The 72,089-nt window shown below is 33.9% G+C and overlaps 4 protein-coding genes and 2 long non-coding RNA genes across 15 annotated transcripts; 3 read left to right on the top strand and 3 right to left on the bottom strand.

Moving 5' to 3' along the window:
• Window positions 1-30,336: 30,336 nt before the first annotated feature.
• LOC112277783 (histone H2B.4) lies at window positions 30,337-32,246 on the top strand. The gene is made up of 2 exons (XM_024510500.3): window positions 30,337-31,662; window positions 31,854-32,246. The coding sequence occupies exons 1-2, from the start codon at window positions 31,495-31,497 to the stop codon at window positions 32,085-32,087; spliced, it is 402 nt and encodes a 133-aa protein (XP_024366268.1). The 5' UTR covers window positions 30,337-31,494; the 3' UTR covers window positions 32,088-32,246.
• Window positions 32,247-32,888: 642 nt separating this feature from the next.
• On the bottom strand, window positions 32,889-35,283 carry LOC112277782 (uncharacterized). 2 transcript variants are annotated; one of them, XM_024510498.3, is made up of 5 exons: window positions 34,938-35,283; window positions 34,645-34,718; window positions 34,414-34,483; window positions 34,231-34,300; window positions 32,889-34,091 (listed from the first exon to the last, which is right to left on the bottom strand). In XM_024510498.3, exons 3-5 carry the CDS (start codon window positions 34,479-34,481, stop codon window positions 33,705-33,707), a joined length of 525 nt encoding a protein of 174 aa, XP_024366266.1. In that variant the 5' UTR covers window positions 34,482-34,483; window positions 34,645-34,718; window positions 34,938-35,283; the 3' UTR covers window positions 32,889-33,704. The 2 variants fall into 2 exon arrangements, with proteins under 2 accessions (XP_024366266.1, XP_024366267.1); XM_024510499.3 differs by having other exon boundaries at window positions 32,889-34,085; window positions 34,938-35,278.
• Window positions 35,196-37,258, top strand: LOC149986213 (uncharacterized). Its single transcript, XR_016501209.1, has 2 exons — window positions 35,196-35,334; window positions 35,505-37,258. It is a non-coding gene; the product is annotated as an uncharacterized LOC149986213 (long non-coding RNA).
• Window positions 37,259-46,487: 9,229 nt separating this feature from the next.
• LOC112277827 (uncharacterized) lies at window positions 46,488-61,401 on the bottom strand. Of its 9 annotated transcripts, none has more exons than XR_012216845.1 (28): window positions 61,260-61,401; window positions 60,956-61,031; window positions 60,480-60,673; window positions 59,566-59,836; window positions 59,102-59,354; window positions 58,724-58,848; window positions 57,981-58,115; window positions 57,717-57,824; window positions 57,383-57,497; window positions 56,981-57,105; window positions 56,608-56,791; window positions 56,254-56,325; window positions 55,837-55,903; window positions 55,306-55,409; window positions 54,339-54,921; window positions 54,102-54,191; window positions 53,819-53,973; window positions 53,267-53,511; window positions 52,749-52,875; window positions 51,327-52,427; window positions 50,181-51,155; window positions 49,449-49,799; window positions 48,933-49,219; window positions 48,391-48,483; window positions 48,020-48,125; window positions 47,594-47,858; window positions 47,148-47,214; window positions 46,488-47,005 (listed from the first exon to the last, which is right to left on the bottom strand). XR_012216845.1 is itself a non-coding variant. In XM_073531687.2 (23 exons), the coding sequence occupies exons 2-23, from the start codon at window positions 61,003-61,005 to the stop codon at window positions 49,087-49,089; spliced, it is 5,514 nt and encodes a 1,837-aa protein (XP_073387788.1). In that variant the 5' UTR covers window positions 61,006-61,031; window positions 61,260-61,401; the 3' UTR covers window positions 48,953-49,086. The 9 variants fall into 9 exon arrangements, 1 of the variants encoding a protein (XP_073387788.1); XR_012216848.1 differs by having other exon boundaries at window positions 59,102-59,345; XR_012216846.1 differs by having other exon boundaries at window positions 60,956-61,034; window positions 61,260-61,398.
• On the top strand, window positions 60,467-62,478 carry LOC141044995 (uncharacterized). Its single transcript, XR_012216853.2, has 2 exons — window positions 60,467-60,560; window positions 60,880-62,478. It is a non-coding gene; the product is annotated as an uncharacterized LOC141044995 (long non-coding RNA).
• Window positions 62,448-63,820, bottom strand: LOC112277665 (uncharacterized). Its single transcript, XM_024510255.3, has 3 exons — window positions 63,705-63,820; window positions 63,028-63,116; window positions 62,448-62,852 (listed from the first exon to the last, which is right to left on the bottom strand). The coding sequence occupies exons 1-3, from the start codon at window positions 63,747-63,749 to the stop codon at window positions 62,705-62,707; spliced, it is 282 nt and encodes a 93-aa protein (XP_024366023.2). The 5' UTR covers window positions 63,750-63,820; the 3' UTR covers window positions 62,448-62,704.
• Window positions 63,821-72,089: the final 8,269 nt, after the last annotated feature.

Raw genomic sequence — 72,089 nt, 5'->3', positions numbered from 1 at the left:
GGGAATTAGAGAGAGGAGCTTCATGCTTCGGGTCGGGGAAGGAAAGATATAGAATTTGGATTTTTCTCCTTCATAGAGTTTTGGGAAGACTGAGGCAATCGCGGCTGAAGTCAGTGTTGTAATGGTGAATCGGGATTTTTAAATGAAGTGGGTTTGAATACTCTTGACTGTTTTGTGAAATCGAGTTACGTCTGTGATTGAAGGATTAAAAGGGTGTCTATAGGATTGAATATGCAGAGTGAATGAAATTTATTGGGTTAATATAACAAGACAGTCAGTGGATACAAGATCGTAAGTACAAAGCAGTATTGAAGGTTAACAATTTGGGTTGTACGGGATTCTCTGTAACGTCTAGAGACCTACCGGCTGGGGCAAAAAGGACTTTGACAAGCAGTCGAAGAGCACCCGTATAGATTTACGGTACATTGTTGCAGTCGTTTATATTCCAGCAGTCAAAAACTGATAGACTGCTTGACTATCGGTAAATCCCCATACTACCTTCTACAGCCAGACGCCCGGCGCGTTCTCGAGCAAGAAAGCACGTAATACGACAAAAGTGGTGAACCCGACGTGAAAGCTTGAGGTAGAAGGTATTGGATTTTGGTTGATTTTATCTTTATTTTTATGGAAAACGAAAATAAAAATTTTGAAGGATTTTTGGGAGAAATTTCTGGTGGGGAGTCTTCTAAAGGACAAGGTATGCACATGGATCCATCTATTGCTAGTTTGTTTCAAGCCTTCTCATTGTCAATGCAGCACCAGCAAAGCAATGATCGAAAGGAAGCTTTGGCAACCAAAGCATTGCAAGCAGTGGTCAATAAAATTGATCAATTTGATGGGAGGAATATTTCAAGGTATTTAAGATGTTATGTTCGTAAAATGAAATTAAATCAAGTTTCTGAGAAGAAAATGGTTGCACTATTTGGACTTGCCACGATACCGGAGATAAGGGACCACATTACATCGATTACGGATCGTTGTGGGAATTCATGGGAGGATTTTTCACATGCATTGAAAGACGAATATTTCTTGGAAGATGCTGATCGCGTTACTAAGAAGCTGTTTCTGGGATGGATTGAACGGCCCAATAAGAATTTGCAAGCAACAGAGCTACTAAGGGAATTTGAGAGGCAGTACTCTCAATTATCGAAGGTAGAAAAATTGACATTAGAGCCGAACAAAGTTGATCTATTTCTTCAAGCTGCTGATGGAAAATTGCAAGAGAAATTAGAACTCCTTCTTGAAGACAAAGAAGAAGATGAAGGATTGACAACGAAGTGGAAGAACGTTGAAGATGCGGTGGAGTTGCTTACAAAAAAAGAAAGGAGGAAGGATAGGAGTAATATTCCGAAACCAGTACAAGCACCCAAAGCTCCAGTACGTACTACACCACCGACAGTGCCTACAGTTCAACCTTCGACATCCTTGTCAAAGAAAGCAGATATGGGTATGGAAGAAATTATACGAGGAATGCGAGATCTTCAAATCAAATTGGCAAGACTTGAAGAGAATACTTCTATAAACAATTCGAAGAATGTTTCAAAACAAGGATATGTACAAAGATGCATTTGGTGTGATGATGCTTCACACACTAGAAAAGATTGCAATGAATTTAATAATATGATATGGCAGGGAATTATTTGCTGGAAAGATGGGAAGATAGCATTGAAAGATAGGGAGGATCTTCTTCAAACCAATTTTGGCAAAGGAGGAATGAGAGCATTGGTTCAAGATTACTTAAAAGGGCATGAAACAGTAGCACGAGAAAGTGCAAGTTATGGTGCTAGAGTAGATGATAAAATTGGTGGAAGTACGAAAACTAGTGAGTTTTGGGCTTGTGCTGTTTCTACAATGCAAGAAGGGAAATTACCTCGAGAAGCGTTATTGAGAACTGCAGCTACAATACAAGGAAGAACAGGTTGGGAGGATCCCGTTGAGTCTCTTTCAGTTCATGCATATATTGCTAAGAGCCAATATGAAGCTTTGATGGAAGAAAAAAGACGAGGAAATTTTGATGATACTAGAGAAGGAAATTCTTTTAAGAGGAAAACTCGAGGAGACAAGGCTCGGGAGGCAGCTTCACAAGAATTGCCTGTAAAGCATACCTCAGCATCATTGGGAGAAAAAACAACGGAGACAAAAGATAAGGGCAAATCAATTGCTTATAATCTACTTTCTGACATTGAAGCGGCAACAAATTTGAAAGGGGTGTTGGAAGAACGTATATTAAACGCTAAGGTGGAATTCACATTGAAAGAAGTCTTGGGAATTGTAAAGAAGGAGTTTCATGATGTTATCATTGACAGCATTAAGCGAAAGAGGCAATTAATGAGCGAAACTGGAATGAGTCATGCTATTGACGCAAGAATATGTAGAGATGAAGAAGAGGTTGATATTGGTTACAAGCAACCAACAAATGAAAAGAATGGGTATAATCAATGAGTACGTTTCGAAGATTCTAGTGACAAGGGAATGGAAACTTTGAGCCATTATACTCGAAAGCATTGGGCAAGGGCAACTACTGAGGTATTGGTGAAAGTAGGAGATATAGAAGAACCAATAGTTGCTTTGGTGGACCATGGTTCTGAAATAAATCTCATGTCTAAAGATCTTTATAAGAAGCAAAAATGGCCAATTGATATGGAACATGGATGGACAATACGAGCAGCTAATAACACATGGGGCGAATTATATGGAGCTTGTCCAGATGTCAAAATTCGGATTGGGGATGTTGCTACGGAGCAACATTTCTTCGTTCAAGATACAACGTCTTATCCGTTGATTTTAGGACAACCTTATATCACGGCAACACGGATGGAAACAAAGGTACTTGACGATGGTTCTGCTTATGCAAGGGTACGAAGCGAAGATGGGAGGAAAGCTGTACAATTTCTAACAGTACCTCCTAACCATGAACGGAATCGAGATAGGTTGAGGGAGAAACCATTGCCAAAGATTGTTGAAGGATTTAAGGATTTTGGGGAGGTACCACTGTAAAGCGAGATTATGGAGGTACAAAAGAGGAGGTACTCTCGCGAGATGAAGGTGCTTTTGATGCGAGTTTTATTGGTATATTGGAGAATGGAAATATTATGTATAAGAAAGTTGATGATTTTAAAAGAAAAGAAAGAAAAAGATTATATGATATTGAAGGACTGTTACGCAAGGGTTACCGATTTGAATGGGAAGAAAGGCATATTCAAACAATGCAAAGATTGAAGAAATTATTGATGTCACCTCCAATATTGAGGAAGGTTGATTATTAGTGCAATAGACCAGTGATTCTTACTGTAGACGCTAGTCCAATTGCCGTTGGATGGGCTGTGGGTCAAGATGATTCGAATGGGAGTAGATTTGCAGTTCGATTTGGGGCTAAAGTTTTAAGTATTCGTCAGCGTGCATATTCGCAAGTCAAAAGAGAACTTTGGGGAGTCGTTTCGGCTATGAAAGCTGAAAAGGACTATTTGATTGGGGCAGTAGTAGTAATTGAAACAGATTGCTTGCCATTGCTTGGAATGATTATTAACTGTTCAACGCCAGATATTGCAATGTTGAGATGGATTGCTTATATTAAGTCACTAAATCCAGAATTTAAGCATATCACTGGAAAGGACAATTTAGTAGCAGACATGCTATCTCGAGCAAGATACGAGAGGGAGGACGAAATGGTTGAAGACATTGATAATGTCGGATTGAAATTCTATTCAATATCAAATCTCAACAGAGAAGACAAGCTATTTCTTGAAGAATCTTATGAAGGAGAATTATTGGATATTGGTCATTATTTGAATACCTTGTCTAAGCAGGGGAATTGGTCTACAGAAAAATTCAAACAAATAAGAAAAAAAGCATATGGATTTTTACTTCGAGATGGATTCTTATGGAAGAGACCGAAGAAAGGAATTGGGATGCCACAACGAGTGATAGGCAAAAGGGAAGAAAAACTAAAATTATTAAAGGAGTTTCATGATAGTTTATGGGCAGGGCATAGAGGAATCTGGGCTACTTTTGCTAAACTCAAGGAACGATATTGGTGGAAAAATATGTATCGAGATGTGCTCTCATTTGTAGAGTCATGTGAAATCTGTCAATCGTATTCTAATATCCGACATCGAGATGGTCTTCATCCTACGTATCTTCTGGCTATTCATTTTAAATGGGTTGTTGATTTGGTTATTATGCCGGTTGGGTTTTGGCAGATGAGATATTTGGTTTTAGCTCGTGAAGATTTATCAAATCAAGTAGAAGGAAGAGTATTGAGGACAAAATCTACAGAGGGGATTTGTAGGTTTTTGCTTGAAGATGTCATTTGCCGTTACGGGTGCGTAGGAAAAATCACTGCAGATCGTGGAGAATTAAATGCACAAGAAGCTCGTAATTTCTTTGAAAAATGTGGAGTTAAACTATCACTTACTACTGCTTATAATCCGGAAGGGAATGCGAAAAGCGAACGCGGTCACCCGCCGATTGTGAAAGCATTGGTTAAAACTTGTAATGGGAAGGTTAAAGAGTGGCCACGGCTTTTGTCATTTGTATTATGGGCTGATCGAACAACACATAGTTCGGTGACAGGATATATGCCAGTAAAACTTATGACAGGTCAAAAACCAATTATGCCGATTGAAGAAAAGGTACTTACTTGGAATATGCTACCATGGGAAGATGGATTGACAAGAGAAGAACTTCTGGCTATTAGGATTCGACAATTGGAGCAAAGAACGGAAGATGTCCAGATAGCATTGGAAAGGTTAAAAAGAGCAAGGTTACAAAACAAGGCGCGATTCGATAAGCAACATCGATTGAAACCAAAAGCAATCGAGGAAGGTGACTGGGTACTTGTTTATGACAATAGTCTGGATAATCAACATAGTACTTTGCGGAAATTTTCAAAACGTTGGTTTGGACCATATGTTGTAACAACTGTTCATGATAATGCGACTTACTCATTACGAGAGTTAGGTGGTACAAAATTGAAAATACCAATTGCAGGGAAGAGAGTAAAAATATTTAAACGAAGACACGCAGAGATGGATATGGAAGACCTTAATGAAGATACAGAGATTCCGCAGCAAGAAGATGAAAGTGATATGGATAATGAAGGTGACGAAGACAAACTGGACAAAGACGTAGGGGATATATTTTGAATCAAACAGCAATTGGGTAAATTGGTGCATACCGGAGGATGCACAGGTTCAGAGGGGGTGGATGTCGTGTTGTAACACAAGTATACAGTGAAAATAAAAAGAAAAGGGAATTTTATTAATATTCAGTTACCTCGAATATTGGGAGCATCGACCAACTCCAGTACAAATACTGAGTGGTCAGGTTCAGTGACTCTGTTACAGTCAGCCGGGGCATACTGGAATGCCCCGTTCGATTCCAATAACGGGAGTCAGCAGGAAGAGAAGGACCAATTCACACGACGGGTTCGAGGAGCCAATTGGATCCAATTTCGATAATCCAATCCGGGTCCTCTTACCCAATATGAGACCTGTATTGGTGGGGCAACCCAATGCAGTCTAGTTACGGGAAATCCAGGTCTTACTACGGGTATTAGCCAATCTGACGCGAGGACCAATTGGACCCAATTACGGGAACATCCAGGTTACTACGGGCATCCTTCCCATATAGGACCTGAATTGGTCGGGCGACTCAATGTGGTCCCGATTACGGGGTTCGATTCTGTTTCAGGCTGTCCTGTTCTGTGTGCCATCTCAGAGAACGTTGTTTTCGGTAAATAGATTTCTTAAAGGTAAAAACGGAGGAGAAAGTTGAGGTGAGAGCCAATTTCGGATCCAAGCTTGAGGTGGGAGCCAATTCCGGATCTAAGACGGAAGATTGAAGAAATTCAGAGGATAAGATTAGGGGGGATATAGTTTTGGAGTGGTGGGGGGTTTTTTTTTGTCAAGGGGAAATCGGGGGGGAAGGAGTTTTTCAAGCTTTTGCAAGGTTACCAGTTCGGGTTTTATTGGAGGTCTTTGGAAGATCAAGGGAATTAGAGAGAGGAGCTTCATGCTTCGGGTCGGGGAAGGAAAGATATAGAATTTGGATTTTTCTCCTTCATAGAGTTTTGGGAAGACTGAGGCAATCGCGGCTGAAGTCAGTGTTGTAATGGTGAATCGGGATTTTTAAATGAAGTGGATTTGAATACTCTTGACTGTTTTGTGAAATCGAGTTACGTCTGTGATTGAAGGATTAAAAAGGTGTCTATAGGATTGAGTATGCAGAGTGAATGAAATTTATTGGGTTAATGTAACAAGACAGTCAGTGGATACAAGATCGTAAGTACAAAGCAGTATTGAAGGTTAACAGTTTGGGTTGTACGGGGTTCTCTGTAACGTCTAGAGACCTACCGGCTGGGACAAAAAGGACTTTGACAAGCAGTCGAAGAGCACCCGTATAGATTTACGGTACATTGTTGCAGTCGTTTATATTCCAGCAGTCAAAAACTGATAGACTGCTTGACTATCGGTAAATCCCCATACTACCTTCTACAGCCAGACGCCCGGCGCGTTCTCGAGCAAGAAAGTACGTAATACGACAACGTAGAAATTGGAACTACATGGAATGGAACCGAAGCCTCCGTAATTGGGACCTCATTAGGTTGTGCCACCGTTCAGGTCTCATATTGGGTACGAAGCCCGTAACAGGACCTAGATTTTATGGTCCAGACAAATTGGTACGTGGAACTTAATTGGATTCCTCAGTCTATTGAGGTCTCAATATTGGGATATGTTCCAATACTGATATTGGTTCATTTAACCCCATGGATGGCGCTACTTACTCTACTGTGACTGGTTCATCAATGTCCTGAATTATATTCTTGTCTTTTTGTTGGCCTCTGGTAAGCACTGCGTTCACTACCTCGACATGATGTATTCGTGCATCTCATTGAACAGGGCCTTTGTCTTTCGTCAGTTGGCTTGTTTGCATTTGTTAATCCCGGTTATTATAATTAAAGGGCGCATTGCACTGTTAATAAGTGTGACCAAACTGCTTACAATTTCCACATATTAGAGCATAGTCATCACTGGCCTTTGGATTAGGACATTCACTCACATAATGTCTGATTTGTCTGCAACGATAGCAATGAAGTGGTCTCCTACTAACTCCTTCAGGGATAATGGGTGTCTCTACTGGTATATAATGGCTAGGTGCAAAGAAGGAAGTATCTACTATGATAGTTGCTAATGATGATTTTCATATTGTCAACCTTGTGGATAAGTTTCATGATGAAAATCAAGCTAGTATATCCATTGTCATCGACTTTGCTTATAACTCAAATCTGAAAGATCTGCTCAACAATATAGGAGACATCCTTTCGAAGGAGCTTAGGTGTAGACTCATGTACGATATCTCAATAAGAGGAACATCTTCGGATAAAAATATAGTATCAAAAAGTATATTTCCATCTGTATTAGTAATGTGCCAGACTAAAGTTATCTCTTTTATTATATAAGAATGTATATCTCTTGATAAGAATAAAAAAAATAACACCAATATATAAGTATCTTTCTATATCAATATTTTTTTACTTTTTTATATTACTATTCTGTAGTAAACTTCATTGTAGTAATCTTTTTCTATTTTTATTATATTACCTCTTTTAAATCCGTACCACTTACATATTCGATCTTCAGCATATATCTTTAATAGGCTATCATAAGATATTTCCTTCTCTTTCATTTCTTGTAGTTCTAAACTTGAGGCAATACAATGCTTTGGAACAAGCATATTAGATGTACGATTGAACATAAGCTCTTCTTCAATAAACATTGTCGGATGAGTAAAGGATCCTGGTTGACCCATTGTTACTGTAGAGTCTGGCATTAGCTTCGTCATGGATGGATATTGATGGTATCCTCGTTGGTTCATCGCCAATCCGTGAGTATTGGATACACCTTCTTAGTAAAATTCAGAGTTGAAGAAATTAGAATAATTCTTATTTTGTTTATTTGCTCAATTTTTATTCTAGCCAAATCTATTATTCGTCTGTACTTGATTGAAATTCCACGAAGTTGGTTGAATCATTATCTGGGCATTGAGTTGTTGTTGCTTCCGTAAATTCCAACAGCTAGTGGTAATATGCTTGCCCTCACAAAAGGTATATTGTACAGTCATTTGGGGTGGTGAAGGACATTCTGTTACTAAATGACCTTGCCCCTTACAATTGCTGTACTAGACATTGGGACACATATTGGTTGGTTTATGCCTTTTTTCTTTATCTTTGGTCAGATTCACAGCCAATTCATCCATTTTTTTTGTCAATGTTAACTGCAATGACTCATTAGGATCCCTTGATACCAATGCATTTGGCAATTTCTTTTTAGGTATTGGTTTCTGATACGCGAAATAAGGTGCATATGAGTGTGATACAGCTTACAATAGAACGGCATCTACTATTCCTTGTGGAATTGTATCATAATCATTCCTTCCCAGATAACTTTCTGATGCGTCATTCCAATTTGTCATTTGATAATCTCCTTGAGATGGAATCATCCTGGCTCCAACTGTTAAGTTCTGGTCATAGTGACATTCCTTCCATACTTTTGCTCGCTCAAGAGATGATGCAATGGTGGCTGATTGAGCCTCTTTTACAAACATTTTTAATTCTAATGGATGTAGTCCATTAATCAATATGGACGATACAAATGATTCTGACATTTGGTTATTTGGCCATTTTCGAAGTATATCTACTACGGGCCCTTAATGTAATTGTACTACTTTCCTTGGTACCCTTCTGTTGTTCATTAATTTTTTTTTTAAGTCGTTCTTCAAAACCAATTGGTCAAAAATGGGCTAAAAATATATTTTTCAATGCCTCCCGATTGATAAATTGTCCCACAGATTGGCAGTTATACCACTCAAACACTATGTCTTTCAATGTCGTTGATAGCCATCTCAGTCAAATATCTTTTGTTCTTCCATTATTGGCTATACATGCCGTCAAAAATTGAGACAAATGTTGATCTGGATCAGTACCTAACAAACCTCAAAAAGTGAATAATGGCACGACGCTAGTCATTCGATTGCCCACTGCAGCCATTTGAACTGCAATCAGAACTGGTGGTCCTCTGGACGTCATTAAAGATGCTTATGTTCCGCTTAATTTTTTATTAAAATAAAAACTGTCTCCCGTAAAAGTCTTTTTTGGACTTCTAGGCCTTCCTGATTGACTATTATTATCTCCAAATAATTTTACTAGTTGAATATGAGGTAAAAATGACAAGTTTTGATATACTCTGAATTAGTCTTTATTGGCAAGTGATTTATGCTGATCTTCAAAACCAGTTTTGTTAAGATCGGACGTATTTTTAATTGAGAAGATACCCAGTGGGGTACCTAATTCTTCTATGTCTTCCTCGTTTTTCGTTAATGACTTCAAGAGGTTTGCTGGACTATTAGCAGCGCTTCTCGCGAGTGCTCTTAGTAATTTCTTTAATAGTATGTACATCTGAAATATTAGAGGTTGATCGTCTTCTGGATACAATCGAATATGCCAATAGGCATGCAACCATGGCTTAATCCAACTTTGTCGATGCTTCTTTTTTAATTTACGATCTCGTTCATTATGCAACAAATTTCTTGCTTACGATCTCTCTGTTCTTTCCTTTGATTACTTCATTCTCTTTACTGTTAAATTTTCATTCTTAATAACCATACTCTTTCTTCAAACACTATTGAAATCGTCTTCTATTGCCAATTTTCTCACACGTTTGGTAATTAATTCCTAACACTCAAAGCTATTATCACTCCCCAACAGTGGCGCCAAAATGTGATTGCTTGTTTTACTTATTCTAAAAGAAACCTCTCAGCATAAACCCGTATAAGAGGATTTGAACACGGAGAATGACTAGTTGCTTAAGAGTTCACGTTAAGGTGATACAATCAATTACCTCCTGAATGTATCATCTCTATTTCCAATATCTGAACACACAAGGAAACTATAATCTCCTCCTTCACCTTATCGGTCTCTTCCTTATAGCAATTCAATCATACCAATAACTGCTATTTCCACCAATATATTCACCCTCATAATCTCTAATTGTAATACTGCACCCTCACAGCTTTCAGCATACAATTACCCTCATTCCAATCACTAGAAATTTTCACACAGAATTGTCATTCACATTACAGTGTTTCACACAAAGACAAATTCATTCTCTCTGTTGAACTACAATCAGATTTCAGCATTCAATCTTTCTTCTTCTCAAATAATACCAATCACATTTCCATTCCGTAATTCACTTCATAATATTCAAAAACTTTCAATCTTCTTATTCAAAGAAAATAACAAACAAAAGAAAAGAAGTAGCACCAAGCTTATCCCGGCTCACAACTCTCACAGTCTGGCCCCCGGCTCACAACTCTCACAATCTGGCATTTTCTTCTCCTCTCCCATCCTCCTTATACTACTCCGAGATACCAACTCCTATACTATAGATTATAACTACTTTTCCTAACTATTTATCAATTCTACCTGTTGAACCACCTTTTTAGCAGTTATCTATCCTTATTTACACTATACACTAGGTATATACATTCTGAAAATAACTACTTATTCTACACGAACTAATAATATTTATAAAAGAGGCTCAACCAAATACGGTAATTGCATCTCTTAATAGAGCCAAGGTTTGGGAGAAATTCCATTATTATGAGTTTTTAATTGCGGGAGCTATAATGATTCCAGTTCAAGGCAGCTATCAAAATTCGATTTGGAATGGATCAGTGGGTACTTATCCACGGATGTTAGAAAAAAGGGCCAATTTTAGTGCCAATATTCAGGGGCCAGTAGTGTCATCCCATTGCAAGCTATGCCACCAAACGTGACAATAGCATATGCTCCATATTTTCCATATCAACAAGAAGCGGCAGAGTTACCAATAATATCAACTCCAAAAGATTCCAACGAAGCCTTGTTGTTGAACCTGACAAAGAAAATAGAGGAAATGGCCGTCAATATGGCCAAAGATAAGGAGAAGAGGCAAAAGCCTACCAATACTAGGACCAATGTTTGGTATAGTAATTGTAAGGGCTATGATCATTTGATAACAAAATATCCTTCACCCTCACAAATGATGGATCAATGTACATTTTGCGGAGGAAAGTATTTAATAGCTAATTGTTGGAATTTACAAAGGCAACAATAATTCAATAATCAGACCATGATCCCACCAACTCACTGGGATGTCAATCAAGTTCAATCAAGAAATACGTTTAGATGGAATGAAAAGCGATCTAATCGATAAAATTGAGCATTCAATAACTTTCAAAGTTCTAATTTTAATTAAGAATTTGCATCAGATCTCCAATACTACTGGAAGGAGCAGCAGAGATATCAGTAATATGCTCCTCCGGTGTCATCGAATCAAGTTTCCTCCATTCCAACGGGACAACCAGGATTATTTTCTAATCCTACATGGAACAAGCTTAATAGGTATATACCGATGGAGACACCAAATATGTCTAATGGGGTACAAGAAGACCACTTCATTGTTTCTATGGTAGACATATTGGTTATTATGCGAGTGAATGTCTCAATCCCAGAGCTAATGATGATTATGCACTAGTTTGTGGGAATTGCTAGCAGTCAAGGCATACTTATCAGCAATGTAATGCTTTGTTCAATTTCAATAATAGAAATGAGCAGATTCAAAACCAAAGAAAAATAGAAGACATAAATGAAGGTCCTAAAGATTCTTCGATAACTTGGATAGAATGTATCCAAGCCGTTCTTACTAGGAGTGAGCAAAAAAGAATAGGATCAATTCAACATTTGGACAATCCTAAAGCGAAGGACCAATAAGATCCAATTATGGGGCCATCTAATCCAGGTCCTGTCATGGGCCTCTTACTCAATATGAGACTTGAATCAGTTGGGCAACCCAATGAGGTCTCGATTATGGAGTCTTTGGTTTTATTTTAAGCTGTTCTGTTCTCTATACAGTTTTGAGAAACTTCCTTTCCATTGAATGATCCTCTAGGAGGCATGAATTTCAAAGAAGCTCCGTTTGCTGTTCCAATTCCAAGTCCAGGGCAGAAGAATATCTTACCTCACGGAGTTAAACTTCAACCAATGAAAAGAAAGAGGGCATTGGGCATTACCCTAAATATGGAATCCTATGATATATTGAAGGATCTGGATGCTATTTGGCCTTCTATTTTTATGAAGCAACTTCTAACGGTCGTACCAAAATACCGTTCTACATTGAATTCATTGTTAACACAACATTGACAACGTAATAAGAAAGTTTGTAAAGTCAGTTTGAACCATGACCCAAGTGCACCAACCATCGATGTTTTGATTAATGGTGTCATTATCTCTAGTGTTCAGGTAGATGGTGGTTCTAGTGTCAATTTAATGAATACTGATACAATGGATGCTTTAGATTTGGAACACTTAGTATCCACGACATTGGTATTATGGATGGCAAATCATAGCCGGATTAAATCAATGGATATTTTATGGAGTGTTAAAACTATAATTGCTGGTATTGCATATGCAATTGACTAGATCATCTTTCAACTACAGTGTTCAACTTTATCATATCTAATTTTATTGAAACGACCCTAGCTTTATTAGATAAAGGCCAAGAATAATTGGAGTTGAGGTACTTTGACAATTGGTAAGGACAGCGATAAAATGGTGTTATAAATGTATCTAGTACTATATCACGAGAAGTCTCTATTGTCAACATCTAAATTGACATTGGACGATGAGCTTAGCTCTAATGATGATGTAATTGCATCGATTACAGAGGTGTTCGTGGAGGCAACACAATACCATGGAGTGGTATACCAATGTGGAGGTCCGCGGGAGTACTTGATATACCTGACGGATTTGAAAAGCTTTGATTATATTAGTTTTGATTGGATGATCAAGTATGATGTGCACCATGTTAGTGCCTTAGATACAGGATTCAGTACTTTATACATGTCAGACTTATCGACTGATTTTCAACTAGCGCGGGGATGAAACAGAACGTCGCCGTTGCACCTTTATGTCAAACTATCAACTTGGCGACCATAGGAGAGCCTCGAATAATTAAGGTCTACGAAGGTATTAAGGAGCAGGAGTTGACATATTGGACAAATTTTTTTTTGCATCATAAGTCCGCTTTTGCTTGGACTTATGCTAATTTAAAGGATATTGTCGCTGAAGTTTGTGAGCATCATATCATTTTAGAGGAGAACGCTAAACCGGTACAGTAGAGGCAACATCGCCTTAATCTTAAATATTTCTTCATGGTGAAGGAGGAATTAGACAAGCTTCTTGCAGTTGGTTTTATTTACCCGATATCAAATAGCGAGTGGATTTTTTCAATCGTGATGGTACCGAAAAAGAATGAAAAAATCCAAATTTGTTAGGATTTTGAAAACTTAATGCAGCCACCAAATAAGATTACTTCCCATTACCTTCCATGGACAGTATGGGTAGCATGTTGTCATTATCACCAAGTAATAAAAGAATAGAAGTGGGGCACCAGTTAAAATCATTCTGTGGTATTGTTTTGGATTGGCTAGAGTTCCATTTTTTATATTTCTTATATTTTTGAGAGTAGTAGTTTTACTTAAGAGTTCACAGTGAGGAATCAATCACAAGTATCAATTGAAGATGTTCCAGAATGGATGAGTCAACAGCAACATCAATTGGAACTTCAAGATATCCAGATCTTGAAATTAGAGACTCAAGTCACTGTATTGGGTGAGTATAATGAAGATCTATCAAACAAGTTGAAGAAGGAGTCAATGGACGGATTGGAAGAGAAAGAAGATTTGAATTGGAACTAGATTTGATGGAATGCACATTTGATAATGCAGCAAATAATCAATTGGATGGACCAGAGGAAATAGTAATTTTGTAGAATTTTATTAAGTAGTTTTTAAATAGGAATCAATTGTGTGTTTGTGAGGACGCTACACAGATAGGGGTGCCACTATGTAGAAAAGATATTAGTTTGTTTTTGTAAGATATTGATAAAATAGATTAATAATCCATAGAATAGTCAATTCATAAAGATGGATAGTTGATTTAGTTATTAAAAGTAATTATTATAGGATTATAGTTAGGATATAGAAATCAAGAGGAATTATATAGGAGTTGTAGAAGTTTGTTAGAATGTTAGACTGTGATAGTCATGAGCCAAGGTTAAGCTTAGTGCTACTTCTTTATTTTCTTTGTTTTCTTTGTTATTGAAGAATAATGGATAGGTTTTGAATTCTGAGAAGTGAGTTTGTGGAATAAATTAGAGATTGATTTATGAGTTATTGATTATGTAAGTGAAATATTATGTGATTGAATTATATGAGAAGTTAATTTTGAATATAATTTAGATTTTTTTAAATATTATAATCAAAAAAGATAAAACTCAAAATAAAGTTTCTTAAATCCACTCTCTTTAAATTAATCTATTAATCATTCCAACATATACCAAGACTTATAAACAAATTATATGTTCTAACTAATTTTTACATATTATAAGCAATTATAATATGACATTGCTACATAGCTCTTAGTTAGATAATATATATGGAGGCAAGAGTGAAGCCTTCTTCACTCTTGTCAATGCTTTTCTAGTCTTAGTCTTGTTTCAAGTCTTTCTAGTCCTTGTTTTTAGTAATAGCCATTCTAGTTAGTATTACATCACCTTTTGAGTGACTTTCTAGTTTTCTTTAGTGATAGAAGAGTGTATTAAGGATTATCTTTCTTTGAGATTCATGACTTTGATACAAGGAGGATAGTAAAGGTAATTCTAATTCTATTATATTATAATTTGGCTACATTACATGGTGCTCATCTATATTCAGTTTACATAATGAATGCATGGTAATAAGACTTCTAGAGCCATTACATGATTTTTGATTTTATATGTGGATTTGCCATATGAAAATTTATTTTCTATTACTATATATCCTAAACACTAACATATTCTTATATAAACTTTTCTATGGTATTCTTAACCTTTTTCTATTGAAATAGATTTTGCTTCTAAAGTTCACCTAAAAAAATAACCATTCTTCTATAGAAATTGATGGCCATTGGCCTTCAAACATCCAAAGTTACAACAACAAACAACTACTCACTACTCACATGTTACCACTTATTTCTCAATATTCATTATTCATCATTCACATCTTAGCACTCTCCTATGTCTTTTACTTCTATATCAATGAACTTTTCCTATTGAAAGAAAAATGAAGTTGAAAAGATATTTGATATAAATTTTTTTATATATTTTCATTAATATTAAATAGTATCAAAGACAAGAACTTGATAAAGACAAATAAACAAGTGAGACTTCTCTCGAAGAAAGATGAAAAAATAGAAATAACTCCATATATACATTAAAAAAGAAATTGGAATGGCTATTGCTAAAAGACAAGAGACTCTTGAAACTAGACTAGAAGTAAGAAAAGAATTGACAAGAGTGAAGAAGGCTTCACTCTTGTCTCTATATATACTATCTAACTAGAGGCTACATGGCGATGTTCTATAGGTCCTCCAATATGTGTTAACTTTGTAGGACACATGCCTTGACTTACAAGGCAAGTTTTTCAACATGTGGGCCATATAGTTAGCTTAGTCTTCAAGCTAACAACATGTATGGCACATGGCCAACTTGTTGACCACGTTTCTAATCCAAAAAGTCAATTAAAGACACCTATAAAGTCAAAGCACCATCTAAAAAGCTTCTAGAAAGCTTCCATAGCACATATTATAGAATTAACTTACTTTTACCTATTTTTACTTACTTCTATCTATTTATACATGTAATTATTGGCTTATATACATATGTCTATGATATTATCCCTCCTTCTAGGAATAAGTTCCACAAGAAGCAATCATCATATGTTAAAGAAATGTATGATGTGACGAATTGTATTCGCCACATACTCTGATCTTTGTTCTCTTCGAAGATGATTGATAGGGCCTTGTAGAACAGATATTAATTCATTTTTGAAAGATATTGGTAAAATATATTAATAGTCCATATAATAGGAAATTCAGGAAGATAGATGAGTGATTTAGTTATTAAAAGTAGATAATTACAGAATTATGATTGGAGTCTAGAAAATCAGGGGAAAGTATATAAGAGTTGTAGAAGTTAATTAAGGTGCCATCGCTGTGATAATTGTGAGCCGGGATAAACTTGATACTATCTCTTTTTTTTTATTTGTTATTATCTTTGAATAAGAGGATTGAGAGTTTCTGAATATTGTGAAGTGAATTATGGAATAGAAATGTGGTTGGTATTATTTGAAAAGAAAAAAGATTGAATATTGAAATCTGATTGTAGTTCAGCAGAGAGAATGAGTTTGTGTTTGTGTGAAACACCGTAATGTGAATGGCAATTCGGTGTGAAGAATTCCAGTAATTGGAATGAGGGTAATTGTATGCTGAAAGTTGTGAAGGTGTAGTATTACAGTTGGAGATTATGAGGGTGAATATATTGGTGGAAAGAACAATTATTAGTATGACTGAATTATTATAAGGAAGAGACAGATAAGGTGAAGGAGGAGATTATAGTTTCCTTGAGTGTTCAAATATTGGAAATAGAGACAATACATTCACGAGGTAATTGATTGTGTGACCTTAACATGAACGCTTAAGCAACTAGTCATTCTTCGTGTTCGAATCTCCCTATACAAGTTTATTTCCATTAGATTAATTTGAAATAAATAAAACGAGCAATCACATTTTGATTCTACTACCAAGGAGTGATAATAGCTTTGAGTGTTAGGAATTAATTACCAAACATGTGAGAAAATTAGCAATGGAAGACGATTTCAGTAGTATTTGAAGCAAGATTATAGTTAATAAGAACGAGAGCATTGCATCGAGAAAAATAAATCAGTTGAAAAAAAGACACAAAAGAGCGCAAGGAAAGAACTTGCTGAGAGAAGAGCAAGAACGTAATCTTAAAAAGAAGCATCGACAGAATTAAATTAAACCATAGTTAGAAGCTTATCAGTCCATCCAAACATATCAAGAACCGGACAGAATGTTAATTCTGTAGTCCTATGTATCGTTAGAAAAATTACCAAGAATACTCGTGGAAAATTTTGTTAACATTCCAATGGAAATCTTCAGGCCGTTAACTAAAAGAGAAGGAAGCATAGAAAAATTTGGTACTCCATTGGATATTTTTCCAATAGGAGGTACTGCTGAAACGAGCAATCGGGGCTCTTCAGATTAGCACAAATTGGTCGCCAATAAAGATAACTATATTGTATTTCAAAATCTGATGTTTTTACCTGTAATTCAACCAATAAAACTATTTATAGAAAATAACAATAAATCGAGGAGCACTAAGAGCTAAAAAATTAGAATAAGAGAAAGTAGAGATTATTTTAAAATGGAGTTTAGCGGAACAAGAAATTCAATGGCATCAGGAAGACTAGTCATTTCGATTGCAATATAAATGGCTATAGTAAGCGATCATATGACTAGTATCGCACCACTACCTACTTTTCAGGGATTTTTGGATGCGGATCTCGATTAACATTTGTCTCAGTTTCTTAGAACATGTATAACTAATAATGGCAGAACTGAAGATATTTAGTTGCGATGGCTACCAATGACCTTAAAAGACACAACGTTTGAATGGTATAATTGCCAATCAGTGGATCAATTTCTGAATTGGGAACATTGAAGAATGCATTTTTATCTCATTTTTGGCAAATTGGTTTTGGAAACCGCCTTCGATGGAGGTTAATGAATAGCAAAATGATCCTAAGAGAGGCGATGGAATTGTACTATGGCTGAGTGGCTGATATATTCAATAAGTGGCCGAATCATCAAATGCCAGAGGTATTTATCTTATCCATATTAATCAATGGTTTACACCCACCAGAGCTAAAAATGTTTGTGAAGGAAGCTCAAACCGTTACGGTGGCTGCGTCCCTTAATAGAGCCAAGATTTGGGAGGAATACCATTACGATCAGTTTTTAACTATAGAAGCCACGATGATTCCAGTTCAAGGTAGATATCAAAATCCGACTTGGAACGAATTAGTGGATAGTTATCCACGGATGTTAGAAATAGTGGCCAATTCCAATACCAATATTCAGGGGCCAATTAATGTCACTTCATTGTAAGTTATACCACCAAACGTGACAACAGCGTATGCTTCATATGTTCCATATCAACAACAAGCATTAACTATGGCAGAAATACCAATAATGCCAACCCTAAAAGATTCCAATGAAACCTTGTTATTGAATTTGACAAAGAAAATGGAGGAAATGGCCGTCAATATGGCCAAAGATAAGGAGAAGAGGCAAAAGCCTACCGATATTAGGACCAATGTATAGTGCAGTAATTATAAGGGCCACGGTCATTCTATAACAGAATGCCCCTCACCCTCACAAATAATGGGTCAATGTATATTTTGCGGAGGAAAGCACCTAACAGCAAATTGTTGGAATTGACAAAGATAACAACAATAATTTAGTAATTAGACCATGATCCCACCAACCTAGTGGCACGTCAATCAAGTATAAATGGGAAATATTTTTGGATGGAATGGAAATTGATTTAATCGACAAAATCGAGCATTCAATAACTTTCAAAGTTCCAATTTTAATCAGGGGTCTGCATCGAACCCCCAGAACTACGGTAAGGAGTAGTAGAGGTATCAGCAATATACTCCACCAATGTCATCAAATCAAGTTTTTTCAATATCAACGGTGTCATATTGTAACACGTCTATATTATGAAAATATAAATAAAGAAGATTTATTAATATTTAATCACTTTGGATGTTAGAAGCAGCGGCCAATTCCAGTGCAAATATTGAGAGGCCAGGTTCAGTCACCCCATTATAGTCAGTCAGGGCATACTCACCAATAACGAAATGCTCCATTTGATTCCAGTAATGGGAGTCAGCAGGAAGGGAAAGGACCAATTCAACGTCGGGTAAGCCTAGTTCAAAGAGCCAATTGGATCCAATTTCAGAAGACATCTAATCCAGGTCCTATTATGGGCCTCTTACCTAGTATGAGACCTGACTTGGTCGGGCAACTCAATGCGGTCCAACTATGGGGCTTCAATTCCGTTTTAGGCTGTTTCGTTCTTTGTGCTATCCTGAGATCATCCTTTCGGTAAAAAGATCTCTTAAAGGCAAAAATGGAGAGAGGGGATAACAGCGAGGTCGGCTATTCCAATTTGGAGAGTCCAAGGTGAAAGAATAGGATCTTCTTAAGATAAAAGGGGAGGATAGGTTAACAAATGGATTTTTTGAGAATTGAGGATTTTAGGTTGTAGAGCTAGCTTCATGCTTTTGGAAAAAGATGGAGAAGTAGAGGTTTTTTTTTTTATATAGGATTTTGGAGAGATTCAGAGGAGGGTTGCTAAAAGTAAGTGTTGTATTGGTGAACTGGATTTTTTCGTAAGAGAAAAAAAGCTGGTACTATTGATTGTTGATAGAATGGAAGATACTTCTGTGGTTAAAATTCAGAGTTGTCTAGAAGGTTGAGTATGCTGAATGCATGCATGGTTGTGTTAATCTGACTGTACAGATAGAGGATATCTGCCAACAGTTTAAAGAGGTATTGGGAGTTGGAAAATTGGAGGTTGTTTAGGATTTCTATGATAACTGGGGACCTATCGACAAGGATAAGAGGAATATCGGCGAGCGGCCAAGAGATATTGGTACGGATTGCAGCACAGCCTCACAATCTGTAAGCAGGGTTGAACTGGAACTTCTTGAGCATTCGAAAGGGCTTGAAGAGACACTAGCGATAGATATTTCAGAATAAGTTGAAAGGACAGATTGAGGATCATAACTTGCCAAAGTTCACGGTCTAGGATTAAGATAATTAACGATAAAGATAAAATAAAAAACATAAAATAAATAAAATATAATAAAAATAATAAAAGAGATTGAAGTTATATAGGATCTTTAGGCGTTTTATATTGGAATTAAGCTTTTATATTACAATCCGATATAGATTATATTTGGGTAGTCAAGAATCCAATAGACTGCTTGAGTACTAGCAAAACACCATACTACCTCCTACAGCCAGACGCCCGACATGTTTTCAAGCAAGATAGCACGTAATATGATGATAGGACAATCAGGATCATTTTCTAATCCTACATGGAACAAGCTTAGTAGGTATATATCAGTGGAGACACCTAATATGCCTGATGGAGGTGTAAGAAGATTACTTCGTTATTTCTATTGCAAACAAATTGGTCATTATGCCAATGAATGTCTCAATCCCAGAGCCAATGATGATTATGCACCAATTTGTGGGAATTACAAGTAGTTGGGACATACGTATCAGTAATGTAATATTTTATTTAATTTCAATAATTAGGATTAGCAGATCCAAAGTCAAGGAAAAATTGAGGAGATAAATCAAGGATTTCAAGATTCTCCAAAAAATCAGATGAAATGTGTCCAAGCCGTTCTTACTTGGAGTCAGCAAAAGGAAAAAGGACCAATTCAAGATTTTGGTAATCTCGATGTGAAAGATCAATTTGATCCAATTAGAGGACCATCCAATCCAGGTCCTATTACGGGCTTCGTACTCAATATGAGACTTGACTCGGTGGCACAACCCAACGAGGTCCCAATTACGGAGGCTTCGGTTTCATTCCAAGTAGTTCCGAGAAATATCCTATCCATTGAAAGATCCTTTCAGGGGGGGGGGGGGAGGGATTCCAAGGAAGTCCCAGCTGCTGTTCCAATTCTGAGTCCAGGGTGGAAGAATATCTTACTTCACGGAATTAAATTCAAACCAATGAAATGCAAAAGAGCATTAGAAATTACTCTCAATATGGAACCCTACAACATTCTAAAGGATTTGGATGTTATTCAGCCTTCAATTACAATGAAGCAACTTTTGGCTGTAGCACCGAAATGCCAATCTATATTGAATTCAACGCTAATACGACGAAGATCCCGTACTAAAGAAATTCATGAAGTTAGCTTAAACCCAGATCCGGGAGCAGCAATAATCGATGTATCAATTAGTCGCATTTTAATTCTAGGGATACAAGTCGATGGTGGCTCTAGTGTGAATTTAATGAACGCAGATACAATGGAGGACTTGGATCTAAAGCAATTGCTACCTACGACATTGGTCTTATGAATAGCAGAACATAGTCAGGTAAAGCCAATAGGAATCTTATAAAATATTGCCATCGTAATCGTGGGATTGACATACAAAATTGATTATATTGTATTTCGATTACAGAGTTCTACATTATCGTATTCCATTTTATTGGACAGACCTTGGCTTTATCAAGCCAAAGCTAAGAACAATTGGGGCCGAAGCACATTGACTATTAGAAAAGATCATGACCAAATTGTTTTACAAATATATCCGGTACAATATCATAGAGAATCTCAATTGCGAAAATCAGAATTTACATCGGACAATGAAAGTCAATCGATTGAGGAAGATGATGATGCTATAGGTTCATCGTAATTTGGAGTAAGACAAAATACTTCAACAGCAAAGGCACGAGTCTATCAATGTGGAGGTCTCGACAAATATTTACTACATCAGGAGGATGCGACTAATTCGGATCATGTTATTGTCGAATGGATGAATAATTTCACAATCAATAAAGTCAGCACATTGGAACCAGATTTGGATGGTTCCCATATGTCAAATAATACAAGATATTTAGATCAAGAGAAGACAATTCAATCAGAGGTTGTTGAAGACCTTGTGTATCAATCCATTAACCTAGGCACCAACAAAATACTACAGCTAATTAAAGTATATTCTAATATTATCGATATAGAATTGGATGCTTGAAAATAATTTTTCATCCATCACAAATCTGTCTTTGCGTGGTCATATGCGGATTTAAAAGGGATTCCACTTGATGTGTTTGAGCACCAAATTATTTTGGAGAAGGATGTTATACCAGTTCGTCAAAGATAACACCGATTTAATCCAAAATATTCCCTTTTAGTGAAAGCGGAATTGGATAAATTTCTCGATGTGGATTTTATTTATCCTATTCCATATATTGCATGGATGTCACCAATCGTGATGGTACCAAGAAAGAATGAGAAAATCTGAATTTGTCAGGATTTTTAGAAACTTAATGTGGCCACTAAGAAAGATTACTTCTCATTACCTTTCACAGATAGTATAGATAATATGTTGTCATTATCACGAGGTAGTAAAAGAATAAGAGTGGGGCACCAGTTAAAGTCATTCTGTGATATTGTTTTGGATTGGCTGGAGTACCATTTTCTTATATTTCTTGTATTTTTGAGAGTAGTAGTTTCAATTAAAAGTTAACAGTGAGGAGCCGGTTACAACTGTCGATTGAAGATATTCCAGAATAGATGAGTCAGCAACAACAACAATTAAAACTTCGAGATGTCCAGATCCTGAAATTAGAAGCTCAAGTCCGTGAACTGGGTGACTACAATGAAGACCTTTCAGCTCAGTTGAGGTAGGAGCCGATAGAAGGATTGGAGGAAGACGAAGATTTGCAGTTGGAACTGGAATCAGTAGAATCAATAATAGATATTGCCGCAATTGATTAATTAGATAGGCCAGAGGGATCGCAATTTTTGTAGAGTTTTGTTAAATAATTTTTAGATAGGTATCAATTGAGTGTTTGCGAGGATGCTACACAGATAGGAGTGGGGCTATGTAGAACATATATTAATTCATTTATGAAAGATATTGATAAAATATATTAATAGTCTATATAATAAGAAATTCAAGAAGACAGATGAGTGATTTAATTATTAAAAGTGGTTAATTATAGAATTATGATTAGAATCTAGAGAATCAAAGAAAAGTATATAAGAGTTGTAGAAGTTAATTAAGGTGCCATCGCTGTGATAGTTGTGAGCTGGGGTATGCTTGGTGCTACTTCTTTTCTTTTGTTTGTTATTTTCTTTGAATAAGAGGATTGAAAGTTTTTGAATATTGTAAAGTGAATTATGGAATGGAAATGTGATTGATATTATTTGAGAAGAAGAAAGATTGAATGTTGAAATCTGATTGTAGTTCAGCAGAGAGAATGAGTATATGTTTGTGTGAAACACCGTAATGTGAATGGCAGTTCAATGTGAAGAATTCTAGTGATTGGAATGAGGGTAATTGTATGCTGAAAGCTATGAGGGCGTAGTATTACAGTTGGAGATTATGAAGGTGAATATATTGGTGGAAATAGCAATTATTGATATGACTGAATTGTTGTAAGGAAGAGACCGATAAGGTGAAGGAGGAGATTATAGTTTCTTTGAGTCTTCAGATATTAGAAACAGAGATGATACATTCAAGAGGTAATTGATTGTGTGACCCTAACGTGAATGCTTAAGCAACTAGTCATTCCCCGTGTTTGAATCCCCTTATACAGGTTTATTTCTATTAGATCAATTTGGAATAAATAAAATAAGAAATCACAAGCCTCTCAACCATTGATAGTGTCTCATACCAAGGCAGGAAGACCACCCTCTTATTTGATCATTGTTGAGGCCTTCATAACTTCCTTAGAATAAAACATTTGGAACACCGTCAAGAATTGTTCCTACCTCTAATAAAATCACCAAACATCAGAAGTCCCTTCCAAGGTCGTGATATCAAGGCATTCTATCTTGCCATCTATTCGAGGAAGAATATATTGTTCTTCAAGATCTTCATCTCAATTGCGTCGTCTTGAAGGTTGTGATAATCGTAATGTCTCATCCAATAGGTCAACAAACAAAGGCTCTTGAGTCGAATTTGCTAGTTGTTGGTTTTCCATCTCCTCAATGTCACAACTACAAGGAAGCTACAAACAAGGATTGAAAGTAGAATATTATCTTACTTAGATCTTATTTCTTTTATAAGAAAGGTTTTCAACTTGATTTCAATGGATGTTGTCGATAAAAAGCCTCCATCGCCTTTGTTGCATTTGTAAGATTTTTTATTGGCTCCCATGTGTATTCACTAATATCATATCCGTACTAATGGACAAGATATTCTAATTTATTTTGGCATTGCCTTGAATCTAAGACTTCTTCCACTTCAAACTCTTCATTATTGTTCACTTCTATAGGAGGAGGTGGAGCTTGTCTTCTTCTTAGTATGTCCAAAGTCTTGTATGATTCAAGAAGAGATACGCAGAATACTAGATGGATTTTTATTGACTTTCGTAGGTATAAATGATATGCAACTAGATTGATTTGTGAAAAAATAGAAAATGGTCCAAGTCTTTGATAGTCCAACTTGTCACAAGAACGAGTGGTCTTCATATTACGATGAAGTAACCATACCTTGTCACCCATCTAGAATGGTGTTTGTTCTTTTCAATAGACATCCGCATTGACCTTTTTTTGTTCTTGAGCTTCTTTTAACTGTGCCTTCATCGTTGCATGTAGCTCTGACAAATAAATTGCCAAATCTTTTGCCACATGATTATCAACTTTTAAAAAGTCAAAAGTATGAAGTCAATGACGATAACCATAATTGGTAAAGAAAGGTGTTTTTTTGTAGAAGAATGTACCATGTTATTGTAAACAAACTCTGCCAATGGCAAAAGAGTTGTCCAATCATCTTGTTGGTAGTTGATGGTACATCTTAAATACTACTCCAAAACTTGATTAACATGCTCTGTTTGTCCATCAATTTGAGGATAGAATATCAAAGATAGTTTTATATCCACTTTTAGAACCTTAAAAAGAATTCACCAAAATCTTGATACAAACTGAGTTTTCCTATATAATATAATATCCTTGGATAATCCATGATAGCGATAGATATTGTCAAAAAAGAGCTTGGTTGTTTTTTCACTTGTGATGGATTTTGTATATAGTACAAAATATGACATCTTAGTAAAACGATCTACTATCACAAATATAGAGTCATAAGAATCTAAGATTGGAAGATCTATGATGAAATTCATAGAAACAGAAGACCATGGTTATTTTGAAATGGATAATGGTTGAAGAAGTCCATAAGGTCCATGACAAAGAGTTTTTGATCTTAACCAAATATCATAAGATTGTACAAAATCTTTGATTGCTTTCCACATTTGTGGCCATAAAAAGTCCCTAGATATTAGTTCCAAAGTTTTATTGTACTCAAAATGTCCTGCTACTCGAAAGTCATGATGAGCTTGAAGAACATATAATCAAGCTTCACCTTCTAGAATATATTTGGAAGTATCATGAGACTTTGAAGGATTTTCTTTAATATCACAAATAAGAAGATCAGAAGACATACTTGGCTAAACTTACTTAATAAAAGTTGGATCAATAATTAGTCTTGATTTTATTGCTTGAAGATAAAGATGCTTTGGCTTCAAGAGAATTGTCTGTTGTTGATCAAAAGCAGCATCTCCTTCTTTTAATGCAAGGTAAGATCATCTAGAGAGTGTATCTGACAAACCTTGTTATTTCTTTGGTCGATAAGTAATCTTGAATTTGAATTTTGACAAAGACATACTCCAACGAGCTTGGCGATGATTCAAAATACATACTGACATAAAATATTCAAGATTCTTGTAATCCATTTGGTTCATTTATGCTTCTACAAAGTAAATAGAAGTTCCTTCTATAAAAGATAGGATTAAGATTAAATCTTTTACTATCTTTCTATCATTTATCCTTATTTTTCTATTACATCTTTCTTCTAGATTCTTCTATAATACCATTTATATTTTTATTTTTTCTTATATAGTTATATTATTATACAACATTGGCTCATAATGCTGCTCCAAGAACTCGTTATTAACTTCACTGCCAAGAGAAAAAATCCACAGTGATATTTTCTATTGTCAAAACCAGCTCATAGCACATAATATCAACTCAAGTAGTCATTGGTACTACAAAAAAATACCTTGATATTTCATTGTTACTACTATAATATTCAAGTCATCTAAGATATTTGCAACATCTTTACTGATAAGAACTTGATTAAAATTAAAAAAAAAAAAAAAAAAAAAAAAAAAAAAAAAAAAAACAATACAATACAATACAATACAATACAATACAACTTAGAAAATGGTACTAGATACTTCTATGCACACCATGCATGGTGACCTTACTCCAACCACAATTGTTATCAAGTTCTTAACCAATTGTTGCATACAATATTTATGCAAGAAGAGCAAAAATTAATCATCAATAATAATTTCTAACTAGCAACTATTGTACCATGCTACGGTCCTCAACCATGTCTTGTGAACAATAATTATTATTATAAAAGAACAAAACTGCCTAGTGTGGAATTCTTCAATAATATAGATGAAAAAAATAAAAAAAAATGAATGGATAAATTCAATAGTACAAAGGATCCTTAACACTAGGCGGTGGTAAGTTTCTAGAATATTTGGTCCAACACTCTGCTTAAGAACTACCATTAGAATCGCCTAGTACCAAATACTTGTATCGATCTTTAGTATTGTACTATGACCATATGGAGCACTATATCACTTTTATATTCTCATCATATAGTTACTATATTCTTACTATGTAAATATTATATTATGTATGTATTTTTTTTATACCTTATATAGAATCTAATATTATGTAGACTATATATTTAAACCATATGTAGCCATATTTAGGCTATATATATTAGAAATTTGAAGGTTTTAGATTTGTTCTATATGTTCATAAGATGCTGTAATTGATGCTCTATTGATACCTCTAAGATACCTTCTAAAATTGAGATTTCTACTTAAATTCTTATACATAAGTATGTTTCTATTTATTAATTCTATTTTACTTTTATCTAGAATCTTCTATACTTATCTTCTACTAATAATTGTCATTTGATACTTCTTTTGTATTCTTTTGTTGAAAAACAACTTGTGAAATAATTTGATGATTCATATATTGAATTCAATTCTTTTATAGATTCTTCAATAATTGAAGGACTTTCTTCTTCACTAGTTATATTTATCAAATTTGTATCATTTTTACTACCTAAATTTATATCTTTTATTAATTTTTTAAATTTAAATCTTCTAAACAAACCTTTTTTTCTATTGTATTATTCTTTTCTATTAGTGATTTTTTAATCAATTCTTTCTCATCTTATTTCTTCTTTTTTTCATTTATATAATCTATAAATATGATGTCATTTATCAACTTGTTCCTTTGGAGTTTTTGAACTTTTAAGAAATCCGATTTCTTAATTTATTATTTGCTATAGTATCTAAATTTAGTATTCATTAATTTTTATATATTTTGTGGTTTCTTTTTCAACTTTTAATTGAATATTTTTCTGATATGGTTTTCATATTTGCAAAATCTAGATGGCTTGAAAGACTCTTATATTAGATAAATTTCTTACTTACTAAAATTGATCTTCATACAACATTCATTGATACAAATCCTTTTTCAATATGTATTTTGTCTTTTCTATTCTTTTGATTAAAATCAAATATTTTCTCTTTTTATTTATTTTCTCAATTATCCTAGCTTGATGTAAAATATAAAATTATTCCATACCATTTCTATTTATGGTTTTTAATACTCTTAATAAAGTTGGTAAGTTCCATTTATAAACATCACTTATCTTTACTAAGTAAATTTTATTAAAATTATGAGTTAATAAATTTAATTATTGAGATAGCAATATATCTCCAACATAATCTCCAAATTAATACCTTGATTCTCATACCTTAAGAATCATAGGATATACCTTCTATGTTTCTTCATAGAAACTATTTCTATACTTACCTTAAGTCCTTGAAGTTCTTATTCTTGTTGAAGTCAAGGTTGGACAATTCAATTTTAAATCTAACTTCAATATCTTTAATTTGTCAATCTTAACTTATCTTCTCTAATCTAGTCTTCAAAGCTCTTTCTTCCTTGTGTTGAAAAGCCTCTATATCTTTATAAATTTAATCTTATCTTTATCTTCTTCAAATTAGTCTTTAAAGTTCTTTCTTTTTTGTATTAAAAAATCTCTACATCTTCATGAACTTTATCATATAACTTTCACAACTTATTCATAGATCAAAAGTATGTAATAAAATGACATACAAGTATGTCAAATGTAATCACTTTATTATGATTTTCTTTTGATAATTATAATATAAATTTGAATCTATTTATAGCTTCTTTATAGTTAGTTTCTTTTAATAATATTTAAATATAGTAAAACTAATTTATTTCTAACTACCATAACTATCAAAGGTGGTTTCAACCACCTTGTCTTATAAACATATAAGTAGCTAATTTCTTTGCCGTTTTACTCTTTTTTATCTTTTTCTAACCTTATTTATACTTATTTCTATAATTTTTTTTAATACCAAGTCTTTTTTTTTTCTTCTTTTATAGTAGTTTATTTTCTTCTCATTTCTTTTTAATCTAAAATTCTTCTATTATACATCTTCTTAATAAAATAATATATTTATTTTATTAATTCACTAATAAACTAAATTTCTAAGGTTAACACTCATATATGTCTCCACTACTATCAAATTTGCACCAATGTACAAGATATTCGAACTTGTATAAGTATCACTTTAAATTTAAGACTTCTTCTACTTTAAATTCTTTATTTTTATTTTTTTAATAAAAGGTCGTGATGATTGCTTTAATTTTAGTATATTTATTGTAATATAAGGATTTAAGGAGACAAATCAAATATAAGATAAATTTTTATTGATTGTAGTAATAGCAATCAATATACAATTAGATCAAGTTTTTTTGGATAATAAATTGATCAATCTTTAAAAAATCTAGTTTATTACAAGGTTGAATTGTCTTAATTTTATAATAAAATAATAATATCTTTATACCAACTTTAAATGGAGGTTGTATTTTTTTAAGTACAACTGTATTAGAATTTTGTTATTTTTGAGATTTTTTTTAGTTGTATCTTTATTTTTGTATAAAGTTCTACTATTCTACTTTCACAATATTTTTATTATTTTATTTTTAATCTTTAAAAACTAAATAGTATCAAATTATGGATAATAATTATAATTAACAAAAAAAATAGTTTTTTTCAAATTATATTTTATTATTATATAATAAAAAAAAAAATATTATGTGAATTATAGATTAGAAATGTGTTAGATATGTAGATATAAAAGATTTTTTTTGAAAGCCTAAGATTGTACTTATGAGTCAAAAAAAAAAAAAAAAAAAAAAAAAAAAGTTTAGAAATACTCTTTATTACAACCTTGATCCTCTTCGTAAATCTAAATCTAAACAATTTAAAACCTTATTAATTACAAATCTCAACTCTTGCCAAATCTTAACAATCTAATAAATCCTCAACAAATCCAAACAAAAACTTGAACAAATTTTTAAATAAACTCTAAAAACTCCTATGAAAACTTTAAAAAATCTTATTAAATCCTAAACAAATCTTGATCAAATTCTGTTGAATTCTAAGAAAATTTCAAAGAAATCCAATTAAATCGTAAAAAAAACTTAAAAAAACTCTATCAAATTCTAAACAAATCTTATCAAGTTCTTATAAAACTACAACTACATTTTTTTTTTATATTGACAATAAAAGAATGCATCAAGAGTGAAAATTAATTTAATATTAATTTAATGTTACCATACAAATAATTGTATGTGTCTAAGTTTATTTAAGAATTAGTTCTTTTGATTATTAAAATTAATTTTAAAATATACTCATTTCAAAATACCTCTTTATTGATGTCATTAAAGTATGCACCTAGGCTTCATGTAATAGCAAGCTTCAAGTGACATATTAACATTAATATATCTATACCATTTATAATACTTGATAAATATAAAAATATATAAATAAATAAATAAATAAATATCAACAATAAATATAATTTTTTTAGTACTTCTATTCTAAAGTCATTCATATTTATATCTTGTACCATTAATACATAATTAAATAAAACATCTATTAATTAGAATATATTGGTATATACTTACTTACAACAATTAGTTTTTTTGCATCACATATTTAACAATATGTTTCCTACTCTTATTATTACTTTTTATCCAACTAAATATTTATATACCATTAATGATTTTGTAATAAAAAATTATTTGTAAAAAAAAAATACCTACAATTATATAAACCATCAATCAAATTCATGTCACAATGTACAATTTATAGCAATTGACTTTAGTGATTGTTATTTTATATTTGTCATCCAATCAAAAAAAATTATACATTGTACTGTTCCAAGAGATTTTAAGGTCTAAAAATAAGATATACCAACCAAAAGTTAAATATATATATATGTTAAGAGTAGAATGGATTACAAGAAATATTGAAGGCCAAGAGTACAAAACATAAATCGTAAAAGTTCATTAGACAAGATAATAACATTAAAATAAATAATTTATATATTATAAAATAAAAAAATATATTAGTTCTTTTTTTAGTAAATTCTTTTTAAATCCATAAATTCTTTATTTAAAATATCTAAAGCAATAAGAAGATTTTTTTATTTCTTAAAATTTTAACCTTATATATATATATATATATATATTGGGAGTTGTTAAGATGGACAAAGAATGGGAGATGGACATAGAAAACAAGGAATGGGGATTGGGAATAGAAAGATTGTAGACAAAGATGGAGATGGATGAAATCAATCATTAGATGGTAATGTGGGGTGTGGCTTTTATAACTCCTTAGATATATATGATAAAGTCTACAAATCCATTGGTCCAAAATTTTAAAGGTGTTTTTAAAAGTTTATTTGAAAAATCTTAATTCTAATGTATTTTAGAGTTATATTGAAAACTACTTATATTTCAAATAATTCCTTTGAATGTAAAGTACCTTATAAATAGGTAATATAGAATAACATCGTAGTTATTATTATACTTCAAAACATCTTCACTAAAATCAACAACAATCTATCAAAGTCTATTATTTATATTGGCAAACTTATGTCAATTTATTTTTATTATTATTATTTTTTATTATGTAAAATCATTTTTCTAATATACAAACTTGTTGAAATATGATTACAAATTATTTCATTTTTTAATTTATATATTTTTAGCAACTTAGTTTTAAAAAAAAGAAAAAGAATGAAAGAAAGAAAGAAAGAGAAAGTTGGAGCAAGAGGGGAAAATAAGATTAATGTTAAGATTGAAGACTCAAATTTTTTAAAAAATTAAAAATTAATTACTAAATTTGGAATTTTAATGAAAAAGATTTTAAAGATCATTGTTAAAAAAATTCTTGAGGAATAAATTTTAGTCATATTAAAATAAAAATAAGGTGGATATATATATACATATAAAAACATTAACATTAACATTTGTTTGTAATTATGAATACAATGTTAGAATTGATTTTCAAAGTAGAAAGATTTGCAAAATTTGTGGACTAAATATCAAAAAAAAAAAAAATTGCTAGTATGAAAACACAACCCCGTTTTTTTTTATTTACACCGAGGATAAAGTAGAAAGTATAAATAATAAATAATAAATAATGGTTATTTATTCGCCTTACTTTGATCATTGCCTTATTTGTAGTTCTCATTGCTCGCTGTCTGGGTTAGATCACATCGGGCGAGATTCTGCTTTGTAGTTCAAGTGCCGGTAGACATGGCGCCCAAGACTGATGAGCAGAAGGCTGGTAAGAGCAAGGCCGAGAAGAAGCCCATGAAGAAGGCGGAGAAGAAAATCAAGAGCGACGTCAAGAGCGATGTGAAGAAGAAGTCGAAGAAGAGCGTCGAGACCTACAAGATTTATATCTATAAAGTGTTGAAGCAGGTGCGCTTGCCTTTGTTGCATCACATTGCCTTGTTCATGTTTGCCGATTGTATTTCATTGAATTGTGGCAGTTTTACCCGTTTCTGCAATGTTGGTCCCTTGGGGATCTCTTATGAGTCGGTCGGGGTGGCAAGCGAGAATGCGTTGTTTTTGGTTTGTTGTTTTATCCTCTTCTGCATGTGGTTGTGTAGGTGCATCCCGATACCGGTATTTCATCCAAGGCCATGGGTATCATGAACTCGTTTATTAACGACATTTTCGAGAAGCTGGCCCAGGAGGCTGCCAGGCTTGCCCGATACAATAAGAAGCCCACCATCACTTCGCGTGAGATCCAGATTGCTGTGCGTTTAATCCTGCCCGGAGAGCTGGCTAAGCACGCTGTGTCCGAGGGGACCAAGGCTGTCACCAAGTTGACAAGCGCCTAAGTGTTTACTATGTATCTCGAATACAGGGTAATTTTTTGATACCACCCTTCATTGGATCGCACAACTTCTAATGTCACACAGAGTTGCTACTGGCATTTAAGGGTGGAAATTGGACTCATGTATATACAATTTTGTAAATCTGAGTATCAACATTTCTCATTGTGCGTGTGATGTGTAATGTGCGGAGCATTCGTTATTTGCTGCGTGATTCTGGTGAAAGGCGGAATATTTAGTTACACTACCTGGGAAAATGTAGTCCTTGGTTGTCTTGTGCCTAGTCCGTATTACAAAGTACTTTGCAATTTTCTCAGAGCGTCTATGCCTAGAAATTGCGTGGCCGCTCAGCTGTATTAATGGCCACGTAGGAACATAGGGCCCCCTCGTATTGGTTTTGAACTTATTGAAGGCGTGCAAGTTTCCATAATCTCATGGCACCCGAACTCGAACAGATGTGTTACCTTCTACTCATCGATGCCTTCTATGTTTTCACCCCGGGTCTAGTGCATCAAGCTGAATTCGTTTGAAATGTACCATCGGCCAATGAAATGTCTTCTGCAAGCGACGAATGCCACGATTTACAACAGTTTTCTTTGATGAATTATTTCTTGTACACAATGTAATAAAACGAACTAAGTAATGATTAATATTCTTACCAAATAAACTATGTGCACACTGTAGCGATATGTTTTGACAGCAATTAGTATGGCAAAATGCTAAGGACCTCATTTATCTCACCTGTTAATCGACACTGGTGAAAGGGAGTGGGAGATACTGTGACGCACAAGCTGCTAATTCTATCAATTTGGTAATAGAAGCGGTCCCCAGCTGCCTTATCAGCAAGTAGCTGTATCATAAAATAGTTTGTAGTTTTGCGGTTAAATGTCAACCAACAACATCGCAAACTGGACTCCTGATACTTTCTGACGTGAGGGACAGATTGTTCGAAATGAGGACTTTACATACCGTGGGATTAACATACTACAATTATTTATCCAGAAAACTGAAGGTGAAAAATTCAATTCGACAATATTGGTCTCAGAAAACTAGCAATGCCTCAAACTACCTGCACTGAACCCCTCGCTATTTACAAATCAGAAGAGAAGGGTTTGCTACAAAGTCCGCCTCGTAGTTTCGTTCAGAAATAGTGGTGCTGACAGATGATCTGGAAGGCATCTACTCTCCAAGAATGAAGGCTGATTTGTGCAGCTCAATACCGATGATCGTAGCTGCCACATTGAACTTGCGATGAGAGCAACTGCCGTAGTCATAAAGATTTTAGAGGTTCTTGGCGTCTTTCTACCTTGTAAATTGTTGCGCGATCGTTTTCACTTCTATCATACTGAAGCACTGCTTTGAAAAGAACGCGTAATCTACCATCACAAGTTGTTACCGCTGCCTTCTGCTACTTTTCTTTCTTTTTTTGGTCTTTTTTTTCTTCATCTCATTCAATCCCGAAAAAAAACTGACCGTCCAGTTGTTTATAATGCGCTGTTCATCTCGATCCTTGTGCATGAGGCAGGAAAAACACTGAGGGGGATGATTCATAGTTCTTCGGAGCGCTAAGGACCAAATTCAGACTTGCTGAAATTCCACATAACAACCGACTTTGGAGGGTCATCAGGTTGAATGATTGGATGTGGTTGACGGAGAGCGACTCCGGCTACATGACGCAGCCGATGATTTTTCGCCTAGAGCGACGCTGGAGACGCGATCCCCGAGGTCCTGCATTGCACTGAGATGGGTGAGACCGTGTCTTTGTTCGGAAGACGTGTTTGACGTGCGACCAGATGGGTGCGTCGGGGCTTGTGAGGATAGCTCAGAAGGGTTCATTCCACCGAGATGCGATGGATGAGAAGGATCGCGAGAGACAAATTCTGTGTGTGGGGCGTCAAGGTTTGAAGCTGGTGAAGTCATGTGGCTAGCTAAAGTTTCTTTGGCTTTCTCCAAGATGGTTTGCAAGTACTTTCCATGTGCTTCTATTCGCAGTTGAAGAGTTTTCTGAACCTACACCGGTACAGCTCACGAAAATGAGAAAAGAAAAATGAGATAGGAAGAAGTAGTTTCCTGATCAGTGGTACACAAGTAAAATTTCCACGATTGAATCTGAAATTCTGCCATCTTTTCAGGATGTTCGATCATTCACCTCAATTTGTTCTTGGAGCCTACGTTGAGCTTCCATTTGTGAACGTACAGCTTCAGTGATCGCTGGGTTGCTGCAGACACAAGCAAAAGGCTTCCATTAGCCTGGGTCATGGACGCACTACATAATCAAAGCACGGAAGTGACTTCTCCTATTCAGCTTCGTGGAGGAAACGTCTGCACATACTCGTGAGGGTCGTGTGCTGTTGGAGGTAGAGGAGGCCCATCAGATGCGCCGGTGCCAGATCCCTGCATGTCTGAAGATGCTACACAACGTCACGGACAAACCTATGACGATCATCGTCTAACAAGATCATTTTTTTTTTTTAATAACGAAGAAGCGGCATGCAAGATTTAGCTCACGGAGATCAGTGAAATGACAAGTTCAGAACAAGGAAGCTAAGGAAATTCAATTTACCATGACTGAGGTCCTTGTGGGCTAATTCATGAACACGACCCTATTTGCCAATGCTGTTTCCTCAGTCGGTATGTCTGCAAGCACCAACCTAATGATCAAATCCCCTTCCGAGGCAATACTCAGCCTCCGAAGTGTAGATCATGAGCTAATCAGCACCGCGCAATAATTTGAAAGGAACATTGACTTGAGCTCAAACAACGTGAGAACAACAACTTCAACGTCTTCGTCAGTCTAATGACAGGGTTGGCAGGCAGTTCACATCGAGAAACAGGACTTGAGAGAGCCGACATTACCTGTAGATGGCTCTGCAAATGGTGGATCGTTAAGGCGCCTCGCTCCCCTAACCCGCGTCACAGATTTTGGTGTAACCTCTGTCAACCGATTTCACCAGATAAACCGAAAGTTAGACTTTTTCCACTGGAAAGTTGACAATTCTATGGACCACGCACACTCTGACCGCCTCCTGGCAGAAGGAAGCCCCCTCCGGCGCGGTTAAACTTTCAACCTCGGCCACGGGAGGCAAACGAGAGCAGAATGAACGTGACTGAAAAGGGATCAGGACGGGGGGGTGAGCAAGCTACAGTGCCATGCGGTCTACTTGGTTCTGCAAACACTGCATTGTGATCACGGAACTAATTTTAAAGCCTCGAGTGCAAGCTCAGATTAAATCCACCTTGGGAGATGAATACGGTAAATTTTCTTCGCCATAATTACTAATAGTCAAGCCAGATCTTCCGCCTGGATTTTGTGTACCCTTCTCCTCAGAGAAGTTTAATGCTTGTTTAACGTGTTCAATAAAGAAGTGTTAATCTAGTCCAAGTACCTACCGTGTGCCCTGCCTGACAGTACTTGCATCCCAGGTACGCCGAGGAGCTTGTGTTTTAGGAAATGATGAGCATTGCTACCTACGAACTGAGCATCGGATTCTCGTAGGATACGTACACATCATGAACGCAGCGTTGGATGAAGATTAGTTGCCAGAGGGTTTTGGTCAGTTACAAATCTCCAGATTGTGTTTACGATGTATCGTAGTACTTGCTTTATCTTCTGAGGTGAGCTTCGCCAACGTTCTAGAGAGAGATCAGCTGCGAGCTCAGAGTACTTGGGCGGAGTGCAAGGAAGGGAGATGAACCACCATAAGCGCCACCCAGTTGTGTGACAGCGTGCAGTCCACCCTCGTACAGGTCCAGAGTCCTACCGCAGTCGAAGCTTGGCGGTCCACGGGGCTTTACTTTCTTCCTGGGGGGAGCTTGGAAAGCGGAGCTGTATAGCACCAGTGTTCTGTGCTCTCGATCTTGAGCGATCAGTATGTGATGTAGCTGCCTGCGCGGTTGGAACAACCAGGCTAGACACTCCAACACTTCTTCGTCTCTGAATTCCCTTCAAATGACTACGACTTGAAGGGTTTGCTGGGCACTGAAATGAACAGTAAAAGACCTTTTTAGCGACAGCAGGTTTTTTTTGGACTCGAGGTTGAGAGATCACTTCGCCCAAGTGCAGAACCACACGGTTTCTGTCGTACTTGGAAAATAGGTTGACTAGGTAGAGCAATTGTGCTGTCCTTTCTCGGACTAGTATCACAACACTCAAAAGACTATGAACAGTTTCAACGATTTCTGGAACAAAGTCATAATCAGCTGGGCGACGTAAGCCCCAATGCAACGTCTGTAAAATGCAGTTTACGCAGTTTCGCACCCAGGTTACCTAGGATTCGAACGCAAAGACCACTCGTACATGTGCAGCAGTGCTCACAAGGTGCTCCGCGTGCCCGAAAATGGCTTCGTCGATCCAGTGAGTGATCCAGCGAAGTAACCACAGGAATGCAGTCGAGCAGAAGTGGTTCACAGCAGAGAATGACACGGCGACGGAAGAAAGCCAATGCAATCGACGTGGAACTGAACTCCACTTACACAGATCTCCGCAACGTGGAACTCGTCGCTCACTTCGAGATCACACACTGAAGAACAGAATCCGAGTTTCTGGGCCAAGAAATCGACGCCTCAGCGTTTGGGATTGCCACCTCGGAAGCCGCGATCTACCCACCTCGGGATCCAGCGCGTGGGATTCAACGCAACAATACGTCGGATTTCAATTCCGAGGATCTTGTGGCCGATGTTGTGGTTGATCTTCCAGCACAGCGGTGAGTCCACTTGTGGTGCTGCGGCGGGGGCGGTTGAACGCCGCGACGACGACTGTGAGCGACCAAATTCGATCTCGTGGTCTCGTGGAAGCAAATCCCGTCCACTGTGGGGCTTTAATTAATATAACTTGGGCCATTATCGCTCTAGAAAAAACTACTATTATTGCAAAATGATGCTCCTCGTACATATAAATTTATATGAAACAGGGTTTTATCCAATTCGTTTTTTTGAAGTGAGAAAGTTGGCTACAATCCATTAAGAAAATGGCTAATGATTTGTTAGTATTTTTGGGAGTTTTGTTTTGTGGTGTATGTATGTAAATGTGATATCAAACATATAAATTGAAACACTTGTTTATATGTATGTCAATACATCAATACTTTTATGAGTGAATTTGGTGAACATAACCATATATTACATGATACATAATAACTATCATACTTAATAAAATTCATTTCAAGAGTTATATACAATTCAAATTTATGTTTTTAGTTTTGTTAGTGATTTGATGAAAATCTTATGTTTTTTATGAATATGCATGTGAGGATTCATTTATCAACAAAATATATTCTTTCTAAGCCAACACATGATAAATTTTATTGCAATTTAACATACATCAAATAAAAATTTAAGGAATTAAATGCAAGTATAAAGTAGAATGGAATTTCATCATACTCATTTTTGTGCATCATATGCAACCATGTCCATTTCATATAATAGTCATATAATAGTCATATCAATATTTCAAAGATTTTACATTTAACATTCTGATCCTTCAACTATCAAAATATTATTAAAATTTGAAAAGTTACATAGTTTTAAATGATTTTGTAAATACTTCTGTGACAGTGCAGGTTGATATATAAATGTAGGAACAATCTCAATTTGAGCATAAAAGTAGTTTCATAGCCTACATCAGTGGTAATTTCTAACTTGAAAAACATTATATTTGGTTACACATATTTCCATGCTTGTTCTTTGTTGTGATAAAATATTTGGTTTTTCAATGGTATGAATTAACACCAAATTTTAGATTTGACACTTGAGGTAATATATTTATATTCATGTTCATCATCAACCAAAAAAATTGTTTGTGTAAAACAAACAAAAAGTATAATTATAAAATATGTAAATAAATTTTGTCATAAGTTATTGGTTGGTTATTGATAACCTTGAGAATTAGACTTATGGTTAGGCAATTTAGTTGGTAAGAATAGGTTGTTAGTGGAACAAATGGTTAAGAATTCAAAGGTTCATAACCTTTGGAATCTGCTGGCCGACAGTCCATCTTTTGGTAGGATAAAGAGGTTGAAAAAAGGGAGATTGCGGCCAGACTCTGATAGTCGTAAGCTGAGGTGAGCTTGGTGCGACCTCTTTGTTTTCTTTACTTTTATTATTTTCTTATAAAGAATTGTGATTGAGAGAAGTATTGTTGAAACCTTAATTAGAATATTATAGAATATGACTTTAAACTGACCGTTTTGGAGAAAATCTGTGACCTTGAGAATTGAGATTATCGAATTGTGTTGTGTTAAGTGAAGATATTGAATTTTGTGTGATGAATTGAGAAACTGAATATAATAAGTAAGCTAGAGATAAGTAATTAAATATATATAAACTGCAAAGAGAGTAAGTGGAAGATGAACTGATAAGAATATGGAAGTATTGTTGAATTGATATTCATAGAATGGATTATGTGTTGAATTAAGATGGAAGTAGTAAGCCTTGGTGTTTTGTAGTTTGATAATTGATTTTAGATAGCCAGAGTATAATCAATTGTGATACTAACAAATCCAATTCATATAACCAGTCTTTTCCCGTGTTCGAATCTACTTCTATTAATTCAATTGATTTGGTATATTGAAGCTTGAACATAACAAGAACAACATTTTGGCGCCGTTGCTTGAAAAATTATAACAATATGAAATATTAGAAATTGATTGTATGGGAGATAGAATTATATGTTGAATGAGAATGTGAAAAGGACTAGTTTTAGGATTACAAATATGTAAGTTATAATTCAAGGCAGTATTGATTTTGTAAAGAAGAATAAAAGATTATGAGTGATAATCATGAAGGGGAGGATTATCAAAGAATTAATTGATAAGTGAAAGAAAGACAGGAGCGATTACGCATAAGAAAGCTCCTATAAGAACAACAAAAACGAATTATAGGTCCAAGTAAAACATAAAGAAGAAAAATTCAAATTCAAATAGCAAGGAAACTAGTGATAACACCAATGGCCGCGGAAGTGCCAGAAGTACCAATTGCAGTACAAATGGGAGCAGTAGGAGACCACACTACAAGTATGGCACCATTACCTACTTTTAGTGGTTGGCCGGGCTCTGATCCTGATCACCATGTATCTCAATTCTTGACAACCTGCATGGCTAATAATGGTAGAATTGAAGATATTTGGTTGAGATAGTTGCTAGCAACTTTAAAAGATATAGCTTTTGAATGGTATAATCAACAATCAGTGGATAGATTTTCCAATTGAGAGGCCTTGAGGAATGCCTTCCTAACCCATTTTAGACCAATTGGATTTGAAGATCAGCTTAGAGAAAGTTTGATGAATAGCAAGATGTTTGTGGAGGAATCAATAGAATCCTATTATAGCCAGATCGTGGATATACTTCGTAAATGGTCAAATAATCAAATGCCAGATGTATTTATATTATCGATATTAATTAAAAATTTGCATCCACCAGAATTAAAAATGTTTGTAAAAGAGGTTCTACCAACTACGATAGAAGCATTGTTGGCACGAGCGAAGGTGTGGGAAGAATGTCATTATGACCAATTCTTAACAGTGGGAGCCATGATGATTCTAAGTTCAAGAACTCAACAAATACAATCGAAAAATGTGTCGATGGATAATTATTAACAAATAGCTACCTCCAATATGAAGAATGTTATGTTGCAAAAACCAATTAATGCTACCCCACTCCAAGCAATAGCGCCAATAAAAATAACACCTTATTTTACATCGCCAACCTATCAATAACCAAAGTTGTTTACAAATGTGATTATTAAAGATTCAAATGAAGCCTTCTTATTAAATCTAACAAAGAAGATGGAAGAATTGGCCGTGAATTTGGCTAAAGATAAATAGAAACGATATAAGCCTTCTAATACAAGACCTAATGTATGGTGTAATAATTGTAAGGGACAAGATCTTTTTGATACGGAATGTCCATCATCCACACAAATGGGTGTTCAATGTACATTTTGTGAAAGAAAGCACCCTACTCAAAACTATTGGTATTTACAAAGGCAACAATAGTTCAATAATTAGACGTTAATATAGCCAACTCAATAGGATGTTAATCAAGTACACACTGAAAATATGGATGGTTGAAATAATAATCACCCAAATCGACCTAATCATGGCTTTGGAAATTTTTAAAATACTAATTATAATCCAGTTTATGGAACAAATATGCAGAACAGTGGAAATAATCAAGGAGATAATTTCCAAATTATACCAATTTATCAGTCCAATTCTCAACTAGTAGCAATTGGTCAGCCAAGATCAATTACTATGGCTACCTAGAATCGACCTAGTAGATAAATTCAATGGAGACTCCAAGAGTACCTGACGGTATAGATCAAAAACCACTACGTTGCTACTTGTGCCGAAAAATTGGTCATTATGCTAGTGAATGCCCTAATCTAAGGTTTATAGATGAATATGCTGTAGTATGTAGAAATTTGAAGTAGTCGGGGCATACATATCAGCAATGTAATGCTCTTTCAATTTTAATAATCGAGATCAGGAGATCCAAAACCAAGAAAAAATGGAAGAAATAAATCAAGGTCCTCAAGATTCTTTGATAAATCAGGTGGAATATATCTAAGCCATTTTTATAAAGAGTCAGCAAAAGAAAAAAGGATTGATTCAACATTTAGGTAATCGTGAAGAGAAGGGCCAATTAGACCCAATTACAAGGACATCCAATCCAGGTCCTGACATGAGCCTCTTACTCAGTATAAGACTTGATTTGATTGGGCAATCCAATGATGTCCCGATTACGGAGGCTTTAGTTTCATGTCAAGCTGTTTTATTCTCTATTTCATTTCAGGAAACGTCTTTTTTGTTGAAAGATCCTCTAAGAGGCATGAATTCCAAGGAACCAATATCAGCCGAATTGTGAGAACAATCTTACCCATTGAAAGAAATAATTTTACAAGCTCCATCAAATTTAGTTCCAATAGCTTTACCAATTTCCAATATAGAGAAAATCAATTTATCTGCGTCGGTGTCTAGGACTGGGAAGAAGAAACGGACATTGGAAATTACCACTAATACAAAATCATATGATATTGTAAAAGATATGGATACCATACATTCCACGATCTCTATGAAGCAACTATTGGCGGTAGCACCTGAGTGCCAAACTATCTTGAATTCCTCATTAATTCGTCGTAGATCTCGAAATAAAGAAATCCGAGAAGTAAGTTTGAATCCCGATTCGGATACACCAACGATTGATGTCTCAATTCATGGAGTGTTATTATTGGGAGTACAAGTAGATGGAGGATCTAGTTTAAATCTTATGAATGCCAATACAATAGAGGAGTTGGGTTTGAATCACTTGTTGCCTACTATAGTAGTTTTGAGAATGGTTGACTCCAATCGAGTTAAACCTATGGATATTTTATGAAATATTGATATAGTAATTGTGGGGATTACCTACAAAATTGATTATATTGTTTTTCGATTGTGAAGCTCTATATTATCATATCCAATTTTATTTGGGTGGCCGTGGTTGTATCCAGCTAAAGCTCAAAATGACTGGGGTCGTGGTACATTGATAATTGAGAAATATAATGATAAAATTGTGCTTCAAATGTACCTTGTCTAATATCACAAAGAAATTCAATTTGTCAGTTAAAAATTCACGTCAGATTGTGAAGATGAGTCTACAGAAGAAGAAATTAGTGCACTTGACCCAATTTATGCTGATACAAGGCAAGTTGTCGAGCACACTAGAATAAAATACCAATACAAGGGACTAGGAGAGTATTTAGTTCTTCCAGATGTTATTGACAATTCTGATCATATGATTGTATATTGGATGAATAGACAGGATATTAATCATGTTAGTGCTATAGAATTGAAGTTGGAATGTTCTAATTTGTTGGATTTTATGAAAGATTTTGAAATTAAGCAGAATATTATTCCAGAGACTCTTGAAATTCTACGATGTCAACCAACTAATTTAGGTACAAGGGAGGCTTTCCAAATCATTTAGATTTACGACAGTATAAAAGGCAAGGAGAAAAAAATTTGGATGGATTACTTTTTAATGCCTAAAACTGCTTTTGTATGGTCGTATGTGATTTGAAAGGAATTCCAGCTGAAGTTTGTGAGCATTGAATTATATTGGAGGAGAACGTTATATCATTATGCCAAAGACAACATCAACTTAATCAAAAATACTCACTTATGATAAAAAAAGAACTGAATAAACTCTTGGAGGTTGGATTTATCTATCCAGTTTCTTTCAGTGAATGGGTTTTACTAATTGTTATGATATCGAAAAAGAATGGAAAAGTTTGCATTTGTCAAGATTTCTGCAAATTAAATGCGGCTACCAAGAAGGATTATTTTTCTTTACCATTCACGGATAGTATATTGGATGTTGTCACTGGACATAAATATTATTCATTCCTTGATGGATTCTTTGGTTATAATCAAGTTAAAATTGTAAAAAAAGATTAATTAAAAACTACTTTTACTATGGATTGGGAGACTTTTGCCTATAAGGTTATGCCGTTTGGACTTTGTAATGCACCAGCTACATTTCAAAGGATAATGTCGCAAGCGTTCCAAGATTATCTACGAATTTCAATGGAAATATTTCTAGATGATTTCTGTACATTTAGTACAAGAGCCAGGCATTTAAAATATCTAGATCAATGTTTGAATCAATGTGCCAAATATGGAATTTCTTTAAATTTAAAAAAATATCAATTTGGTGTGCCTTTTGGTAAACTGTTGGATCATATAGTTTCGATGGCAAGCATTGCTACAAATCCAGATAAAATAAAGATTATAATAGAATTAAAGCAACTAGACAATGTTACAGATATTCGAGCATTTGTCGGCCATGTCAGTTATTATCGATGATTTATTTATCTATTCACACTTATATGTCTTTCCTTGACAAATCTCTCGAAGAAACCACCAATCGATGGGACCAGTCTATTTTAGATAAAAGAATGTACAATTGTATTCGAAACATTGAAAAAGAAATTGGTTTCAATACTAATATTGGTACCACCTTGTTAGATAAAACAATTCCAAGTTTATGTCGATGCATCTAATGTCACGATTGATTCTATACTAAGCCAGAAAGATGACCGGAATTTTGATCACCTTATTTATTATGCAAGTCGTCAATTGGTAGCAGCTGAAAGAAATTATACAACAATCGAAAGAGAAGCATTGGGGATGATTTATTCTGTACAAAAGTTTTGACATTATCTTCTTGGTTATAAATTTGTTTTCCATGTCCACCATGATGCTTTAAAATATATGATTAATAAGCCTCAATTGAGTGGTCGTATTGCACAATAGATTTTACTCTTTCAAGAATTTGACTTTATTATTCAGGTAAGACCAAAAAAATCACATTCCAATGTGGACCATTTATCTCGGTTATCCAATATATTGGATAATGAACCCATTAATGATGCACTACCCAATGCAAAACTCTTTATGGTAGATGTAATTACTCTAGAGTATAGTGAAATAATTCAATACTTGACATTTCAAACCCTCCCACCTAATTTTAATGAAAAGCTTAAACGATGCTTAATATTAAAATGTGTACCTTATATGATGATTGGTGAAGCTTTATATAAACAAGGCAAGAATAGAGTTTTACGACGATGTATTTATCAAACTGAAGTGAGTACTATATTGAAAGGTTGCCACTTGGACAGTTGTAGTGGATATTTTGAGTGAAACAGCATGGCTTATAAAGCTTTACAAACTGATTATTGGTGGCCAATAATGTTTACAAATGCCCACCAATTTATCTGACATTGTGACCCATGTGAGAGAATGGATCGACTTAATGAAACTTCAGCAATGCCACTTGTACCAATTTTGGCTCAAGCGCCTTTTGAAAAATGGGAAATTGATTTTGTGGGACCAATTGTACCATCGTCAAGAAATGAAAAAAAATAGTATATACTGGTAACAACGAATTACGTAACAAAATGGACTAAAGCCATAGCTACAAAAACTGATAGCGTAAGTACAATAGAAACCTTTTGTATGAAAATATTATTACACGGTTCGGTTGTCCATGAGAATTGGTTAGTGATCAAGAAATTTATTTTATAAATAGTATAATCAAAGCACTTATGGCTAAATATGAGATAAAACATTAGAAGACTACACTGTATCATCTTAGAGTCAATGGACAAATGAAAAAGATTAATAGAATTTTATGTAAAATCGTAACAAAAATAGTTTCAGGAGCGGAAACAGATTGGGACTTTAAGTTATTCGCAGCTTTATGGGCATACCATATTGCGTATAAAGTTACTACCAATGCTACTCCTTTTTAATTGGTTTATGGCCAAGAAATAATATTACCTATTGAATTGGAAGTCCAAAGTTTACGAATTGCTATAGATAATAGATTGGGAGTTCATGATTCATTACAGCACCATTTAGAAGAATTAAAAAAATTAGATGAAACTAGAGCCAATGCATTAATAATAATGGAAACTATACAATAACAAAAGAAGACTTATTATGATAGTAAGCTTTGACGAAAGGCTTTTATGCCAAATGGTTTGATACTTCTTTATAATAGTCCATTTAAAAATTTTCCAGAAAAATTTCAAGTTCAATGACATGGGCCATATTGAGTTATTGACGGATTTTCAAATGATTCAATGCAATTGGAAGATTTTATGGGTACTAAATTTACGACACGGATCAATAGCAATTGTCTTAAATTTTACTATATATAAAGTCGAGACGGGTTTTCTATTATAAAAGGAGGGAGGAAGATAAATAATAATGATGATAGCTTATTTCATCATGACAAATCATAGAAAATAAGGGAGAGTCAATCCAATTGATTTGACCATAATAAGAAATACGAAGAGGGCTCTTGATAAGTATCGTGTTTTCTTTTATATAAGCAACTGTGTATGTGTGTTTTGAGAGATTAGTTGTGAGTGCTTGCTTGTATTAGAATACAATGGTGATTGAGAAGACTAAGAGGCAGTTGAATAGGGAGGAGAAACAACGCAATATAAGGTGCAAGGATGAATTGCCACCATTATTGTGACTGATATGGAGTCGATCCGATTTGATGTTTGTTAGACTAAGGAGAATTAGTAGGATTTTTGAAGAGCACAACAACCAAATTGCCCGACTTGGGTCTCAAGTACGAGAATTGGATTTGTTAAATAAAAATCTGACGGCGTATTTGGATAGAGAACCTTCGACCATTGAAGATATAAAGAGGAGGAAGTCACCAATTCAAAGGGTGGCAGCCAATGCCATAGACTAAAGTTGTCAACGCTGCTACGTCTTTATAAGTTGATGCTAAATAATGTTTGTAAAGACGCTACATAGATAAGAGTGGGGTTATATAGAATGTGTAAATAAATTTTGTGGTAAGTTATTGATTGGTTATTGATAACCTTGAGAATTAGACTTATGATTAGATAGTTTAATTGATAATAGTAGGTTGTTAGTGGAACAAATGGTTAAGAATTCAAAGGATCATAATATTTGAAATCTGCTAGCCAAGACTTCATCTTTTGATAGGATAAAGAGGTTGAGAAAAGGGAGATTGGGGCCAGACTATGATAGTCATAAGCCGGGATAAGCTTGGTGCTACCTCTTTGTCTCTTTTTGTTTCTTTGTTGTTGAAGAGTAATGGATAGTTTCTGAATACTGAGAAGTTAGTCTGGGGGCCACACTGTGATAGTCATAAGCTAGGATGAGCTTAGTACGACTTCTTTATTTTCTTTACTTTTATTATTTTTTTATAAAGAATTGTGATTGAGAGAAGTGTTATTGAAACCTTGATTAGAATATCATAAAATATGACTTTAAACTGACCGTTTTAGAGAAAATCTGTGACCTTGAGAATTGAGATTATCGAATTGTGTTGTGTTAAGTGAAGATATTGAATTGTGTGTGATGAATTGAGAAATTGAATATAATAAGTAAGCTAGAGATAAGTAATTAAATATATATATAAACTGCAAAGAGAGTAAGTGGGAGATGAACTGATAAGAATTTGGAAGTATTGTTGAATTGATATTCGTAGAATGGATTATGTATTGAATTAAGACAAAATTAGTAAGCCTTGGTGTTTTGTAGTTTGATAATTGATTTTAGATAGCCAGAGTATAGTCAATTGTGACACTAATAGACCCAATTCATATAACCAGTCTTTTCTCGTGTTCGAACCCACCTCTATTAGTTCAATTGCTTTGGTATATTGAAGCTTGAATACAATGAGAACAACAATAATAAACATTCATTAAAATACATAAATATAATATTTAATTCCATGTTGAGGTATTTTAATATTTCAAATGTTCTAAATTATTCATTCAAACATAAACTGCACATGAATGAGTGTTAACTTCTATATATATATATATATATATATATATACACCACCACCACCACCACTATTGAATAAAATCATATAAATCAAATTCTGCTATTATAATTTTGATTTTTTTAAAAAATCAATATTATAAAAGTTAAAATTGATTGTACTAAAAATAAATGCTCTAATTGCGAGTGTGGAATAAGTTGTAGTTTTATGCCTAATTTTTAAAAAATAAAGAAATATGTGCTATGAAAAAATTCAAATATAGGTATTCATAATATTAATTAATTGGTGAAAAAAATCCTTATTAAAAAAGTTCAACTTATATTTTTATCAAAATTCATGAGTGTCATAACAAAAACTTTATCTCTCACATCAAAATATCTCTCCATCCTACTAACATATCCAAATTATTTTGCAAAATTTTTGTATTTTAACTACAATGAAGACTATGATTTTATTATTTTTTAATTATCTTATTCAAAACAAAAATCTTCAACATTTGCAGTGAACGTATTGTATAAACCAGAATACCATGTTTCTTCCATTTATGTATTAATGGTGTTTGATATTTTTGTCCTCTCTAAAATTGACAGGTCCTAGATGATAACTCTGCATTTCACAAATGATAAAAAAAAAAAAAAAAAATAAGAAGAAGAAGAAGAAGAAACTTTAATTCTTTACTTAAAGAATTATTCATTTTGATTATTTTATGATATACTTAGAAAGAGTAATAATTCAAAAGCAATGATACCTGGTGACACATGGGTGCTAAGAAAAAATTGTTTGATGCAGTAACTCTCCTTTATTTATCAAAATATCTGTAATTAGACTTGCAAATACCAGAATTATTAATAAACACTCATTATCAATCATACCTAAAGAAGTCTAAATATAAAAATACAATCATTTATAAAATAAATTAGAATGTCCAAATTTGTAAACACAAGTTCAGGTTGCTAAGTAATGTAAAATATTTATTTGAAAATTGAAAAATATTGCTCTATTAAATTAAAATAATTATTGTATAAAAACCATTTTAATTTCAAAGAATGAAAAAATGCGGAAACAATATCGTTCAAGGAAAGAAATTAGTATATAGACATACATAACTTTTAGTACATTAAGTTTACATTAGATGTGAATTTGAACAAAAAATAAAACTTAAAGTAATATTAGTAGAGATGGGATCCAACATACATTTTGTAACTTGTTAATATCCAGTGATTAATACCACTTTTAATCTTGCCATTATTTTTTTCTTTAATCTCTCAATGCTATCTTCAGCATAATCATCATAAGCCTCTTCTTTTATAATGGGAGCAATTTTCATTGGATGTGAAACTATGAAACCTCTTTGTACAAGGAATCTTCTAATATGTGATTGGATCACTATAGCTGCACCATTTCTAAATATTTGCTTGAGTTGTTTTTCACGTTCAATACGTAGTGATAAGATGAGCCCCTGTTTTTATTGATTTTTATTATTCTAAATTTTTGTATTACTAAAGACAAGATTAAATAATATATATATATATATATATATATATATATATGAATAAAAAGAAGAAAAAGTCCTTTGCATGAAAGTGATTGTTGTGAAGCTTCAAATGGTGGGCCACTTACTTGGGACCCAATTTTGTATAAAACAAGGGTCTCCAAGAAATTGCGAAATGGAATTCCTTTGCCATAAACATGAAAGTTATAAACTTCATATTGAATGAATCTATACCTGTAAGCATCTGTTTAAGTCAGAATATTGTATTGATGGAATGGATAAGTTTCCAATATAAAATTAAGTATTATTATTATTGTTATTAATCTGATATCTGAAACTTGATGAATTTAGTATTAACAATTTGGTTATCTAATGGAATTTGTGAATACACTATACCACTGTGAGTGAATAATACATTTTAATTATCCACAACTATTATTTAATGGGTATAAAATGCTACTATATTTTACAATCTAAAATACTAAGTTATGTTTCTTGCCATTTTGTGGGGGTATTATGTCGACGACCAAGCGGTGTTCCCAATTTAGTGACAAAGTGTCTCAATTTTTGCAAACCAATATAACCACTACATCTGCTCACAAGAGAAAGAGATAAAGTATTTGAAATTATTCACAATAATTGGCTTAGAATTATTTTGGCACTCAGATTATAACTTATCAGAGAATAATACTAGTCTTTTTAGTAGATAATCTAAATACAAAATAGAATATTAATTAAGAATCTTAACCATACTTATTTTTAAATATTTCCTACACAAGTTTGTAAGTAAACAAAAATACACGAATTAGCAGTAATTCTAAAAACATGTTCATTGAAACAACTTCCCATTTTTAAAAAAATACATTGCAAATTTGATATTTCAAGAAAATCTAGTACCAACATGACTTTGAGAATTTTCTTATCATTTAGAATTCCACATATCACTAAATATAAACATTTTTTGAAAATTTATAGTATATATTCTATTCTATTATTATTGTATAAAACCCAGGTATATATTTTTGTGGAAAACATTCATACAGTGGATCAAACTCAGATGAAGCCCAAAGTAATTGAAAATGTGTCAGATTTTTAGGTGATAACATGGCATCTTCATTTAACAGCCCAAATGTAATTGTGTCAATGATTTGAGCGATAAATAAATTTGTGATGATATGTGACATGATATATACAATCAACACAAAGTATGCAATTGCACTTTGGGCTGTGCCACATGAACTTTCATGGTATCCATGAGATGATACACAATATGGTGGTTCTGCCATAAGCTCCAACATCACACATGACCAATTATCAAGTGTAGTTGCCTATGCCATTCAAATATATAGTTTCATTATCTTAGAAAAACAATTCTTATTATCAAAATACACAAGTTATTCAGGTTTTTCTATTTGAATGAAAGACAGTAAATTTAAAAATTAAATATCTTAGTTTTGTTTTATCAAATATATATATATATATATATATAAATGTATGTGTACTTTTAGAGATTTGTTTTTCATATTGTGTTGTAAAAAGTATTGAGGAGAAATTCACCTGAAAGCTAAATATGAAAGAGGGAAGAAACCGTTCAAAGTTCACATCTCTATTGACACATGTGCCGGAATTTATATACGGATAGGTTTGATAGAAAATCATGCCAAATTCAATGAGCCATATCATTAGTAATTCTACAACATAAATTAGTGAGGGCAAACTCACTAATACAGTGTGGACTAGTTCACTTAAATTTGGTAGAAATCTAATAATTCGAAAGATTCTAAAAAGATAAAACATGATTCCCCATTCAGCCATTACGGAGCCCTCATCTGGGTATAGGCAGACTGATGATCCTAATACAAGAATTAATTCTCCCACATTCCATGTGTCGTGATACCAATCGTGAAACTACAATTCAATGGAAAAAAATAATTCAATTAAGCGCATCAGTTTTATGAATTAGAAAAAGTTTTGTAAATAAGTATTTTATAATATAATCAAGAGTAATGTGCATTTCATAGAATTTTTGTTTCAAATTTTTTAATTATTTTTACTCTCATCAATAAAATTTCACTTACATACATACACACACACACACACATATATATATATATATATATATATATATACCTAAACTGATGAGCTCAAAGGTGTATAAAATGCAATCTAATTAAAAAGACTAGATGAAACAATGTATATACATGAGGTTTTATACTGTTATTTTTTAGAGAGAAAAAAAAAAAAAAAAAAAAAAAAAAAACTTGTATAAATTGTGAATATTTTACTTACATGATTTCCAAATAATTTAACAACAACCTCAGCCAAATAGAAAGCTACAAACCCCATCTCCACACTTTGTACTGTCTTTGTTTGATGCACATCATAATGTTGGGATGCAAACCAACAATAATTTGTCAAAATAATTAAAATCATGCAATACCGATATGCATTGGAATCATGCACCAATTTGTAACATGCTCGTCGAACTGAATTGATTGGAATCCTTGGTAGCTTTATGGGCGACAAACTTTGTACAATTCTATTCATGTCCCTCCATAACTTTTGGCGCTCTGTCAACAACTTGGATCCAGAAATGATACCAAATTGATCAATAAAAACTCCAATCAACAACCGAATCACAAGCCAATTACTAATAATAATAAAAAGAATGAAAAAAATTGAATTTATTGATTTGTTGCCTTGAACTGGATTATCATACAAAGTGTTGGGAATGTCTTCAGAATTGTGAAGAAAATATTGGATCCAACCATCAGTTGTTGAACAAACAAAGAGTGCCAACATTGCTGATCCAAAATTATCAAAGTGTAATGGCGGATTCATCCAAACCCGGTGGCTTCTTAATCCAACTTCATTGATAAAGGTGCCCACACATTGTGCTCGATTTGCAACAAATGGGTCCGTGCATGCAGCAAAACGGCGCCGAAATATTTGAATGCCTATTGTTGCAAATATGAAATATATAACAAGAATGAATCCAAACATAGATGCCACTGCAGGTATTGTATGCAACATGCTTGACACCAATAATCGTAACCCTTGGATTCTAGGAATGAACCGTGTTCCCCGAATAGTGTTCATAATGTGGACCACTCGGCTATAAGCTTCCGAAGGAGGGTTGAATCCCACCCATTGGAAAAACATATTTACAACATCAATTATATTGTATGGATCACCCAAGTAAGCTTCCGGAGTGAATATGACTCCATATGCTATAGATTTCATTACAACATCTAACGTCCATGTCTATATACATCAAATTTGTGTTAGAGTATAAATCTTTATCAAAAAATATAATAAAATATTTGTTTGATTTTTTTATTAATTTTATGCATAATATTTTTAAATATTTGAAATTTTAAAAATTAAATAAATAAATTGTGCAAGGATTTATCAAAAAAATGTATTGTGACTTACAAATAGTAGGAAACGATCCATCAAATCAATGGAAACATTGTCAATGAATCCAGCCGGATTTAATTGTGTCACAATATAAACGGCAATAATTGCACATATCATGATGAAACGCTTGTACCAAATATTTTCAACCACAAAAACCAAAAATCTACGAGTTGGACCATCACTTTTGAATATGAAAAGAGACTTGTCGGAGAAATACCAAGGAACTTGTCTATACTTCATATTATATCCTTCATAATCTTTTATATTAAACGATGTCCTTTTACTTGATCCTTTAAATGATTGTATAGACAAGGAATGGTACAAATCCACTTTAGATTTAGGTGAAGGATGGCGATCATCTTCACCTTCTTTAGTTGTATACAAATGTTGGTTTGCATCAATGTCATCATCAAGTGGAAGAGAAGATGGCATGCTAAGGTTGTGTGCTAGTGCCAACATGGCACTTTGAAGGGCTGTCTTTTCTTCTCTAAAATCTTGATGAGTTGTTGTATTAGAAAAACCTGCCCCAACCAACATTTGGGTTGCATCTTTACTTAACCTTCGAGGCCGACTTGAATGCCCACCAATACCATTATAGCTACTTCGACGTAGAATCGCATCTCTACTTTGTTGATCAATAGGAGTAATGTTTGAAGCATTTGATTGCATCATCAAACCGGGATCAAACGACGAGTGTTTTCTTTGAAGCAGCTTGTTGTCTTTTGCGGCAATAGATTGTTCGGAATATATTTTCTTTTTTATCTCAGGCATTTCTAAAATGGAATGTAATGGAGTGCTTGGTTGTGGTTCACTAAGAGATGTGGATGAAGATCCTTGATTATCAAGAAAATCTTGGCTATTTATTGCATCATCTTGATTATATTGGTAGCCCTCATTTTTTGGTGATCTTGTGTCCATTTGTGATGCAATTTTATTCTCCAACAAAGGAATGCTCACATGTTTCACACTCTTGGAAACGGGGACCATGACACTAAGATTTCGATAGATTCGACGCACTCTTGCTTGGATGCCTTCAATGGCACCAATCAACCAATCGCCCGTTCTTATTGATTTTGCATGGGTGTGTGTTGCTCGCAAGTATTTCAAATATTCACGCTGTCAATTTTAACAAATTGGTCTTCTTATCTTAATTGATTAATTTTTATAAGTATTATTGTATATGCAATCATATGTAAAATTATCAAATAAAATTGAATAAGATTTGACTAAGATTTTTTATAGAAAAAATACTTGTTTTGTTATAAAAAGTAGTCAATTATATAATGTGGAAATTTGAACATAATGTCTTTGATTTTTTCTTTTTACCAATATTTGGTTCAATGTTCATTTGTTATAATTTTAATTTTTACATGATGCTAAAATTAAATATATGAATTGGAAAATCCTAGTTAAGCCACAATGCTTTATTTTTTGTACCTTTTGAATGGCTTTCTTTTGATTATCTGTAAGTTCTGTACTTTCAAGTAATACTGCAATAATAAGGTTAATCAATATGTATGTTGTTAAAATAAAATAGCAAATAAACAAATAAGGTGATATCCACCTGTTGCACACACACCCACATGGCATTGTTACTTCTCTAACTTTCTCAATTTCAAAAGATTAATAAGTAAATCAATCTCTCTTCAAAAAATCAAATTATCAATATTTCCTTCAAAATAATAGTATTTTTAGTGACATTTTTATAATTATATTTCACATAATTTTACAACTCAAATAAAATTTTCAATATATAACCCTCAAATATACATATAATATAAGATAGCTTGGATATAACACAAATAGACAAAGAAGTTTTTTGATTGGAGCGTGGAAGAACAAGGAAATGGATGGATATGCTAGAGATTGCGGTGCTGAACAGCACAAGTTTCTACTAATAAACATATATATATATATATATATATCTATCTATTTGGGTGTGTATAATTGTGAACCTATAACGAACTTCGGGGCGCATGGCATTCCAAAGTTGGTTAATCCAACTTTCTCCAGTTGAGACCCCAAACCATGTGAGCAGAGCACTTCCAAATGAGTCATGGTTCTCACGTGGATTGCCCTCTGGAAATACTTGAAACTGCCCACTATACAATTCCATACTTATTATACTAAACACAATTGTCACTATCATGTAAAAAAATGATAAGCTCCCTAATATGTTGAAGCTCCTCAGGCACAACATCTGAAAAATCAATTAAAAATTTATAAATATTGTTACAAGAGTCTTGGAAAGACTATAATTTAAAACTTACAAAGAATGAAAAATAAAATAAAATAAAATAAAATCTTAAGAGTTGATTTTTATAAGGTCCATTGTGCATATGTCATGTTTTTGTTTGAAGCTCACATATTTCTTATTTGAGTAATTCAAATAAAACAAGCTTCAATTATTTTTCTAAAATTATGTGTATTTCAAACATTGTAAAACAAAATATTGATTATTAAATATATTTTCAAAAAAAAAATTCAAAACCCAAAATAAAGTGTACCAATGGTGATGGAGTTTCATCAGACTTGCCAAACTTTTGTTTTCTCGGGCTGTGGAAAAATCTTAACAATCTTACAGCGCTTATGTTTGGCAGTTTACTTGATGCGCTACTAAGGAGTGAAACAACTACCACAACTATATCCAGTATGTTCATAGCTGTCAATACACAAGTCTTCAAGGATTACTTCTTGTTATGACAAATATAAGTATTTTTTTAAATCTACTTTCTATAAACAGTCATTAATGTATAATGACAGATTATTGCAATATGAGATGAAACTCACAATCCTGGAAGTATTTTTTCCACCCATGTGCCATAGCTCGGAGACCCATTTCAACCAAAAATGCAATTTGTAATATCCTTGATGAATGTTCTTAAGAAATTAGTGTTAAATTAGCACTAGAAATATAATAATAATAATAAAAAAATCATCTCTCATAATTAAGAATCATGCAGGGGAGAATTTTACATACATATATAGTATTTAATAGAACACATAACATGTATAAGTAAAGGATACGAATTTTATTTTCAGTTTTTCTGGACATATTGGCGGTGATGAAACAAAGAATAATGAAATTGGTGGTGATGAGTGTAAGCTCGGCGAGTCTAAAAAATTGACTCCGTACAATTGCTGTAAGAGTGGCATGCACATGATGAGCAGTTTTGTGAGTGTTCTTTGATAATGATCGTGTAAAGCTCTTTGCACCACTACTCAAACTTCGGCTTAGGCTTCGACTCATACTTCGATTCATGCTTTTATTGGTTTTGAAGGACTTTGGTTTTTTGAATGATCCACCAAGTTCATTCTCATCAACATCTTCAAAGTCGGAATCCGAGTCACGAGCTCCGAATGAGGCTCCCCTACTAATTTGCCTTTTCAAAAATGATTGTCCTTGATTTGACATGGCTGATATCCTTTTGGTACCTTGTCGAATAAATTTTGTGACATTTTGGTTGAATGATCCCGTTTTTCTCCGTACCAATCCAAACCATGATAACTTTGCATCATCTTTTCTAATCACATCTTTTAACACATTTGCTAACATAATGGCATTGTGAAATGTGAATGCTTGCTCTCGTTTGTGCTTTTTGAGAAGAACCTATCAATGTCAAAACCATATTATATATTTGCAAATAATAATATTTTTAATGTCAAAACAACATTAAAAGTTTATAAATGAAAAAAAAAAAAAAAAAAAAAAAAAACTCACATAAGTATGAATAGAATACTTATCACTTGACATATCTAGATCAGAGAAATGTTTAAAATTACACTAATTTCCCCCAAAATATTATAATGTGACAATATAATGTCATCAATCATAGTTGTTGCAATAACTCTATTTTTACAAGAAAACTACAATTACAGAAGGATTTCAATTGATAATGTGTAATACAATTACAGCACTAGTGATCACTTTAATATAAAATGAAATGAAAACTAGTATAATGGAAATAATAATAATAATAATAATAATAATAACCTGATGTTCATGTCGAACTCGGATAAAGACTCCACTTATAGCAGCAACACAAACATTCACAGCAAAATAGCTTCCAATAATAACCATCACAATGAAATAAATCTCTATCCATCAGCAATGGTTATTCATTGTCTAATGTTAGTAATAGAAATACGTATTTTTTTCATAAAGTTCATTTTAAAAAATTAAAACACATAGAGCATTTTAACACTTTTTTGTTTTTTTAATTTTTATTTCTATCTTTTTGGTAGCAAACATTATTGGGTGTCCATAATATTAATGGTAAAGTGTATATATATATATATATATATATGTGTGTGTGTGTGTGTGTGTGTGTGTATATACATATACACATAAGGTAATGCTTGTAATGATAAATACATTAATATATTAAATAAAGTGAGGAAAATATCTTATGTGGAATAACCTAAATTACTCATGAATTGGAATGATGCTAACTTGAGTTTTTATCCAATTGCAATTGTTACTTTTAGTGTATATTATTATGTAAGTTAGTATAAAGTGAACTACCTGCATTTAATCCAGCACTATCTTGCATATTATACATTTGTAATGCCCAACCTTCAAATGTCACAATCTTCAAAGCAATTCAAATAGTATGATGTAAGTTCTAATACATACGTGTATGTATATGTTTACACAAGTAGCATTTTTTTTTACCATGAATATAATATCACAAAACAACTTTAAAAAAATTTAATTCAAAGTAATGATGGAATCCATTTAATGTCAAATGAAAATGATGTGATTATGAGTTTTTTATGATGATGATTATTATTTATTTATTGAAATGAACATGATACAAGAATTTTTAATGATGTAAAAACAACAAATGCTCAAACATGTATGTTGAAAAGTATATTTAAAATGCTTTTTAAAAAAACTACATGTATACATACATATGTATAGTCATTAGTCTGATTGAACCTGAAAGAGCATTAAAATAGCTTGTGGAAATGTATCAAAATTATTTGCCCCATAGTTTGGATTACCAAATTTCTAATTAAATCACATGAAAGAAAATAAATTATTTTGTATACAACTTGCTAAAATTGACAATCAAATTGATTCATTTTAAATACATCAATACATTAAAAAATCATATATATATATATATATATATATATTATTGCACATGTAGGAAACTAATTGTATTGTACATGTAGATGAAAAAATACATATGTTTATAAAGTAAAATATCATATAAATAATGATTATTTATATGTGCATATATACATACATACATACACATATAAATTATTTTATTTACTAATAACTTACTTCATTACATTCATGGGGTCCACTAGATCCATTTGCTATAGTAAGATTTCCTTTGCATTCAAGGCCTTTCACACAAAAGGTACTCATGTAAGAAACTATGGTTGTATTGCCATCACAATCTTTTCCTTTTGTACCACAAAACTCTTGCATATATGGTAGAGTACCATCCTCTTTACGTATGCACCTAAATGAAGAATGAATTCAAATAAATTAATTAAATATACATATTATTTCTATTTTAATATTAAAATTAATTTCTCACTACTCAATACATTGATATGTATATTTTTGTATGTATTGTATGTTGGAATTAGATATACTTTTCTATTAATAGACAAGTTTTATTTACACATGTACATGTATACAATGTTACCTTGATTTAAATTTTCCACCATAAAAGTGTACACCAACTAAGGCATAGAATGAAAAAATCATTGCTATAAAAATCAATACATTTCCAAGTGGAACAAGACTACCTTGACAAGCATCCATTATAGCCTTCCAACATTTGAATGAGATGAGTTATTCAAACAACATTTATCTTGAAGATGAATATATATGTATATATATATATATATATATATAGATAGATATACATGAAATTAAATATTCATATAACATTTTTAAAATAAATAAATATTGAATACAATAGAAACTATAATAGTGTTTTGTAGTTAAATGTGCTGTGGTTACAGTAAATGGGATTATAAAGACACTGTTTATTATTACTTCAAAAAAATATTAAATGTGGGTATGACATAGCTACTGTACTCACTATGACATTTGCAAAAAATGAAAAATGGCGAAGTGATAATAGTGCTCGAAAAGCACGTAATGAAGCAAATCGGAAAAAGCCATCGTTGCCCTTTTTGGCTTGATAAATGTGAACCCTGTTTTTGGATTTAGATTGTAATGGTTAATTTTAGATTATTTTTTAAATGATATTTTTAAAATACAAAAAATTTTAGAATTTTTTATGAATTTTCAGAGAAGCATTCTCATCCATCAAATGAATATATATATATATATATATATATATAAAATGTTTAAGAAATCACAGTAAAAAAACCAACTTTCAAGAGTGATATTTAAGTATAGAGAGCATTTACCAAGAATCAACAACAATAATGAAATCAAGTTTATTGTAGTTGCTTTTCATATATGAGTGAGGGCCTTTTATAAAGCCTAGTGTGAAAATACGTAGTACGCATTCAACACTACACAAAACAAACTATAAATTATTTTTGAAAGCATATGTTTTCAAAGTAAATACATTTTGTAGAATGTCATCATAAAATCATGAAAATGGTGTACTAATAATAATTAAAAAATTACATATTCTTTACATTAATTAAAACATTGACAACACATACGTGTACAAAATTGTTATAACCAAATCTGCTAAAACAAGACGATCTTTGACTTCCACTGAAAGGTTTGTAGTAGCTTTTTGAATGAGAATCACAAGATGAGCGGTGATAAGAATAAGAAGGCAGTATTCAGCATTTGTAATTTTGAGTCAAGGATAAATTGTTGTATATACGTATTCAACATTAAATTATTAACATTATTTTTTTAGTTTTTTATTCTCAACATTAAATTACCCTAATTATTAATATTTTATTTTTTAAATAATTATATTCATTTTGTTTATGTTGAATATGTATAGAATATTTTTAAATTATAATTTTCTACAATAAACTTTGTATGGTTTTACAAAGGTCAAAATAAAATTTATAGTTTTAGTTATATGGTAATTTATTGAAAAAGGTTATAGTACGTGAATTTGATAAGTTGATACTTAATTCATGTATTTTTCTTCTTAACAAAATATATGATTGTGTTAGATATTTAAATTTCAAATCCTCCTTATTTTTAATTTAATAAACATATGTTAACTTAAGTTTTGTCAATTTTCTAAAAAAAAACAATTCAATCATGTGTTCTAAAATGTAAAACATATGTATATATTCACACATACTGAAAGGATTTCAAAGATAAATGCAGTTGTGACAATGGATTTTGAAAGGATTTATTTTTTAAGCAACATTAATTGATTCCAGTAAATAATTTTAAATAATAATTAAGCTCAAAGGAGTGTTTTTTTGGTGGATATTGAGAGAACATTAGTTTGAAAATAATCTTTCGCAGTGGATTTTTGACTGGAAAGAGTCCTAATGAGCGGCCATCCAATTCAGCTCCAGGCCCAACTCTACTTGTCCTTTCCAATTTTCTAAGAGCCTGAGTGCACACACATCAAATTACAAAAAAAATACATTTATTAAAAAAATAATAATAATTCATATATATATATATATATATATACACACACATAGACACACTATTTTTCAATGTTATATTAAATTTTAATATATGTGTGTGTGTGTATATATATATATATATATATATGGATATATTTCTATATAAGAATTTTTTTGTTGTATGTGTATGTATGTATGTATGTATGTATGTATGTATGAGTGTATGTATATACCAAAAGCCTTTTGAGTGTGAGGTAGGCATTCTTCCATCGTTTTGCAGCAACTGTGGTATGTTTGGTAATAGTAACACCTCCATCTGCATTTGCCATGGCTGCAAAAGCTCTTTGCAACTTCCCATGTTCAGTTTCTTGCTCTTCTTTTTTGGTTTCATTTAGATTTGTGGGTTCCAATGAATCCTCCCATGTCGGATTCCTTTCCAGAAACCCTGGCTCATCTTCTGGATCTTCCGCTTTCATTCTATTTTCCCTTAAAACAAAATCACACATTCTTGTTAATTATGCATTTTTATTTTGTAATGCAAATCAGGATGTTCAAACACACTTTTTTATCAAAAGAAAAAGTAAACAGTCAAAAGCACAAAATCAACAAGTACTCTTATAATTTCAATATGATTTTTATTTTTATTTATTTTCATTTTAACTAGAGCATTAAAAATCAAAATGAATAAACTGAATACATTGCTGTTTTGATGGTGTCAATGACAGATAATGATCCACGCCGGCTTTGAACCTTCGGCCCTTCAACATTTGATGATGTTCCCAATTGAACACTTTCCATTTGCATATTATCATTTAGTGGCATAGAGTGGGTTGGCAACACTTCATGTGCAACAAATGGGGTCTCTTGGACGTTAGCTTCTTTTTTGGTAGCAAGGGGAGATGATGGGTCCGAGTATTCATTATCCAAAAAAGTCCAATCAATGATCGAGGGTTTTGAAGGTTTAGCTCCTATACATATATATCATTCCTTTTCCAAATAAGTACTAAACATATATATATATATATATATATATATATATATGTATATATATATAGACACACTAGATAAAAACATAAAAAATATTTTTATTCACAAGTTTAATTTTCTTGTGTCAAAATCCTTTTAGAAGTTTTTTATTATTTTATTTTCAAAATTTTATCTTATTATAATTTCAAGAATAAAACACCCAATGCAGGCTGGTCAATTTGGTTTCAACATCCAAATGTTCCTAAAAATTAGGTTAGTTTTTTACAGCAAAACTTTCTCAGGTACACATTGACCATGTATGTTTGCTTACAGAGGCATATATATATATATATATATACATAAACATATATATATACATAAACACCACATAGTGATATATATATATATATATATATATATATAATTGATTGATTAATTAATTAAGGCAGTCTGTGTGTGTGTGTTTTTATCTATATATATATATATATATATATACATACACACACACGAGAGGAGAGTGAGTGTCTAGGAATGGGGGTGTGTGTGTGTGTATATATTTAAATAAATACATGTTTGAAGATATGAGTATATATATATATATATATATATATAAATGTTAAAATAATGATATAGAATTAGGTATACCAGGTGTGGGTGATGGTAGGGATGAGGAAGATGAAGAGGGTCCCTCTTCGTTTTGCTGGATTCCCTTTTGTTTGGCTTCAGGTGGGTTCCTCTGCGTTGCCTGCGCTTGTTCATTGCTTTGTGAGAAGCGCTCTTGCTCTCGTTTTTCCTTCATCTCTCTCTCTTCTTTTTCGGTGTAATCCATTGTTTTCCTTCTACATCGTGTACATTTCTCATCAGTTCTACTGTCTGTTATCGTTTTTCACTGCTTCATCTGTTGAGAGACCCGTGTTTTCTTTCGAAAACGGATTTGGAAAAATTGATAAAGAATCAGAGCATATTTACAGTTCTTAGAATGGAAATTGTATGGTTTGAAATAATGGTGGTTTGTTCTGATTACATATCTCCATTTTTGTTTCAGTCAATGTTACACCAAGTATACAGAAACAAAGATGAAGTGAAGTAAAACAAAATAGTTTGCACGGTGGGTATGATACCTAACACTATCGTCGAAGTCCTTTGTGTTGAACTTGTTTATAAAGCTCATTGGGTTGACATGAGTGAATATTAGCTCTGCTATGAAAATCACAATAGCACAACAATCGTAGCACTGTGCAAAATTAAATACCTGAATACATCATGGTGAGAAAATCACACCAAGAGAATAATGCTTCTTCATGTATCCAACATAACAAAATTATTTTTATTTGAAACGTAATACGGATCCAATCACTATCTCAGGAGAAAAGTCTGCTTCATTTACATCAAATTAACAAAGCTTCATGGTTATAGATTTCCAACCTGCGATCACACACCGTTCACTACACAGGTCCCAATCATCCTGGCGATTGAGAGAACCCTAATTTTGGATGCACCAACACCTCCAACGGTGGAAACATCCATCAATTGAGTCCACGGACAAGAAGCGAAGCCGCAGGCTTCTCAATAAGAAGTTTACAAAAAATATCGAAAAACCCAGTGCAATCAATTTGTTGCAGAAAAAACCAATGCCAGGCAGAAAATACCAAAGTTGCCAGCTCTTCCAACACGTGAAGAAGATACTAAAACGACCCTCATGGCCAAGTATCAAAAATACTGTGGAGCCGAACACAAGGTCTGTGATTTGCTTGGGAAAATAACTGATAGTCGTTTGGCTGAGCTTGAAAGTTAGAGCTGATTCAGCGAAAATCTGCTATCCAGAGTCATAATAAACACAATCCATCGATTGATGAGCAAGTAAGCGTGGCTTCTCTTGGTTCTGTGGAAGAGGCAGCGGCGGTCAGCAGTTCCCTCCGTAAAATGTCCACATGGTCAACTCACACACTGAACTCCATGTTCGCGTAACCGACTCCTACGATGGCCGAGGATTCGCGTATGCAAACGTGGAAGCTGGACATGCTTTCACAGGGTTTACTAACACCATTAGATGGATATCAATACAGGCCCAAAAGTCGGATTATTACACATGTTGACTTGGTCACACTCCGGGATCAATACATAAACAAAAAAATTGGAAAATTGGAAAAATAAATATAAATAAATAAATAAACTGGCATCCCAAATATCAGCAATCAGATAATAATTGTTTCGAATGTTCCCGGAGACTACATCCGCAATTGTTCAGAGCCACAACGTAGATTTACGGCAGGCATTGGGGGATGATCTCCAAACTGATACTTGGCAGAATGCAAAATAGTTCCATAGGCTATCTAGGTGCACAATCTGATGAATAATTGAAAAGGGGAGCATGTCTGTAACAAGCATGCTTAGCACAACTGCAAATAGACCTACGAAACCCACTATTTACCACGATCTCAACCTCAACTGTGGATTGCTAACAAAATGCGACTACTGTATTCATGCGACCATCGGAACAACCACAGACCTCGGTCAAAACTAAAGCGCTCAAAAGGAGTCGGGTACATTTGACTGGAATTATGGAGAGAGAGAGAGAGAGAGAGAGAGAGAGCACACAAGAAAATTGCCGGATTTTAATGTGCGGAATCCAAGTTTCTGTCAATATTGAAGAATTTCGTGGAATTCAAATAACCATGACAGATGAATGTTTTTGAAGCTCTACTACAATCACTGTCCGGGATGCAGTTTGGGAGGTTGCTTGAGGATTATTAGCAGCTGAATTTGGATAACCTCAACCTTCCAACAAAACCCGAAGTGGATGAGTTCTATGCAAAACAAATTTTGGGCACTAGTAAACCAGTCGTCGATACCCATGACTAACAAAGTCCTTACTTGGCGCCTGAAAAGTAGTTATTGATGCCAGGCATGATCTGCGGCTCCTGCTGCTGAAGGTACTTCCGAAGACCGTGCATTTTGTAAGCTTCACCTTCCTTGTAGTTTTCCAAAACTCCCGCAGCCCGATCCTCCTTCGTGATTCTACAGAAACACATGAAGGCATGGGTATCTGAGCGCTGTGGTATATAAAGCCGCGGTTAAAGTACTCAATGTACGTATAACAATAGCTAAACATGCACTGTTCTATCTTGCAGTGATAAGTGTGCCGAACTGGCACGACCAAAACAAGAATAAAAGTATATACATAGATAAGCACCTGACATCAGGGTTGATTGCAAGGTTGCGAGCCATCGAGTATCCACAGATGCCTAAAGCTGCTCCGATGGCAGCAAACAACGGGTAGATCTGCATTTCACGACTGGTTAGGATCTCCTCTCAAAACTCAGACCTAATCGAGCAGCCAGCTACTACCCTCCAACCCATTCTCAATTCTAGATTGTCAGCTGAACACTACTTTTCAGACATATAAGGAAAACGAAAAAGAATTTCGGGAACACCAGAGCTACACCATACAGGAAGAAAAGCGAACAAGCTACTAATGAGGAAATTGCGTGCCCTGCATACCACCCCCAACCAAAGCATGTAAACCACCCATCCTAAAAACCCAAGCTCACATGAAACAACCCAACCCTTCACGCTCGAGAAGGGCAAATGCACCCTAAGTGGTTCAAAATACGAAGACTACATTCACCACCCCCCCACCCACCTTACCAAACCAACGGGTAACACACCACAATCACACTTCCCAAGAAAAGAAACCCTACGCACTTCCAAAACACAACCACAAACGCGCGCAGCTCCACGGATTCCCTCAAAAAAAAAAACCGCAACCCACATCTCTCAGAACCCAAAATCTTCACTCTAAGGTACTACACCCTGACCGTTTAAACCCAACAGACCCAGCAAAAACCCAAATGCGCTGCTGCGCCGTACCTCAGGCTTGATCCATCGCTTGGAGAACGGCACCTTGGCTGCCATAGCGCTGCGAATGCACGCACGGGCGCGGCTGCGGCTTGGTCGACGCCGAAATAGCTGCAGAGAGTGCGAGAGAGTGCAAAAGGAGTCCCAAATGATGGTGTTTGCGGACTTAGTCAGGCAGGCACCGATTGCGTAAATGGAATGAATGGCAATGGGACGCGATGAGGGGGGGCGAGAAGAGGTGAGAATTTGCGGCGTGGGTGCTAATGATCCGTGTGGCGCCCAATTGCGGCGTCTTCGTCCCGTTATTGTAGCAAGCGCCGCGGCGCTGCCGGTGGCCGCCCCGCCCCCTCCTCGGCGCCGTTCCCCTCCACGTTCCCTGTCAATGTTTGTTGGAGAGGTTCTCGATAAGTTTTTAAATATTTTTTCTTTATAAATATAAGTAAAAAAGGGGAATGTTAAATAGACCCAGGCTTATACTAAATTGACTCACTCATCCTAACCATCGTGAAAAGAAAAGAAAAGAAAATGACTTCTGGATTCATTTCTCTGCTATTGGATTTGAAATTGATGAAAACCAATCATATTCATTATAATTACCATATTTATTTTTGTTTATTTTTATCATCGTCAGGTTGATTTAGTAAAAACCTGGGTCAATTTAATATTTTACATTAAAAAATGAAAAAATAATTACTTGTCATTTATAAATATTTAAGTTTCACATACATTCAAGTATTGTTTCTATGTGTTTTAAAAAATAAATGTTAAAAAACAAATATATCATTTTTTTTTGTTGTTCTATAAATTGGTATATTTATTTTTGATATAATTTCTATAATTATCCAAGACGTTAGATTCTTTTCTAGTGGCTTCTTAAAGATAGAAAACTTCTAATCTAAATTTTCATTGTTACATAATGTATCTAACATAATGTATAGATCTAATTTGTAATTAGAAGACATCTTTAATGTGTTTGAGGAAGATATTATTCACTTGTTATATTTATAATTATTTCTATTTACTTCTATTTGTTAATGTAGTATAAGTTTATTTTACATTACCAATATTTCTATGTGTATAATTTATTCCTTATTTTTTAAAATTTAAAGCTTGTTCAACTTTAATGTCAAGAGTTATAAAATTTTCAACTTGATTTTTTATTTTATATCTGTATATATATATATATATATATATATATATATATATATATATAATCAAATATATTATAAATAAAAGAAATAAGGTTAAATATTTTAATTTCTTTATATTTTTGTATTTAACATGTTATTTGTAACATATGTCAAATTTTATTATGTTTTTTTATAAATTTTTATTCTTTTTATTTTTACTAAAAATTTTAAAATATTAAAAATTATAAGTAAACATACATGATAATCATAAAGTTTTGTAAGTTTAAAGAATACTTTACAATCCAAAATGTGTTATAAGAAACTTTTTGAGATAAAATATTCAATGTTTTATCTATTTTTATAAAAAAAAATCTCTAATCGGATATTAGTTTATAACATAATTTCTTCATCTAATTAATTTGGTGATTTTAAAGGGTATTTGCTCTAACGTACTACTTTAATTATATGATAAACATTTTTATTAACTATTTATTTAATCTTCTCCATAATTTCTCTTTAGCATTGTCTAAAAATACTTTATATATATATATGTATATATATATATATATATATATATATATATATATTGAAAGTTATATTTTTACTTACTTATAACAAAGAAGAATTACTTTACTAATAACAAATAAAAATGATGATTTTCTTTAATTTAATATATCTTTTAAGCATTCAACATCTTTTCTTGCAAAATAAAGAAAAAAGAAATGTAATATAATGTCAATTTTTTATAAACATTAAGGTATAATTTAAATTTTAATATATTTTAAAAACTATAAAATTTGAATATTTTATTAATATTTGATGTATAATTTTTTAAAGATGTATATATATATATATATATATATATATATATACAAAAGGGATCTTTACATATAGAAGTCCACTTTATAAGTCCATAGTACAAAAGCCTCACAAAGGTTCTTTGCTTGGTGAAGAAAAACTCTCCTTTAGAAGGCTTAGTCTTTGGATATAATACAAAATGAAAAAAGATCATAAAATATATTAAGTCATTATTTATTTATTTATGTTAAATAATTTGATAAACACACACATATATATTATTTATTTATTTCTAAAAACCCCTTCTTGACATGGGTTTATCAAAAAATTGAGAGACAATATTGTTTATACTATGTAGGGAAAAAGAAATGGATTACATATTTCCTTTTTCTTTTTCTTATAGCTTTTGAATCAATTTCTCTAAGTACAAAATTAACTTTATGATGCTTCTTAATTTCAACTAATCAAAGATTCAAAAGTTGAAGCCTTTTATCTTGTCTTCTGTGTATGAAAACTCCCTAATCTATTGACCTTGAAACTTAGGGTACAAAACTTAACAAATGTCTAAACTAAACTACCACTTTATTTATTTATTTAAAGTTGATGGTAAATATTAATATTTGGTTGATATGTTTATATGGTTGATATGTTTATATGGTTGAAATATTAATATTTGGTTGATATGTTTATATGGTTGATATGTTTATATGGTTGAAATATTAATATTTGGTTGATATGTTTATATTTGGTTGATATGTTTATATTTGGTTGATATATATATATATATATATATATATATGATTTAGTTTAATTTTTTAAAGATAAGTATAAATAATCTAATTCAATTCAATTTTCTAAGGCACAAATTTATCATTATTATTTTGCACCAAATTGTGTTATTTTCTGAATTGCAAATTTTTGTATAATTTTGTATAATATGCTTCGAACTCCTGGTTATTTTGGTTTTATTTTTATTTTTATTTTTCTCTTTCAAACTTCTTGAATTTAGTTATTATATTGTATTCACTGTTGTTTTCATCATATTACATAATGTTAGGGACATAGTCCTTAGAACCTTCTAGAGACAAGTTTCTAGAACCTTCTAGAGACAAGCTTCTAGAACCTTCTAGAAGCAAGTCTCTGGAACCTTCTAGAAGCTTCTTAGTTGGTAGAAGATGTTAGGGACATAGTCTTTAGAACCTTCTAGAAGCAAGTCTCTGGAACCTTCTAGAAACTTCCTAGTTGGTAGAAGTTGCTTGAGAAGCTTCCTAAATAGGAGTATATATTGGGATCGAGGCTGAAGAGTTCTTCAGTCTCGACAACACATCTCTTGGAGCTCTAGCTCACTTCTCTGGTGTTGTTCTTGTATTCATCTGATTAATCTAGTTCTTGCTAGTTGTTCTTGAACTTCTTGGTAGATATCAAGTCTGTATTCTGTGTCCGTGACAGTTTGTCGAGACTTCATTCACCTCAGATATCAGAGCTAGTTTCTTCTTTGTTAGAGTGTAGATTATCCCTCTGCTTGGAAGTGTACTAGCACTTTAGAGGTTGCGGATTACCCTCCTCTAAATTGATACTTCTTTTGTTATAATATTAGGATCTTATTCTTCTTGGAGAGAGTGGATTACCCCTTTTCTTGAAGCTCTTAAGGCATTTTAGAGGTTGCAGAGTACCCTCCTCTAAACCAATATTGTCTTCTTGTAGAGTCATTTTTGTCCTTCTCTTAGAATGGCCGGGGGCCAAGACATTAGTATGATGGAAAGTTCAGAGTCCAAGTTAGATGCTATCATGAATGCCCTCGCTACGTTATCGCAAAGAACTACAGAGATTGAAGGAGTCGTGGCAAGGCTTCATAATGATGGAGCATCTGGGATGGCACAATCTAGGTTGCACCAGCCTCAAACTTCTACACTTGGAGAAGCAACTTTGCCTCAGGTTTGACAAGCACCGCTGGTTCTACAACATAAAGAATCTCAAGTTAGCCTTTCGGACAAGTTTGATGGTACACATTCCAAGTTTCAAGGTTTCGTCAACCAAATCAGGTTGATAACAGTTTTACAGCCAGAACGCTATCCAATGGAGGAGTCACGTGTTGGGCTTGTTGGAACCTTACTTACAGGACAAGCTCTATCAAGGTTTGCTCCTTTGTTTGAGAAACGATCGTCCATACTAAACAACTTTGAAACCTTTTTGGAGGCATTTGCGGAAGCATTTGGTGAATACGACAAGGTTCGATGGCCTACAACAAAGATCCGGTCACTACGACAAGGAATGCGTTCTACATCAGTCTATGCATCGGAGTTCAGGCAATTAGCATGCGACATCAATTGAGACGAAGAAGCGTTGATGAGTCAATTCTATTGGAATTTAAGGGACGATGTGAAGGATTTGCTGTTAACTCTTCCTGATCCGCAAACGCTCAACGAAGCTATTAGCCAAGCTGTGAAGTGCAATAACCGCCTATTCCAACGTCGCCAAGACCAACGTTCAAGACAACATACGGTTCACCACACCCTAACTATGTCGGCAAGCAGCGTGAATTCACATTCAGAGGTAGAAGACATGCAAATTGATGCGGTACGTGTCAAATCTCTTACTCTAGAAGAAAAAAAGCGGCGTATGGAGGAAGGTCTATGCTTGTATTGCGGTGAAGAAGGCCACAAAGTTGGAAACTGCCTCAAGAAGCAAAATTGATGTATTATCAGGACTAGGGGTGCATTTATTCAGAAAAACGAGGATGCCCAGCCACAATAGGAATCGTGCGGCTGGACAGTGAAATATCGCAACAACAACCAGGTTCCTCTCTTTCCGCTCAACCTGCCCTTTGTTTTACAATCCTTTTGCTTATTGGCCCTCAGAAACTGAGAATCTTAGCATTATTAGATTCAGGAACATCTGCTTGTTTTTTAGACGAAGAATTTGCAAAGCGTCATAAGATCCCTTTAGTACGAAAATCCAAACCTGTTTACGTTGAGGTCATAGATGGACGACCTTTATTGTCTGGTAGTGTCACCCATAAAACAGAACCTATAGAAGTGACGTTTAAGAACCATAGTAGTCATATTATATTCAATATTATTAGAACCCCATCAAATCCTGTTATTCTTGGTCTTTCCTGGTTGGAAAAGCATAACCCATCCATAGATTGGAAGTTGCGGAAGATGACCTTTCCCACAAAACCACCTAAGAGCAAGCCTAGTAGAAAACCCCGAATAGAGAAATCCTTATTTATTGGAGCAAGAGCATTTATAAGATTGTCCAAGGGAGGCACATCGTTTGTCATTTATGCGGTTCCAACTACCGGGGAGAAGATCTCAACAGCAAGTATACCGGAGCAATATAAGGATTTTAAAGACGTGTTTCAAAAGAAAAATGCCGACATGCTACCGGAACACAGACCATATGATTGCGCCATAGACTTACAGGAAGGAGCACAACCGCCTTTTGGCCCAATCTACAATCTATCGCAGATGGAGTTGGCGGAGTTGCGGAAGTGCATCGGCGAGAATCTAGCCAAGAACTTCATCCGTCATTCAAAATCGTCAGCTGGAGCACCCATCTTATTTGTGAAGAAGAAAGATGGCTCGTTGCGGATGTGCGTGGACTATCGAGGCCTCAACAAGGTAACAAAGAAGAATCGGTACCTGTTACCCTTGATTTTTGGTCTCTTAGAACAACTTGGACGAGCAAGGATCTTTACAAAAATTGATCTAAGGGGAGCTTACAACCTCGTACGAATCAAAGAAGGAGATGAGTGGAAGACAGCGTTTCGTACAAGGTATGGCCATTTTGAATATAATGTCATGCCCTTTGGTCTTACTAATGCTCCAGCGGTCTTTCAACATATGATGAATGACATTTTCCGAGAATACCTTGACGATTTTGTTGTCATTTATTTAGATGATATTTTGATATTCTCCAAAAATGAGGAAGTACATGAAAAACACGTTCGTTTGATATTGGAGAAACTACGCGAGCGAGGACTATATGCCAAGTTGGAGAAGTGTTTATTTCACCAAATAGAGATGGAGTTTCTGGGGTTCGTTGCGACTACGGAAGGCTTGAAGATGGACCCCAAGAAGGTGGAAGCAATCGTGTCCTGGGAGGTTCCGAAGACGGTTAGAGATGTACAATGTTTTCTTGATTTTGCCAACTTTTATTGGATCTTTATCAAGAATTACTCTCAAGTTGCTGCTCGTCTCACTCGGTTGATATGCAAGGATAAGCTGGAATGGAGACCTCTAGCAGAGAAGGCGTTTCAAAACCTGAAGACCGCATTTTTTACGGCTCCAATCTTGATACATCCAGACTTTACAAAGGCCTTCTATTTAGAAATTGATGCTTTGGATTTTGCTTTGGGAGCTGTACTTTCATAAATGGGAGAAGATAAGAAGCTCGATCCGGTTGCATTCTATTCTCGAAAGTTCTTTGCTGTTGAAATCAATTATGAGATCCACGATAAGGAACTTCTTGCTATAGTGGATTCTTTTTAAGAATGGCGTCACTTTCTTGAAGGAGCTACACATCCAGTGACCGTATATACAGATCACAAGAATTTGGAGTATTTCATGTCGGCTCGAGTTCTAAATCGACGTCAAGCTCGATGGAGTATGTTGCTATCTAGGTTCGATTTTATTATCACTTATCGACCTGGAAAGTAGCAAGGACTATCTGATGCCTTATCGAGGAGATCGTATCTTGTATCAAAGGCTAAAGAAGCAGCATTTGATCAACAATGTATGACATTGTTGAAGCCAGAGCAATTTCAGCTTTGCGCTACTATTATGCCAATTGATGCTGACTTCTTGAATCAGGTACGTGCCGTAACCATTGAAGATTCAGTAGCCATTGATATTAAGCAGCGTGCCAATGATGACAAGTTCAAGGTGGAGGGAGATCTTTTATACTTTGAAGAACGGTTATATATCCCAAAAAGACCAGCACGACTCCGAGTTCTTCAATCTCGCCACGATTTTCCAAGTGCGGGACATTTTGGATTCAACAAGACCTTGGAGCTTATTTCTCGAGATTTTTGGTGGCCCCAAATGTGGAAGGATGTGAAAGATTTTGTCTTCTCCTGCGACATCTGTTCAAGATTGAAGAATCCTCGACATCGCCCTTATGGACTCCTACAGCCATTGCCGATTCCACGTCGACCATGGTCTTCAATTTTCATGGACTTCATCACGGACCTGCCATCATCGAACTCATTTGACAGCATCTTTGTCGTGGTAGATCGGCTTACAAAAATGACACACTTTGTCCATTGCAAGAAGACATCGTCCAGTGAAGTCACAGCAAGGCTCTTTCTCGATAATGTGTATCGATATCATGGACTACCAGATGATATCGTATCAGATCGAGGAATCCAGTTCGTATCAAAGTTTTGGAGATCTCTCTTTGAGATACTGAAGGTGGATATCAAGCTTTCTTCGGCTTTTCATCCTCAAACTGACGGTCAAACGGAACGGGTGAACCAAGTCTTGGAACAATACTTACGATGCAGCATCAACTATCAGCAAGACGATTGGACCACATATTTGCCGATAGCCGAGTTTGCATATAACAACACCCTCTATGCGTCGACTCAATACACACCATTTTTTTCCAACTATGGGTATCATCCAAAGCTTGATTTATTGAGTCCATCAACAAATAACAATCCAGGAGTTGAAGGATTTGCAAAACAACTATCACAGCTTCAAAATACGTTGAAGCTTCAATTACAATCCGCTCAAGAATCCTACAAGGCATCTGCAGATAGATTTCGGAATCAAGCACCTACTTTCAAAATTGGAGATAAAGCATGGCTTCTTCGACGGAATATCAAGACCAAGCGACCATGTGATAAGTTGGACTATTGAAGATTGGGACCATTTATCATCCAAAAGCAAATCAATTCAGTGGCGTACCGTCTGGAATTATCGGCTTCTATGAAGGTACATTCAGTCTTTCATGTTTCTTTGTTGGAGCCTTATCGAGAGTCATCTTTTTTTGGAAGAGTGCCAGGTCTGCCACCTAGTATTGAGATCGAGAACCACAAAGAATACGAGGTTGAAAAGGTGCTAGATTCTCGGCAAAGGTGGGATAAGTTGGAGTATCTTGTTCATTGGTGTGGCTACGATATTAATGAGCGAACGTGGGAGCCAGCTGAAAATCTCACCAATGCGCCACAAAAGGTACAGGAGTTTCATCAACAACATCCTCATAAACCTAAGCCGGTTCTACAATAGCTTCTTTCTGAAGCTTGCTCACCCAAGAATATAAGAAACGGAGAGAGCACCACCAGAATTCGTAGTTGATGTAGTTATTTTCTCCAAGATAAAATAGAATTTTTTCAGTAGCCATAGTTTGGTCTTCTGATATGGATAGCCAAGAGATAGATACTATGCCAGTCAGATTATCTCAACCAACTAGTTCATGAAGGCGACCCCGAGATGAAGAACCACCTGCACCACGACAATGACGG

The sequence above is a fragment of the Physcomitrium patens genome, chromosome 26 (genome assembly GCF_059467195.1).
Source record: "Physcomitrium patens ecotype Gransden chromosome 26, ASM5946719v1, whole genome shotgun sequence".
Lineage (NCBI taxonomy): Eukaryota > Viridiplantae > Streptophyta > Bryopsida > Funariales > Funariaceae > Physcomitrium > Physcomitrium patens.
The sequence above is the reverse complement of the archived record's forward strand: the minus strand, read 5'-3'. Positions and strand labels throughout refer to the sequence as shown.

What these genes read in the sequence shown, in the direction of transcription:
- LOC112277665 (XM_024510255.3), bottom strand. Translation starts at nt 63,749, where the DNA reads ATGGCAGCCAAGGTGCCGTTCTCCAAGCGATGGATCAAGCCTGAG. An exon ending in AGCGATGGATCAAGCCTGAG is followed by an intron (nt 63,117 to 63,704) that starts GTACGGCGCAGC and finishes CGTGAAATGCAG; the next exon opens with ATCTACCCGTTGTTTGCTGC. An exon ending in GCAATCAACCCTGATGTCAG is followed by an intron (nt 62,853 to 63,027) that starts GTGCTTATCTAT and finishes GTGTTTCTGTAG; the next exon opens with AATCACGAAGGAGGATCGGG.
- LOC112277783 (XM_024510500.3), top strand. Translation starts at nt 31,495, where the DNA reads ATGGCGCCCAAGACTGATGAGCAGAAGGCTGGTAAGAGCAAGGCCGAG. An exon ending in TCTATAAAGTGTTGAAGCAG is followed by an intron (nt 31,663 to 31,853) that starts GTGCGCTTGCCT and finishes GTGGTTGTGTAG; the next exon opens with GTGCATCCCGATACCGGTAT.
- LOC112277782 (XM_024510498.3), bottom strand. Translation starts at nt 34,481, where the DNA reads ATGCAGGGATCTGGCACCGGCGCATCTGATGGGCCTCCTCTACCTCCA. An exon ending in ACAGCACACGACCCTCACGA is followed by an intron (nt 34,301 to 34,413) that starts GTATGTGCAGAC and finishes TTGTGTCTGCAG; the next exon opens with CAACCCAGCGATCACTGAAG. An exon ending in GGCTCCAAGAACAAATTGAG is followed by an intron (nt 34,092 to 34,230) that starts GTGAATGATCGA and finishes GTACCGGTGTAG; the next exon opens with GTTCAGAAAACTCTTCAACT.
- LOC112277827 (XM_073531687.2), bottom strand. Translation starts at nt 61,005, where the DNA reads ATGAGCTTTATAAACAAGTTCAACACAAAGGACTTCGACGATAGTGTT. An exon ending in ATTATTGTTGTTGATTCTTG is followed by an intron (nt 57,498 to 57,716) that starts GTAAATGCTCTC and finishes ATCCAAAAACAG; the next exon opens with GGTTCACATTTATCAAGCCA. An exon ending in AAAAACTGAAAATAAAATTC is followed by an intron (nt 54,192 to 54,338) that starts GTATCCTTTACT and finishes TAATTTCTTAAG; the next exon opens with AACATTCATCAAGGATATTA.